Source organism: Silene latifolia, chromosome 2 (assembly GCF_048544455.1).
Source record: "Silene latifolia isolate original U9 population chromosome 2, ASM4854445v1, whole genome shotgun sequence".
Taxonomy (NCBI): Eukaryota; Viridiplantae; Streptophyta; class Magnoliopsida; order Caryophyllales; family Caryophyllaceae; genus Silene; species Silene latifolia.
Genome location: NC_133527.1, coordinates 189,984,636 through 190,056,724, shown reverse-complemented (window position 1 = coordinate 190,056,724; position 72,089 = coordinate 189,984,636). Strand labels below are relative to the sequence as shown.

Genomic DNA, 72,089 nt, shown 5'->3' with positions numbered 1-72,089 from the left:
ATCGACCAAGAGTTTTTATGGAAGAACTAGCTAAATAGTTGGCTTATCAATTTACAGAAATTGAGTCTTGGGATCACTTGTATTATTCTTGAGGGAGATCAATTATGCAAGTACAATGAGTCTACACGTTAAAATGAATTTTAAATAGACTTAAATCACCTCGATGAGTTGCTTATTTCGTTTTTGTTTTTCTTTCTTTTTCAGTGTAGAACACGATCAATTAAACTGCTATAACGAAATGGCTGGTCCTACTAACGACCCAATGCCAAGTGCCACATTGGACCGTGAGTCCTGGCTTCGGATCTTCATGAATCGGATGAATCGGTCTACTCGATCAAGAATGATGGATCAAACTTCGCGGACCGGGAGGCGGCATTACGGAATGCGCCGCCGCAGACGGAAGCTCAAATATCTAATAGAGCCCATCCCGCCAAACCCAGGTCCCACGGCTAGAGCTAATGAGATCGCCAAGTTTAACGATTTCTGTATGGAAGCGGGTGCGATTAAAAACGTACTCATTTTTGCAATGGAACCCAATTTGCAGAAACGCTTTATAGCCCATGGTGCAAACAAGATTTTCACCACGCTCACTAAGGAATTCTCGAAAGCACCGAGAATCGTGACCTATGAGCATACCACTCGCTTCTTTGATGCGAGACTCCAGAAGGGCCAACCAGTTAGCCCACACATTCTCAGCATGATTGAGAATGTCGAGAAGCTGGAGACGCTTGATTGTAAAATCAGCGAGAACATTGTGATTGACCGCATGCTTCATTCACTCCACGATGGTTTTGCGCTCTTTAGAGCAAATTACTATATGAATGATTTGAAGAAAAGTCCCCATGAACTCGCACTCCTTCTCGTATGCAGGCCGAGAAGGACATGAAGTTCAGTGGGAGCATGAAACAGGATGTTCTCGTTGTGTCAAACAAGGGCAAGGGTAAGGGCAAAGCTAAGGCAGACTTAGCAGTAGGTAAGACGAAGTTTAAGAAGTCGGGTTCAGGTAAGAGTGGGCCTGGTGAGTCGAGCAACTCATCAGGCGCGACAAAGAACAAGGATGGTAACATGGAGTGTCACCATTGCCACAAGACTGGGCATTGGAGGCGTACATGTCCCGTATACCATGAGGACATAAAGGCAGGTCGCGTTAAACCTGTTGGTATGTTTTCTTCCTCTTCTATTTTTATTCATATGATTGAGATTAACCACGCAAGTTACGGAACTTGGGTACTAGATACTGGTTGTGGTTCTCATCTGTGTAATCATGTGCGGGGGGCTCAAAACATCGAACCCCTCGTAATGGGTGAGGTGGACCTGCGTGTCGGGAATGGAGCACGAGTGGCTGCCGTCTCGAGGGGAACATATGTGATCCAGCTTCCTAGCGGATTTGAGTTATTTTTATATAACTTCTATTATGTACCCAGTCTTTCGAAAAACATTATTTCAGTTTTTGCACTTGACAAACTTGGTTTTTCATTTGTAATAGAGAATAATACTTGCATTTTCTCATTACACGATATGATTTATGGCAAGGCAGTCTCCATGAACGGAATTTATGTTTTAGATCAGACCACTGAAATATTGCACGTAATGAATAAAAAGTTAAAGGTTGGTGACAAAGATCAAACGTATCTATGGCACTGCCGTATGGGACACATTAATGAGAAATGCGTAAAACAGCTCATAAAGAATGGAGCTATCTCGGCCTTTGATTTTCAATCATTTGGCACGTGTGAATCATGTCTCATCGGTAAGATGACTCGAATTTCCTTCAAAGGTGTTGGAATGCGCGCTGCTGACCTATTAGGACTAATACATACGGATGTGTGTGGACCTATGTCAATCACCGCACGAGAAGGCTATAGGTATTTCATCACTTTCACGGACGATTTAAGTAGATATGGCTATGTCTACTTAATGAAGCATAAAAGTGAATCCTTTGAGAAATTCAAAGAATACCGAATAGGGTGCAAGAACCTCTTTGGGTAGAAAGATTAAAACACTGCGTTCGGATCGTGGTGGCGAGTATCTTTCTCACGAGTTTGATCAACACCTTAAGGACTGTGGGATTGCCCTACACTTAACTCCACCTGGAACACCTCAGTTGAATGGTGTGTCCGAACGGAGAAATCGAACACTTCTTGATATGGTTCGATCCATGATGAGTCACACGGTATTACCTGATTCATTATGGGGTTATGCTCTTCTGTCAGCTGCTCTAATACTTAACCGAAGTCCGTCTAAAGCTGTTGACAAGACTCCATATGAACTATGGAAGGGAACGGTCCCTAACTTGTCCTTTATACGGGTTTGGGGCTGCGAGGCTTATGTCAAGTGGAGACACGAGGATAAGCTCGGCCCGCGATCGGTCAAGACATACTTTATAGGTTATCCTAAGGGAACACTTGGTCATTACTTTTATTCGCCAACCGAACAACGTGTCTTTGTTGCGGCTAGTGCGACATTCTTAGAGAAGGAATTTCTCGAGAATGCAAAGAGTGATAGAACCTTCGACCTGTCGGAGATTCCAGAACCAAATACCGAGCACCCATTGGAGGAACCAGTTCCTTCAATCCCGGCTGCGGTTAATATTCCTGAGGAACCTAGGAGGTCGGGAAGAGTCTCTATTCCTCCGGACAGATACATTGGTATGGTCGAGGAACATGACATAGACGACATTCTACTCTTAACGAGTAGTGAACCCACAACCTATAAAGGTGCCATGACTAGTTCTGACTCAAAGCTATGGCTTGAGGCCATGCAATCCGAGATGGACTCTATGTATGAGAACAACGTATGGGATCTTGTTGACTTACCTACTAAGGTTCGTCCCCTTCAATGCAAATGGCTTTACAAGATAAAGCATTCTGTGGAAGGTCAACAAAATATCTATAAAGCACGACTAGTTGCTAAAGGTTTCACCCAAGTGCCAGGTTTGCACTACGATGAGATTTTTGCACCCGTAGTCATGCTGCGTTCCATTCGGATTATCTTAGCGATTGCCGCTTTTCATGACTATGAAATTTGGCAAATGGACGTGAAAACTGCCTTCTTAAACGGCTTTTTGGACGAAGAGTTGTACATGGTACAACCCGAAGGTTTCATCGATCTAGAACATCCTAAGAAAGTGTGCAAGCTTAAGCGTTCCATTTATGGACTTAAGCAAGCATCTCGGAGTTGGAATCATCGCTTCGACCAAGTGATTAAAGAAAATGGATTTACTCGATCGGTCGAGGAACCATGTCTTTATATCAAGTCGAGTGGGAGCAAGATTGTCTTCCTAATATTGTATGTCGATGACGTACTCCTGATTGGGAATGACATACCTCTCTTAACTTCGGTGAAAGTATGGTTGAAAAACCATTTCCAGATGAAAGATCTGGGTGAGGCACAAAGAATTCTGGGCATCCGTATCTATCGAGATAGATCACGTCGGATGTTATCTCTCGGCCAGAGTCTTACATAGACAAAGTCCTAGAGAGATTCAAAGATGACTAACTCCAAAAAGGGGTTTCTTCCTATGGCTCCGGGGGTGCATTTGAGCAAGTCTCGGGCACCGAGAGACACAAGAGAAAGAGCGCATGACACGGATTCCTTATGCCTCGGCTATAGGATCAATCATGTATGCCATGATATGCACACGTCCGGACGTGGCATATGCATTGAGTATGACAAGTCGATTCCAACAAAGATCCAGGTGAATCACATTGGATGGCTGTCAAGAACATTCTTAAGTACCTACGGAGGACTAAAGATTGGGCGGTGACTTATGGAGGCGATCAAAAGCTATGCGCAACCTAAGGTTCTGTGAGATGCTAGCTTCCAAACGGATCGAGATGACTCGAAATCTCGGTCTGGATTCGTTTTTACTCTTAATGGCGCTGATCACCGGAAGAGTTCCAAACAAATCTGTTACAGATTCTACGACTGAGTCCGAGTACTATGCCGCGTCTGAAGCTACAAAGGAAGCGATATGGATGCGTCAATTCTTACATGGACTATCTGTAGTGCCTAGTTCGAATGACCCGATCACCATCTATTGTGACAATAGAGGTGCCATCTTCCAGGCTAAGGAGCCCAAGTCTAGCAACAAATCTAGACATGTACAACGGAAAGCTCATCTAATCCGAGATTACGTGGAGCAAAAGGAAGTAGTGATAGAAAAGATTGCTACAGATGATAATATAGCAGATCCTCTCACTAAACCATTACGACAAGATAAGCATGAAGGGCATGTTAATTCCATGGGAATTAAACGTGTTCCTAAGTTGTAGTACTCTTTTTATGGATTAGATTCATTCTCTTTTGTACTCTATACGACATCATCGTTTTGATATTTATATATTTTGTTTTTCATGTGGAATTTGTACGACAATTTTGAACACCACAAAGTGAACTGAACAAACATTATATTTTTGGTCCTTAATTGCCCACATGAGCTGATAACTCTGGCAATTATTTTGAGACGTTGGTTGATGGTGGGTTCAACAAGTCATAAGTCAAACGGTTGACTGACCAATCACAGAGGCGAGTTATACGGATATCTCGTAGGACACAATTGTGACATCGACGTGGAGTCCTAAATGTTTTATAACATTCGGTGCCAGGTCGTGGATAGGACCTCCATGGTGATCCTAAGAGTCGATTCTTTTAACTATCGACTGTCTCTTGAGACTAAGGCAGATTTTGGGTGACTTTGGTTTCTTTCTCACGGTCATCCGTAACAGGGGGCCAAGTAGATTTTTTCTGGGTCATTTCATGCTGTGCTTAGATCGGAAGGAGTCGAGTTGAAGGAAATATTCACCTTTATCGGTACTCGATATTTCTCGGGGCCACTCGAGGAGTCAGAATCGAAATGCATGGCCATGCTCGAATACGGATTCGTTTTATCAGTTGAGTTACTCTCTAGTCGGGGAAACCACTCTTGATACAGATCGATTGTAAAATACGACCTTTGCGGATCCGGATCTGCAAATTGTTTTACATAGAGTGGGAGAAATTTTAAATGGATATGAGAATCGGTTATCGCACATACACTTGTACGGACAAGTGGGAGTTTGTTGGAGGTGGTGTCCTCCAGTTAGTGCGGATAACGTCATTGCACATACACTTGTACGGACAAGTGGGAGCTTGTTAGGGGCCGGTGTCCTCTACGATTAGTGCAAGGACATATAAATCTCTAAAAGGATCAAAGGGCATACTTTTGTATTATTATCAGTTGATCCACGTTTATCAATAACGGTTGGCTTGCTAGATAAGTTTGACGTTATTGTCATACAGATGGCGGTGATCAACTGGTCCCTAAAAGTCACACCTATAGGATACGTTTGAGAGATGTGACGGTATGAAAATACAGTCATGTTGATGCCAAAGTTGACTAAGCAGTTAGTCGGAGTCATTGACTAATAATTAGTCAAAACGCGATGTTGAGATATTTTATTTAATACGGATTAAATAAAATGGGCTAAGGCGAATTAAGCAGTTAATTCGTAAATTAAATATAAACGATCATATTTAATTGATGTATATTGAATTAATTATACAATATCGTCTTTGTCGGACATGTATTAATATTTCAACTAACCCGTGTTATTAGTTGATATTTTAATAGCCGATAACCGATGACGATTTATAATAAAAACCGCGCCATATACATTTAGCAATTTTCGAGCCGGACCATGAGTTAAAATTAAGAGGAAGTGGAAGCCCACTTCCCCATGAGGGCTCACGGTTGGCCGAATGGAGGAACAAAAGGAGAGCCTCTCCTCCTTTCTAACCTAATCAATCATTTTGACAAAAACATTAGGGTTTCAGAGCATTCTTCTCTGAAATTTCTAGATCTCACATCGAATAACCTCACAATAGCTCTCTCGATATTGCAAGTCAATTAGAGAGCATTTCTAGCACAAGGGCATAGTCTCAGACGGTCTTGGGTGCAACGATTAGGAGGAAATCTCTGTTGATTTACTTTCTTTCGCCGCACATCAAAGGACCCGAGGTTGATTCTTAATCTTTATCGTTTTCTATTGTATTTCGTTTATGACCATAAATCGCATGTTATATTTACGTTATAATCCTTACAATTAAGGGAATTTTACGGATATTTTCCTTTAAATATGAGCATAAAATCTATTATCGACGGCACATATCCGTCTATAATTAAAGAAGGGTCAAATACAATACCACATTCCTAATAGGACAAGCAACAAGTGGAGTGGTGGGGCCAAAAATATACCACTTTCAAGCTATTTGACCCGTCTTTAGCTATAGACGAATATATCCGTCTATAGCAAGACTAGCTGTAATATGAGAGGCGAATAAGTGTGGCGCAGTTGAAAGCAATAGACTATTTTTAGGGTTTCATAAGGCATAGCCCAAGTTGTAGGCAGGAAAACTTATAATGACAAAATGACACGTGTACATAACTATGTATACTGGTTACACAAAATTTCATTGAAGACGGCACATATCCGTCTCTTTGGAGTGACGGATACCATTTCCTCTCACAAATGACCCAAATAGAGGAGAGAGGGAAGCACATGGGGGTGCCCCACCTTGTCCCCCCTATCCGTTTTGTGAGTGACATTACCCGTCACTTACTCCGATCCGTCTTCAACAAGACTAACTGTAGTGGTTATAGTCTTTTATTACAGGTATAGTAAATAAATGAGTGAAATAAACCGAGTAGAAAGTAAAGATCCTTTATTTTGATCGTGTTCGTTATATATGGGGAAACACCTAACGATACAACCCCTTTCGAACTATATTAGGTTTCATGTGCTCTTATTACTTGCCTAAATCACAATCAAAATAACAAGCAATGTTTGGAGTTAGCGTATTAGACCAAAATTGCCCATTGACCGACCCTAAACTAAAATGCGCTAACTCATGAGCTATTCTATAAGGTTTCTACGAACAAACGAGAATGGAAAGGAGTAAAGGACTCAAAGTTTATCTCATGTATCTTACTTAGTGAGAGACTGTCTCTCAGAAATGTATTTCTTTTATCTCATGTATTTCCTGACCATGGGAATGGAGCAAACCCTTTAACTAGTTGTTTACCTCTTCGTAAAAGCACTTGGTTATACACTATTGTTGACGGTGGACACCCAAAAAAAATATATCTTGCTTACGGAGAAACCGTCTATGTTTACAATATCCGTTACGGAGAAACCGTCTATGTTTGCTCAATTGCTCCTAAGCATCAATTAACCGATTGTCTACTTTTGCGATGCAGACTCTGAAGGTGAAGACAATCATGAAGATTGATCCTGTTATTTGCCATACTAGAATCCTCGGATCAAATTCCGACAATCATTTCTCTCTTGTATGGTGTTATTTGCAGATGAATGACACTGATTGTTTAACCTTTAAATGTTTTTGTACAAGCGTGTTTATTAGAAAGATTGGTTAGCCTTTAAATGCCTTTGTGCATATTGAAACCAATGTACAATTTTACGTTATGAGTCTATCGTTTCGATTTTATTCTATTTGATCCCTCGATTCAAAGTAGAATCCGACTTTAACAACATTGGTTTCAAGAACAATACCCATAGAACTTGTCGCCATAAAATTCAACACAATTTATTCATTGGAATGGAAAGACACAACAATGGTTTGAGAAACATAATGATTACGGAATCAGAAATACTTGTGTAGTTGTGTAAGACGGTTGACACAAATTTATCATAAAACGAGATATGTTAATAACTACTTTTACCACTAATTAAAAGAGTTTTGTTTGGATCCGTTTTACAACTATATTAGTGAAAAACCGTCTTACACAAGACTACTGACATGTTTCACCTTCCACAATCCCAGCCCAACATCCACCAAGACCATTCACAACATACAGGCTGAAGCAAATGAATACAAGACAATCCAGGACAACATTGAGCATTCGGATCATGTAAAATGCAAGAATATCCTTTCAAGGAGCACCATTCTTGCGTCTTTCGCCTTGTCCCTTCTTCATTCATTCCGTCCTTGTATCCCAACACAATTCCTGCATGTTTAAAGCGCCTTTAGTCAAGCATTAACTCTGAAAATTGACGAGAAAAAGGATTACGCATCTGAGGTAGTACCTCAGACCTTGTAGTATTTGAGCATATACACATTTTTTCTGAGCATATTACCATTTATAAATATAGTTTTTTAGCAATATTATATTTTTTTAGTCTAATGTTTTATTAAATGTGCTCAAAAACTTTATACTAAAGCAGAACTCAAAAAGAGGTACTACCTCAAATGTATAGTCTATGAACTGAAAATTTACCTGACTCAAACCCGCCAAACAGAAATGACAAAAGTAATAATCTTTATATTGGAGTAAAAAGTAAACTGACCTGATGATAATACAAGGATGAGAAACGCGAAAACTAGTGGCTTGAAACTACCTAGTGAAGGCATGATAATATTTCGACTCGTCTTGGGTTATTATAGAAATAATTTTGCACTTAGATATTTAGATGCTTTGCCAAGTACTTTGAGCATTGCTATTTATAACGAGTCTTTTAGTACTCCCTCTGTTCCCTTCAATAATTAACATTTGCTTTATTTTCCCTCACAAAATAATGCAGTATAAATTATTTATTGGAATCGAGGGAATAGCGTATAGAAACGGGTTATTGTTATTAAAAATGACTTTGTGTTAACAATTGGAGTGTTTTATTAATCGTCTACCAGATGTGGAATTGTCGGGCGGTGTACTTCAAAGTCATTTTTTTAATGGAATTATTGTCATTTTTAAATCGTAGAAGCAAAACCTTGGAATATAATTCAAGGTTAACCTATTATATATTTTTTTATAAGCAATTTAAAAAATACATTTTAAGTTAAATTAATATGGTTTTCTTAACAACTTGTGTTTCTTCAAATTTTACGTGGTAACGCTGTTTTTCCAAAAAAAAAAAAATTAATACGATAACTCTATACTTTATTAACACTTATTAGCGTGACCCTTAATTTTTATTCCGTTAATTTTGACTGTTAACTAGCTAACATGGCAATCATATGGCTGATTACATTTGTTTTTTTTTTTTGTAAGGTACTTCCTCTGTCCCATTGAATAGTTTACATTTTGCTTTATTTTGGGAGCGGAAAATAAAACAAATGTAAATTATTGACTAGGACAAAGATAATACTTGTATGTTTTGAAAAATCCGACAAGATAATTTTTTTTTTTAACAAAACACACATGATTAATTAAAAACATATTTTTTTACAAATCTTGAATCGCAGATGACAAGACAGTTGATACGCTTTCCCAGAGCATCGCCAAGGGAAGAAATTATGTCTGTCAATCCAAAACCATCTATGTCAACAAATATAGTTATAGTATGTAGGGCTGAGCAAAACCGTATATCCTATACGGTTTTGAAAACCGTATCGGGTCACAATTTTGTCGATACGGATTCGACCCGGTTTAACCGTATATCCGATTTTCGTATACTCGGTTTCTCCGTATATCCGGTTTTCGTATACCCGGATACGGATTTCAGTTGTTTGTTGTTCAATTTATTGCATACGCGATAAAACCGGTACACCCTAACTTAAATTTAATAATAGGTTACATATTAAAATAATCAAAATTTCAATATTCACTATACAAATGCATTAGGGGAAAAGAAAGTGGACAAGTTAAAGTGATTTTGGTTAAATTATTTAGTTTTTGTAAGATGTTTTTGGTTTTTTTTATTTCTTTTCAAAAACCGTATCAGCAACCGTATACCAGGTTTTGTTTTTTGCCCGACCCGGATACGGTACGGTTTTTTGAAAATCGTATCGTATATACGGAAATCCATATCGTATATACGGAAATTCGTTTAATTGAAACCGTATACCGTATCGTATCCATATATTAAAATTGTTCCGTATATTTTTGCTCACCCTAATAGTATGTGGTGGAAATGATGGCTCTAAAGCCAACTTGGTTTTTCCAAGTTTCTCAACTTTGTCCCACATCTATGGGTTTTGCTTCCCTTGCTTGGTTTATATTGAGTACTAGTGTATTTCACTAGTTAAGTATGTGGACCAACGAGGATTTTGTTGGGAGTCTTGGGCTAGTGGGTTTGGGTCCAAACACTCGCACGCGTGCCGGCCCGGTTGAGCGTGGGCTTGGGTTTGGGTTTGGGTAGAGCACTTGTTAGGGCCTGTGCAGTGTTTTTGTGTGTAACAATCAGTCGATATGACTGTTAGTAGGAGAGAGTCTTGCTGTCACTTCCTCGGTTTGTTGCCTGTGTTTTAGGAACACGTTTTTGCTCCTCTAACTGCTCATATTTTCCTATAAATAGAGCATTAGGCACACACCGCAGGATACACAACAATACTCTCCTCTCTTTTTCTCTCCTTCTCATCTTATAATCTAGGTAAAGATATTTCAATCGTTCCAATGCTCTCAATCTCGAGTGGGCGTGCCTGAGTGCAATAGTGTAAATCCTTGGGGAACTACCGGTCAATTGCTGATCGCTACTACGATCGTACCGGAAAATAGTTTTCAAGGCAGTGGCTTTCTTAGCACGTCACTACAAATCGGGTTATATTGTCCGTTCTCTCTTTTCATTGTTACTGCACCTTTGTCATAACACTATAACAGTATGGTAATCCCTCCTAGTCGATCATTACTCCCCCATTCCACCTTACACAAAAAATAAGGAACTGATTTTGGACTACACAAAACATTATACTCCCTCCTATTCATTCATTTTGTCCCCCTTCTATTTTGCACAAGAATTAAGAAAATGATTTTGAACCACACAAAACACTCTATTCCACTCTACCCCACATGTAATTAAATTTGGATCACACAAAAGTTACAAAAAAAGGAAAGAGGGACAAAAATTCGACTAGCTTTGATAAGGAAAGAGGGACAAAATGAATGAATAGGAGGGAGTATATAACATGTAATTAAATTTGAACCACATAAAACAATCCAGAAAAAGGAAGAGGGAAGAAAATCCGACTAGCATAAACAAGAAAAGAGAGAATGATTGATCAAATAGGAGGGAGTCGTATATACTCCGTATAAGAGTATTGTTGCTTATCTCAGGGTGTTATGTGCCCATTTTGTAGTCAGCATGTAACAACGATGCATAATTATGGTTTTGCGGTTGAGAGCCAAAAATCCATATTAATATTGCTTATTATAAATATGACATAGTAATAGACGTATACTACTGAGGATTGTGCGCCGGTCAATTTTCCGGTCCCTACTAGTCTACTACAGTACTACTGATACATGGGTACAAATAGTATATACTACGGAGTACAACCTTTAGATTTGATGAGCTAGAAACGGGGCCGTTTTGGCGTTATGTGCTACAAGAGTTGGACTGAAGAAAACGTATCCGAGCAGCCCAATTGAATGGCAGCCCAATATCCGGTTTATCTTTAAATTTTGAAGGCTACCCGTCTGTCGTGGATGGGTAAGTTAAACAAAAGCAATAGAAAAAGTAAAAAAATCATTTAAAAAAGACGTTAAAAATTATTTTTGACCCGTATTCTAACCCTAACCCGATCTGTGACCCAACTGACCCGACCCGTATTATCAAACGGAAGTAGTAACTGACTAGTCTTTTTCTGCATAACTCCTGTTGTTTAACTATGCTCAATTATCAGACTTCTGCCCTAGAGTTTTGATTGTCAATCTGGTATATTCCGTATCCTTTACTATGCTTTAATTTATACCCCAAATGATGAATTAAGTTTTTTGAAGTACTTAATTGAGTGCCATTTTATGTTATTTACTGATTTCCCTCTTGTTTTACTGTTTTAGTATCTGCCTACAATGTGTTCTTAGATTAATTGGAATTTACTTATTTACTACTACTATTGTTGTTGTTGTTGTTATGAGGTAGGCGGCATAAATTGATGCGATTCCGACACTATTTTTTGTGAGAAAACCATGTAAATCAAAACCTTAAGGTGATGTTGAACTGTTTAAGGCACAATCAATGATCTTAATACCTAACACGCCCCCTCACACGAAAGCCCTTTGGGCTTCAAGTGTAAATTGCATTAGGCCTCTCAATACACGATGTTAATATTCCACTTTAGAAAGGAGAGGCGTGACATTTGAACCCGTTACCTGTTAGTCACACCGGCTCTGACACCATGTGAGGATACCATCTCAACCAAAATAATTTCGTAAGGTGATAGTTGAGGTTCAATTGATGATCTTATACCCAAACATTTTTATGGGTTGTTTGGAGTTGCCGTCTCACTTGTAAGACTGCGTACATCCGACTCCTTACATGTGAAGACTATTTAGATTTTAGATAAAACCCCTTAGCTAATATGTATAGTGCTCAATCATCCATGTTTTTCTTCTCAGTATAGTGGGTTGATAACATGACTAAGGGTGAACCAAGCTGTCTAGTTCTAAAAGATGTTATCAGTACACTGCCTGCAAATGTACTGTCTCAGATTATGGAATGTTTGCCTCTTCGTGATGCGGCAAGAGCAAGTGTCCTCTCCAAATCCTGGAGGTATACTTGGCTGTCACTCCCAAAACTGACATTTGATGCAATATTTTTCAGAGATGCTCTGAAAGACAAACAATTTGATGGATCTGAATTTTATGTTCTTGTGAGTAAGGTTCTGCTTTATCATGTCGGCCCTGTATCTAAATTTCACCTCTATATTCCGAAGCTACAGTCTACCGGGTGTTTTATTGCACCATGCCTATCCTATTTGTCGAAGAACAGCGTCAAGGAAATTACCCTTCGAAATGACTATCTGGGACGTATTACGTTGTCTTCGTACCTCTTCTCTTGTCTAGATCTGGAAAAACTACAGCTCAATCGCTTCAAACTTGATGTTCCTTTTTCATTCAAGGGTTTTAGAAACCTTCTGAACCTTGAGCTTGATGATGCGTTGTTTATAGGGAACTCGTTTAGACGTTTAGTTGATTGCTGTCCACAGCTTGAAACTTTGACACTACTTAAGTGGTCCGACTGGAAGGGTATTCATATTCATGCACCAAAAATGAAGCACCTGACTTTGTCGGGGAAATTTGAAGCTATTTGGTTAAAGAGTCCTCAAAATCTCGTTTCTTTGTCAATTACTCTCGATGAAATGGGACAAAATGACCGTATATCCAGATTCCAGGAGCTGATCCAACTCCTTTCGGAGTTAAGTGAACTAGAAAAACTTGCCGTCGGAGGGTATACTTGTAAGGTATGCTATTGTTTCTGCCATTCTGTTTGTCATGACTCATGACTAGATTTGGTAAAACTGACCTAACCCAAATTGATCCTTAATTAGTTCCCTTTTATCTGGTTTGTAAGCGACTTACAGTGTTCCCGTTTCTGTGTCCATATGAAAGGCTTTGACTTCAGGTGGAATTGTGTCACTGCTTCCATTCAAGTACAAATGCTTGAAAGTTCTGCAGTTATCGAATATTGACGCCAATGACTTCAGTGAGTTTCGCTTCGTGACTGGCATAATTAGGAGTTGTCCTGTTATTCAAGTACTGAAGATCTCTGTAAGTTTCTCAATCAGTTGATGATATTATTATACAAGTTTATGCCTAAGATTACTTGCTCACAGCCCTTCCTGATCTTCTTGTGCATTCCGATTCATCGGTGCATTCTGATGAATGACTGATGTTCTGAGTGGATACAGTTACATTCATGCCCCATCCACCGTATTCAATTTGGGTTGCGAAAGTGTCACAGCGACCCAGTTCCGAGATTTAAGTTTGAAACTGATATTTAATAGTCTGTACATGCTTGCATCTGCTTAAATGTGTTAATACTTCTGGAAAAAATTGGCAATTATTTTGTACAAGTAGATAGATATTGAGGTTATTGATTCTATGTTTACGGAATTGTACAGTTTTCAAGTCTTGTTTCTGTCGGTGTAATTTCTGTTGAACATGAGATAGATACTGCTATGAGCTGCTCACTTGATCATCTTCGTGAAGTTGAGACTGCTGGCGTTAAGGGTTTGAGTATGGAGCTTAAACTCATTGGATTCCTCCTTAATCACTCTTCTGCTCTTTACCAATTTAAAATCAAGCCAAGTGTAACGATTGAAGCGAATCTTGAGTCGCAGATGACACGACAGTTGATGCGCTTTCCCAGAGCCTCGCCAAAGGCAGAAATTATCTATGTAGATCCAAAATCATCTATGTGAACTGAACAAATATGGTTACAGTATTTCCCCAAGCATCAATTGATGGCTACTTCTGTGATGCAGACTCTGAATGTGGAGATAATCATGAAGATTGATCCTGTTAAGGTCGTCCACATTGTTAGTCGGATTAAATGGAGCATGATGCACAGAAGCACAGGTCGCATCAACTCGAATAGCATTTGAAATATTAAGGGGTTGTGCAAAATCCAGACCGGAACCGGAATTAAAAATCCCAGTCCGGTCTTCTGTCCAACATTTTTTAAAGAGTCTGGTTTTCGGTCCGGTTTTTGATCGAAATTTACCGGGCAGGAGCGGAAATACCGGAATTATTGTTATTTGAATTGTTTTCCTTAAAATATTAACTAAAAATACATTGTAGGTCTATTCTATCCGTTCCAGCCGGTCCGGATCTTTAGATAGGAATTTGAAAAGGTAAGTATATAAAGACAATTCCGGTCTGGTCAGAAAATCCAGTCCAAAATTTCTGTCGATTTTGGTTCCTGTCTAAACCGGTCCGGGTCGATTTTTGACCGGTGCGCAACGTAACTACGTGGTTTTCTGGAGTCTTTATAGTCAATCATACTAGAATTCAGGCTTCAAATTCTAACAATCTTTTGTCGCTTCTTGTATGGTTTGATTTCATTTGCAGATTGAATGACACGATCCCTTACCTTTTTTTTACCAATTTGTCAATTTGGTCACATTTGATGCATGTTACTAGTGTATTTCACATCATTCCAAACCAATATTAATAACAGAGAATAAGTTTTTTTTTTTTTTTTTTTTTTTTTTTTTAAAAAAATTTCAGCTTTAACCATGAGCTTGCTATGTAAATACGTGATCACTTTTATTTACGTTGGGAAAATTTAAATTTTGATTAAGTCATTCATTTTAAACAGAAATTTACCGGGCAAGAGCGGAAAGGCCGGAATTATTGTTATTTGAATTATTTTCCTTAAAATATTAACTAAAAATATAATGTAGGTCTACTCAATCCGTTCCAGCCGGTCCGGATCTTTAGATAGGAATTTGAAAAAGTAGGTATATAAAAACAATTCCGGTCTGGTCCAAAAATCTAGTCCGAAATTTCTGTCGATTCTGGTTCCTGTCTAAACCGGTCCGGGCCGATTTTGGACCAGTGCACAACCTAACTACGTGGTTTTCTGGAGTCTTTATAGTCAATTATACTAGAATTCAGGCTTCAAATTCTGACAATCTTTTGTCTATTCTTGTATGGTTTGATTTCATTTACAAATTGAATGACACGATGAATAGTTAACCCTTACTTTTTTTTACCAATTTGTCAATTTGGTCACATTTGATGCATGTACTTGTGTATTTCATATCATTCCAAACCAATATTAATAACAGAGAATAAGTTTTTTTTTTTCTTTTCAATTTTCAGCTTTAACCATGAGCTTGCTACGTAAATACGTGATCCCTTTTATTTTTACGTTGGGAAAATTTTAATTTTGATTAAGTCATTCATTTTAGAAAATAGATTCCTTAACAATTTATATCAAGATGGTAATATATTACAAGTAGTTTCAAGAACATCATTTGATTATTGATCTATTATTTTTTTTGTTAGTTAGTTTGTGAGAACTTATGATTCTACATACCATCTTATTGATTCAATTTTAGTCACTCTATCAATCCAAAGTAAGATCCAACTTTAATAACATTGGTTTCAAGTTCAACTACGCATCATACTATCTCAACAATAATACAATACAAATTGTCAACATACACAAATTAAGAAAATTTATTCAAAGAAAAGGAAAGGAAAGACAACGACGGTCTAATCACAAATATTACTCCGTCCATATTTTACGAAAACGCTGACTGGTAAAAGGTTTTTTTTTTTTTTCTTAATTTTACACCCATAAAATTTTCCATGTTTAATTAGTGATTACAATCCCAATAGACGAAAATGCCCCCATTCCACTCACAGCAGGTGTATGAGTTTGATGAGTGAAGACAAGTCAAGCCTGAACAACAGTGACCATCTGGATAATTGTCGTCGCAAGGATACCCTTTCAAAGAGCACCATTCTTGAGTCTTTCGCCTCGGCTCTTCATTCATTCCTTCCTCATTTGCCAACACAATTCCTACATGCTTAAATTGCCTTAATTAGTCGAGCATTAACCGCGAAAATTTACCCAACTCAAACTCGATAAACAAAAATTACCTAAAAGTAATGACGTTTGTGATATAATTTTTCATTTTAAATCCAATTGTATTTTACGTAAATTAATGTGCACTTTATTTCGTTAATACTTTCATTATATATCAGTAAAATTCTAAAAAAATTATATGTTTATTGTACTCTTTAATACGAATTCAAACAAGATCTCAAAGCTAGCGGCTTGGAACCAAATAGTAGTGAAGTCATGGCAATATTACAACTCGTCTTGGTTATTATATACTTTTGCAATGTTATATACTTTAGAATTTAGATGCTTTGCCATATATGAGCTCTATGCATTGCTATTTATAACGAAAATTCGACACCGTCTCAAAATTAAAGTAGATAATTACTAACTTATAAATTTGTATTAATTAACAAGTGGCATACTTAATTTTATACTCTGTGACTTTTATGTTCAAATTAGTAGTTATCTACTACTATGTATTATTTTAATAAGGGTATTTTGAATATAAATAACTATTAATAGAAAATATTAAAAAAAAAAAGGACCTAAAGTTATTGTTTATAAAAGGTCGATGTTACACATACAATCATTGGTAAGTACCAGGTCATTATCCTTCCTGGTTTCCATCATTAAACTACGTTTTAAAATTTTTCAACCTCAATGAAATGTTCTATGATTAATTCTCACATTATGTCATATTATTTTTATACTATAAGGCCCTGTTCTTTTGAACTTGATTTCAATTTTAATAAGTTAAGTTTAGTTCATCTCAGCTCCATTAAATTTAGTTCAGTTCAGCTTCATTCAGTTCATATTAATTTATTTCAACATTAATATTATTATTCTTATTTTATATTCTTATTTATATCATTATTATTATTATATTAATTTATTTACAATTATTATTATTATTATTATTATTATTATATTATTTTTATATTTATTATATTAATATTATATTTATTAATAATTAATTTCTATTGTTTATATTATGATATTTATATTTAATATATTTATTTATTTATTATTATTATTATATTAATGAGTTATTATATTATATTTATTATTATTAATATTATTAATCACATATTTATTATTATTATATTTAATATTATTATATTAATAAGTTATTATATTAGACCTATTATTATTTTTTAGTTATTATTATTATTAATATATTATATTATTGTTAATAATGTTATCATTTATATTACTAATATATTATTATTGTTATTATTATTACTATATTTATTATTATATTATAATTTTATTTTTTATATATCTTATTAGATTATTATTATTAGATTACATCAATATATTATTATTATTAACGAATAATTTATTATAGTATTTATTATTATTATTATTGGTATTATTGTTATTATAATATTTTTATTATTATTATTATTATTATTATTATTATTATTATTATTATTATTATTATTATTATTATTATTATTTTTGCAAGCAAGGGAAATGACTTTCCTTTCAAACCTTATTGGATCCGCCTAGTCAGAACTATGACGAGTGTCTTTACACCAGAGATCATAAGGAGAGTCCGGTGAGCCCAAATCTCGGGAATACGCGACAGCACGGGAAGCCGGCACCCCGTTTAACAGACCCAAAGGGCCACCGTGCAATACCTCAGTGCTCCCGTCTAGGGCGTCGAACTCGGGACCTCAAAGTTTGAGGAAACTACCTTACGGCACACCCGGACACCACTAGACCCAAGCCACTTCGGTTTTATTATTATTATTATTATTATTATTATTATTATTATTATTTATTAGTATAATCTTTTTACTGTTATATCAGTTCAGTTCAGATAATTTCAGTCCATAAAACATGGCCTAAACATGAGATACTACTATTAATTGTCTAATTTCATTATGTGAACACACCTTGATGGATATTTTGATTTTGTTAAATTGCATTAAAAATACGGTATGATATGAGAGAAATATTTTGCATAATCATTTTCATAATTTTATTTTTCTGTCTTTTGGTACAAAGGTACTATAATACAAATTCTCTAATTTTATCGTATAATTAATTAATTAATTAAGGTTATCTTTTTGGTAAGTGTAATAATATAATAATACTATTTTTAATAATTAATTTATTTATAAAATTAATTTCCGGTTACATATTAAATTAAATTTACCAATGACTTCTATAGTCTGTAAGTTACCGACTGAAATAGTGGTCCGTGAAACTAAAATCAATCGGTTCCTCAAGACATTGACTGGTCAATGAAGAGGGAATGGTCGGTCGGTAATTCACATAAATGTTACTATAACACAATAATTTGAGATTTGTATTGAAATTGATACTTCTGATATGAATGCATTGATGTAAACATAAAGAATACGAGGAAGATTTAGAATATTATGATTGTAGAACAAAGGAAAATATCTTGCAGAAGTTTGTTAGAGAGAATTATGTTCGTTAGAAACTAAATTCTTATATTATGAATTTCTTAAGATCAAATACATGAGCTGCTCTTGTATTTATAGCAGCTGGTACACCGACTTTCTTTCAACTAACTATAGTTGAGTTAGTTCTAACAAACTTAGTTAGGAAACTAACTAATTCTAACTAACTAATAACAACCATGAATTCTATACATCTAATAATTTGCATTAAAGAAAATAGAGTAAGACGAGGTATAAAATGGGTCACGGACTCCCGATCCACTTATATGAGTTGATCATCCCTCTATTGCGGTAGAAATGTATAATTGAGAGATAAAAGTAGTTTTTAGAGACAATATTGTCACATGGTTATCTTACAATTGAGAGATAAAAGTACTTTTTTAGAGACAATATTTTCACGTGATTATTTTACAAAAGGCCTATTCGCATATATGACCAACCATTACGTATACATTATACTCTTGAAAGACGATTTCTCAAAACAAAAGTGGCTCACTTTTTTAAAAGAACATAGCCGTTGTGCAGCCGGGCTAGACTGAGGCGGCCCTTATGGATCGGGAACGTCAACTCACTTATTGGTTTTTGTCAGACCGATCCGACTATTTAGCGACCTCTAATAAGGACTAAGGGTATATTAGAGTTTAGTGATTGAGATTAACTTAAGGTCAATCCGACAATCCATGAATTTAATAATGCAACATGTACTTGTTTTGTTTTTGGTCTTTCTTATATTTGGGATCAAGATAGGTCAACTTAAATCAATCATCTACAATACTACAAGATGCTCAATTGTTGGGCGGTGTTTTCCTAAGTCATTGTTTTATGGCGATCAAGTCATTTTTAATCTTATTACGAGCAAAGTCTTACGCTTCTACTTGTAAATGACGTTCCACATTCCAAAATGATAAATTCATAAAGTTGTGACCCTCATATTTTATTTACTTCTATTTAATTCTATATATTTAGGCCACGTTTTTTTGGACTGAAACTGTTTGAATTGAATTAAACTGAACTTAATGAAGCTGAATTAAACTGAACTTAATGGAACTGAATTAAAATAAGGCCCTATTCTTTTGGACTAAAACTATCTGAATTGAACTTAATGAAGTTGAGTTGAACTGAACTGAACTTATTGGAGCAGAATTGAACTGAACTGAACTTATTGGAGCAGAATTGAACTGAACTAAACTGATAATTAATGAAGAAAAGAGTTGAACTGAACTGAAAAAAACATGACCGATTAAATTGTGAAGAGAAAAGCTGACTGAACTGAACAGAACTAAACTAAACTGAAATGAAGTTCAAAAAAACAGGGCCGATTAATTTGTGAAGAGAAGAGTTGAACTAAATGAGCTGAAATTAAGTCCAAAAGAACTGGGCCTTAGAGGTGGCAATCGGGTCACTCAGTTTGGGTCAAAGCGGGTCGGATCATATCAGGTTCGGATTAGTGACGGGTCCTGGTCGGTTAGAGTTCATGTCGGTCATTTGCGGGTAGCAAGTCGGGTCAAGTCATTAGCAGGTTTGTACCGAGTCAGGTTATCAACATATACGTATTTGATTTTATATAGTCCCTCCGTTCCATAATATAAGAGCAATAGCAATAGAAGAACTCTACATAAAGTTCTTATCTTGCAATGTCACATTTCATCAATTCCAATATTTAAGAACTTTTATTCACAATATATAGATGACATTTTTATAAAGTTGTTAAATGGAAAATAGTAAATATGTAATTGGTATTCACAATTTTCAAAGTCATGTTTATTTGTCCCCAAATTCCCATGTATAAACAACCAAGTTCTTATTTTAGAACTTAATTCTTAAAATTAAGAACAACCTTGTAGGTGCAATAGAAGAACTTTTTATTTTGAGTTCTTATTGATAACCCCAAGAATAAGAACCACTATTGTTATTGCTCTAAGTCATTTTAAATTATTTTACAAGAAATAAGAAAATATTGGGAAATGTGTATTATTAATTACGAGTATATGACTTTATATGTGTTATAAATGCTCTTGGAATTTTGAAAGTTGAGTTTTTCCACCAATAAAATGCCTTCAATTAGCTATTTTTCCAAATTTTTAATGCTTTGAAAAATGAAAATAATATTTAATACATTGAAAAATGTAAAACGACTTATAAAATATATTTTTTTTTCCTAAAATGACTTCTATTATGAAACGGAAGGAGTATTTAGTTACTGAAAGGTAAATTTATGTTTAAAGAATGTGTAGGTGTATTAAATGTAGTTTTAAGTGAAATTAATTAAGATGGATGCCATTTTGGTCTTATTTACACTATTATTAAGCTATTTCATTATCTGGTCATCCATCCGATTGAGTCAATATCAGGTCGGGGTCGAGGTCGGACCGGGTTCGGTTGCAAAAAAATAAGGCTGCTATCTATTATCGGTTTAGTCTCGGGTCGATTTCTATTCACCCACTTTTCGGGTTAAATGGAGCATGATGCACAGATCGCTTTAACTAGTGGTTTTCTACATTCTTTTATAGTCAATCATATTAGAATTCCAGCCTCAAATTCCGACGATCTTTTGTCTCTTTTTGTATGGTTGATATCATTTGCAGATTGAATGACACAATGAATTAACCTTTAAATTCAGCTGGGTGTGTGTTGTCATATGTTCTCATTGTTCATACTTTCCCCCAATTTCTTCAGTTTTCCGTATTGATATTCATTGAAATAATTTGACATATTGTAAAAAAAAAACAATAAAAAAAAAAAATACGATCTTATCAGTACAATTCTAGTCACCCTATCGACCCAAAGTAAGATCCAACTTTTAGTAACATTGGTTTCTAGTTCAACTTTCATTAGAACATCAACCACGTACGCATCATACTATCTCAACAAAATACGAGGAAAATTGTTAACATACACAAATTAAGACAATTTATTTATTCAAAGGCAAGGAAAACAAGGAAGGTTTTATTTTTCAATTCGTACATGTTTTAAGAGTAAGTCCCCTACATATCGTTTATTACTTCGTACATGTTACACGAGAACGGTAACTGGTAAAAGGTTTTTTCTTAATGTTACAATAGACTTATGTAAAACTGTTATATATGAGATTTTCCATGTTTTAACGACTACAATCCCAGTAGCTGAAAATCCACCCGCCCAACGCACAGCATGAGTTCGAAAATTGAAACTCACGACAGGTCAACCCTGGACAACAGTGACCATTTGGATCATTGTCGTCGCAAGGATACCCTTTCAAAGAACACCATTGTTGAGTCTTTCGCCTTGTCTCTTCATTCATCCCTTCCTCATTTGCTAACACCATTCCTACAAGATACTTAAACCGCCTTTTAGTCAAGCATTAATCGCGAATATTGACCTGACTCAAACTCTATTAACAAAAATGACCCAAAATTAATGACGAATCAAACAAGATTCCATATAAACATGTTCTCTCTTTTATATTAGAAGAAATATTGAAAATTCTCCTTCCTTATGAAACAATAGGTCTCCTGAGAGAGCGTCTCCCACTAAATTGAAATTAAATGTAGGAAGTAATAATAAAAGTAAGCGAACCTGATAATAACACAAGCATGAGAAATGCCAAAGCTACTGGCTTGGAACCGCATAGTATTGAAGCCATGATAATACTACAACTCGTCTTGGTTATTAGAGAGAGATATTTTTGTAGTGTTGCTTTTTAGAATTTAGATGCATTGCCATAAGCTCTAAGCATTGCTATTTATAACGAAATTTCCATACCGTCTCCGAATTAAAGGAGTTAATTAATAATTACTGAGTTATAAATTTTTATTAATTAACAAGTAGTATACTTAATTTCATTCTCTGTGACTTTATGTTCAAGTCAATAATTATCTATTAATCAAGGGCATTTTGAAGATAAATTAACTATTAATAAAAAAAAAGGACCCAAGTTATTAAGTTAATTATAAAAGGAAAGGTCATGTTACACATACAATCATTGGTAAGCATCAGTTCATTGTCCTTTCCAGTCTCCATCATTTAACTACGTCCAACACTATTATAATAGAGTTGAGATCATCTGTCCCATTTTTATATTCATTTTATGTCTTATGAACTCTTATCCTTTACAGTTAGTCTTGCTGAAGAAGGGTCGGAGTAAGTGACGGGTAATGTCACTCACAAAACGGATAGGGGGGACAAGGTGGGGGCACCCCCATGTGCTTCCCTCTCTCCTCTATTTGGGTCATTTGTGAGAGGAAATGGTATCCGTCACTTTGAAGTGACGGATACGTGCCGTCTTCAATGAGATTTTGTGTATCCTTTAACATCTTGAAACATCACACCTCAATCAATGAAAATGGTAATAACATATACTCCGTATCAACATGTTGATGTGTAATGGCCAGTAGGTAATTCACAGAAATGTTATTTCATTCGTCCCGTTCAATTGTTGTTCTTTGATTTTGGTAAGAAGATCAAGGAAAGAAGTGGGGGTCAATTACTTTAAAATCCAAATTTTAGAAGCAAGAAAAAATTAAGGGAAATGGTGTCATGGGATTCCAACAATCCAAGTATCCAACCCATGACCTCCAAAATAAAACAAGCCATTCTTTACCACTACACCACTTACCTAATAATGATACAACTCTACCCTAAATTAGTCTTATCTTTTTTCTATGGGGGTTCAATGGAACCCTGTTCCCTATGAAAATGCCCCTAGCCGTTGTGCAACAACTTTTTGGCCAGGCTAGACTTGGAGGGACTCATAGACCGGCAATGTCGACTCGCCCGTTGGGTTAGGCCACGCTGACCCAACTATTTAGCCATCTCTACTGAGGACTAAGGGTACATTAGAATTTGGCGACTCGAGAGTAAGTTAAGGTCAATTTGAATTGTCCTTTTTATTTTAAGAATGAATTTAATGAGTAATTTGATCATTCATACTCAATTTGTTTCACTTGTTATTTAGTAATTGACCGAAACAAAGAATATTTTATAATTCAACATGTAGTTGATTTGTTTTTGGTCTTTGTTATATTTAGGATCAAGATAGGTGAACTTAAATCAATCGTCTACAAGATGCTCAATTGGTATGTGGGGCGGTGCATTCCAAGTAGAGGTGATCATGGGCCGGGCCAATACGGGCTTGGACCGGGCCTTTCTAACAAAAGCGGCCCATTTGTGTGGGCCGGGTCGGGCCAAATGCGTGTGCTTATTTAGCAAGCCCAAATCCGGCCCTTATGGGCTAATGCGGGCTTATGGGCCTAAATGGGCTTTTTCGGGCCCTAAAATTTACGACTTACCTTAGGAAATAATTAGTGTAATACCTTTAGTTACAACTTTTAAAATATACATAGTGTATAAAATTGTACAAAATATGATGAAATGCATATGAATTGCTCACTAAAATAAAATAAAGACAAATATCGCCACCTCAGAATGCTTAATAATGCATTGGTATTAGAGCTGTTCATGGGCCGTACCGCCCAATAACCCGACCCATCCGGTCCATATTTTTAGCGGGCTTGGACACAAAATTTTCTAAAAAATGGGCCGTGGGTTGGACAAGCCCGACCCAATTAAGTAAATGGGCCGGACATGGACACGAGCTTTTCCAAACGGGCCAACCCGCCCGGCCCACTAAAAATATAAGATAATAAATTGTCAATTTATTTGTGTTTATTAATTGTTTTATATTATAAATAATGATTTTTTTAATGAAAGAAAATAAAAGCATATTTTTATTTAATAAAGTCGAACCTAAACTGTTGTCTTTCCAAATAACTTCATGCTAATTAAATTTTGATTGTCTTTCCAATAGGCTCATATATTCAAAACATCGCTAATTTCTGTGTATTACAAGTTACAATAATGTACACATCCGATCTTTACATCTACCCTTATATGCGTATTCATTCACTATTCATATACCGAATAAGTAATTAACAGTTAAAGTTTAGTGTTACGGCCCATTAACCCATGGGCCGCCCGACTTTGGACTAAAGGGCGGGTAAGGGCAAGGATAATTGACCCATAATTCTGACCCGGCCCGCCCACTATAGTCTTAAAGGGCAAATTTTTTTTCACGGTCCGGCCCAAGCCCGCATTTAAACAGCTCTAATTGGTATATATGATTTATGTTATGTATACTTTGTTTTATAAATCTAAAAAAATATACTTGAGTTTGTAAATAGTTGGGTATAACTTTTACGCTACTTTAATATGTTTTATTAGAAAAAATATTCATTATTAATAAATATGGGCTGGGCCGGACCAAAATTTGGGCCAAACGCTTGGCCCAAACCCGGCCCCAAAATATTTTGGGCCTTTTTAGGCCGGCCCATGGGCTTTTTTGGGCCAAAACTAAAGGCCCAAGCCATTCAAAAAAGCGGGTCGGGTTGGGTAGGGCCAATGGGCTTGGGCCATTTGATCTGCTCTAATTCCAAGTCATTGTTTTACGGAGAAGATGGTCATTTTTAATTTTTTTCTTTTTTTTTTCTTTTTTTTATATGTTAAGAAAATTAAATTTTGATTATCTGGAGGTCTAATTTCACATCCTTGCTCATACTAGAAATTTTCCAAGAAATTTGTCAAGTATTACGAATTGAGTTAATAACACATAAGTTATAACCTTCTATAATTAATTTTGAAATTTCTAAGTATTTAGCTGCTAAAATGACTTCTTTTAAAGCGAGAACTTGCGCAACAAGAATATTATTAGATATGCACTGTTTTTCTCCCAACAAAACAACTTTGTCATTATGCTCTTATAGAGTATCCTAAAGCACCTTTATTGCAATCTATTTTCGATCCATCAAAATTTAGTTTTAGAAAACCGTTTGTAGGTTTCTCCCACCAGATTTCTTCCTTACTAGTAGTGTTTTTAACTGACTCGTATTTCTCGGGATTGTTGAGATCTTTATGTCTTGTCTCATTTCACATCTTAATGCTATTGTCGGCTCGTATTGTTGAAATCACTACAAGAAATAAGCGTTTTTGAGACCGTTATTTTGGGACTGTTGCAAAAAGTGGTCGCAAATACATCTTTGTGACCGCTGTCAGTCTAAAAAAAAAATAATTCGATCTTAAATTGAGACTAAAAAAATATTAGTCTCAAAAAGTCATTAGCAGTCACAAATTCGTTTTGAAACTTTGAGACTAACAACGGTCTCAACTTAAACGCGCCACTACATTTCACTGAGACCGAGAACCTTTGTTTTTTAGTTGTGACCGTACTCCAGACAAAAAGACGCTTCTACCTAGAGTCGATTTTTAAATCTTATTACAAGCAAAGTCTTACGGTTCTAATTGTAAATACTAAATTCAAGTTATTACTATTAGCTTTTATAATCTAAAATGATAAATTTGCAAAGATTATTTTTCGGCTTATAGACGCTGTTCTTTCAGACCTAATATTACTAAACTAAACTTATAGAAACTAAACTGAACTGAACTTATAAGAACTTAATTTTTCTGAACTTAATTTTGCTAAACTAAACTGGACTTACGGGAGCTTAACGTTTCTGAACTGAACTTATAAGATTTTAACTTTTCTAAACTGAAACGTAATTTAATTTCACTTTATTATTATTATTATTATTATTATTATTATTATTATTATTATTATTATTATTATTATTATTATTATTATTGATGGGGTATATTCTGCACCCGCTGACCGAGTCAACATATTGAACAAGGTCAAAGCCAAAAGACAGCAAGTCAACGTATCGATAAACCTAACCGACGCGACTTGTCGGCTGTCACTGGTCTCGGTCCGAGAACTAGCTTCTGGCCGAGAGGCATATCCGCGTACTCACATCCAAGTCCCCTCGGCATGGAGTCAACCAGGCCCGCCGGCCTGCCATGGGTCCCTCGGCCAAGGGTAAGACAGTCTTTCCACCTGCTAGCCACTTGGCCACTTGGCCACTACGTGACAAAAGGTGAAAGTTTATAAATACTCCTCAATCCTCATTGAGAAAACGGTCCACAATTCGTCCAAAAACTCACTGTTAATCTGGTATAAACTCATTTATCTCTCTACAACATACTTTGCCAAGTAACACACAACTTAATCTCTTTAAGTTTACTGACTTGAGCGTCGGAGTGAGTACGTTCGGTACCAAGCCGAGCCCTCAGTTTGTTCATCTTAAACAGGAAAGAGCGAAAGGAAGAGATAAACAAAGACATCATTCTACAAGCTTACGTGGTCACAAATTCTGCTCCGGAATCACACCCGGAACAATTATTATTATTATTATTATTATTATTATTATTATTATTATTATTATTATTTTATTATTATTATTATTATTATTTTGAAGCTATAATATCGATAAAACAAAAAATATAACTTGAAACACAAGATAAGATAATAATTTTCGAATTCGTTTCTGTATATAAATTAATACGTTATACATATTACTACAATACATTAAAAAAAATCATGTATTACATTTTAAAAAAAAATCATGTCTTACATTTTTTTTAATCATCTATTTCCATATTATCATCCACTTTAAAAACAAATTATGTCATTCCGGTAACAGTTCGAAGACTGAAACCTCAACAAAGAAGCCCAAAATCGAAAGGAAGAACCCTATAGGTATCTCTACCTCATTTGTTTTTAGTGGGGGCGAAAAAGGTCATTGAAGTTTTTTTTTATAAAAAAGAGACCAACACTACCCTTAACACACATACTCTCTCTCTACTCTTTTCTCTAGAACTAGCAAATCCGACCCGACCCGAGTGACCTGATCCAAACAAACCAGACCCGTTAGGACCTGAAACCGACCCGACCCGACTCGATGACGATCCGTTACCCGACACCACCCGCTGATCAGTGACCCGAACCCGACCCAACCCCAACCCGACTAAAATGATAATCTGACAATTATTAAGCTTAATATTGATCAAATTGAAGGCGATTTAGTGTTAGTTTAATATCTTTGACTTAATTATGAACTAATTAAGCTAAATAATGGTCGAAAAAATAATTTTAATGGTAAAAAATTGAATTAATGCGATAAAATCGCTAGACCCGATAGTGACCCGACCCGACACATCATTTGACCGAAATGACCTGACCCGATAATGACCCGAACCCGACCCGACTCGACCCGAAAGGGTACCCTGACCCGATAGGACCCGAACCGGATATGACCCGACTCGACTTGACCCGACCCAAACCCGACTGACCCGATTGCCACCTCTACTTTTCTCTCCCAAATAACAAATTTAGGGAAAAAAAATAATACAACATTTGTTAATCAAATTCAATGTCTAACGACGAACCATTGAAATCAATGTCAAACGACGAATCGGTAAATTAACAAATTTTTTTAAAGAAATACAACATTTTCAAGATCGAAATCAATGTTGGAACTATATACAAAATTGAAATTCAAAAACCAACTAAAAACACGAAAAAAAATTAGAATTACCCATTTAAATACGAAAATTAAGGTGAAAATCTATATAAAATAATAAAATAAGAACCATCAAATTGTTTTCCCGCCTAAGCTAAAACCCTACCTATACACTATGTATCCTAGGGAATATTATATAGTTCTCCGTATTATTTTTTACAACCGTCAATTCGTCATGGCCGTCATCCAATTCTCATTTACTTTTAAGGTAAACTCTCCAATCCTTCTCTATGCAAAACGCACTCTCATTTCTTGACAAAAATTCATCATTATATGCCATTAAACGTTATAGTGATGAAGGAGCATAGATCACTTTCAGATAAAGCCTCTACCATTTCTAGAAGGAGCATCTAATTGAATTCTTCTCAATTACATTATTTTACCCTATAAAGTTTTCACGAGGTACGCTTACCCTATTTACTCCTTCGATACTTCAAATTGTTTATTGTACATTTTAAATTAGTTGAATCTTCAGTTTTCACTTAACCTAATACATGAATTTTACTCAAGATTGATCACCATCTTACCATTATATGTTAATGTTACATTTATGTTGGTGAATCTGTTTATGATTTGATATTACAGTATTGTATCCATTATTTGCAGTTCAATCTCTAATTAATGTGTTGATTGATAAATTATTGAATTTTCTATTTGTTTGTTTCGGTACACAAATGGTGATGATAAATTAGAAAAAAGGGAACTTATTTAAAGCATTACTCCGTATTCAATATGAATGTGATAAAAGCTAACTCAATAACTTCTGCATAGTTCTATTATTGTGAATTGATTTTATTTTTTATTTTTTTAATATGACCATATATGGTTTTTATTAAAGTAGATGGGTGATTTTTAGTAGCATTAACTAAATCCTTAACTTAATGATAGCGTCTCCTTCTAATATAAATATTGTTCTTAGTATTAATAAATTATTAAATTATCATTTAATGGGCTCCTCCTTCTAATGTAAAGATGATTAGTGTTACTTACTTTGTTCTATTTGTTTCGAACTTTCTATACGTTTTCATAATCTTTTTGACATATTTGAGAAACATTTATGGGGTGTTTGGTTCGCGCGTGGGTATGGGTTTGGAATCAGGAATCATACCCGGGTGGTATGGATTTGGAACTTGATTCCCCATACCATGTGTTTGTTTCAATTTTGGGTGGAATGGGATCGAAATTCACAAAAGTTGAAAAAATCTAAAATACAACATTAAAAATATTTATTTTTGATACTAAAAAATCATGAAAATGAAGAGTTGATCAAATAAATGAAAAAAAAAATTCATTTAAAATGTTCCATTTAAGTTTTTTTTCATGTTTTTTGGTTTTTTACTTGATACCCATGGGTATCACTCTCAAACCCACCTCCCCCCATGGGTATGAGAAACCATACCTCATGGGTTTGAGGTATGGTATGAAACCTCTATTTTTGTCAAACAAACACTTGGTATGGGTTTGGCTCATTCCAAACCCATACCTCATACCTTTATGAGTTGAACCAAACACCCCCTTACAATTAAACGGAGCACAAGTAGTTACTATCTTCTCAAATGAATTATTGATTGTCAGGATACGCAGGCTGTAAATTGTGTTGGATCGATTGGATAGAAAAGAGGAAAAAAGAAGATAGGAAATTGAGAGAAAGAAGATAGATGAGAAATAGTTCAGGTGAGCCATTCTCTAGGTCTTTTCCCATCTTGGACAGATTTTAATTTGTCTAATGATCAAGATTTAGGGATTTAACACAGCTTCATTCATCAATCATATAAAGGAAATTACCCCCCCTCTTGGTTACTTATACTCTTAATTTGTCCATCGAAAGAAAGGGCTAATGTAATGTGGATAGTAACTGTATTGTTTGTTTTAATGTTATATGTATCTGTATGTATTCCTATTGTATAGAGTAATGTATGTATCGCTATTGTATAGAGTAATTGTATTTTAGAGACAACTTTGTAGTTGAATTGATGATATACTTTGACTAGATCAATTAACGTATGATTAGGTTTTTGTAAAGTTGAGCAATATATCATAAATCTATGGTCGGGTGCAATTCTATTCTACAAAGGCTACTCTTATGTACTCAATTTAATTTTAAAAGTGACTCGCGGTCTTTTAATCGTTTTAAAAAACGGTGAGGAGTTAATTTTTATTGTTATCTATATTAGATCGCTACTTATCAGATTACGGCTTATTAATATAAGCTTGTGACTATTCTTTTCTTGCAAAACGAAATGAGATTTGGTGGACTAGGAAGGGAGGAATCCATATTTTAAGTCACCTCAAATCCGTCCACGTCCAACTCCATGTTTCCATCTTCTTCCGTTTTTTCAACTCCATGTTTCCCTATAAGCTTGGGTTAGTCATTATTCTCGTGCGACAATAGCCATTGTAGCAATGTATAAAATGATCCTTCATATAAGAAGCATTAAACTTACTTGTGATCACCATATTACCACTTTTGCGGTCAACCTACTAATCTTGCTAAAGGAGTTTAATACAATTCTTTGCCTTAATAGTAATCTTATTTGTGAAGACATGTGCCAACATGGTTTGTCGCTGTCGTGTTGAGATTTGCTACGCTTACTCAACGAATTTATCTACTTAGATCCAAATTCTCATTTTTGACGGACAAAATCCATCAAAAGACGTCAGACAAAGGGGTAAATGAGTGGGCGAGTGAAGAGGGATTGTGAGAAGTCTCTTTAAAAAAGACCGTTACAAATAAGATGTCAAGACCCTTTGTACTTAGATATATAGTTAGATTTGTATATTCAATTGTTTAACACAAATTCTGTGTAATTCATTTATTGATTGTATATTGTGTTTTTTTTTTACCATCTTTATTCAACTGTTTCCTGATTTTACCCTCATTGCTTTTTTGCAATCATAATTGCATTAACCCAATCATAAGGTCATTTTATTTTCTAATCACAAAATTTTAAATGCTTTTTTATATGCCCGTGCAATCTTTGCACGGGTTTAAACTAGTTAAATTTAAAAGTGCAACCTATGTATGAATATTGAAATTCGAAGTCTGAAACTGTGACCAAACATTGAAATCCAACGTCAACCATAGGGTAGGACGTTGATAATATTCAAAGTCCGTCCATTGGTCAGACTATGAATTTCAATGTCTGACCAAGGTGTGACTTTGGATTTCAATTTTTTGTAATCGGGTAGTCTATATCTCATTTCACACATAAAAAAAAGGATGGACCGGTCCAGCCCAAGAAAACAAATCAGGCCGGCCCAGCTGATAGGCAGCCTAAACTGGGCCGAGTAACTTAACAAAGCAGTCGTGGTTGGAAGACTACAAGTCATTTTTCATGTAACGCTTTTTCTTCTAGCATGCTCTATTTTCAAACTTCTGGACTAAATTTCTGGTATATATTTCCATTTATAATTAAATTCTTGAATTTGTATCCAATTATTGTACTATTCAATAATTAATTACTCCCTCGGATTCTTTGAAATGTTGCATTTGTTTAAAATTAACTCGGGTCAGTTCCAAAGAATCGGAGGGAGTACTTTACCTGATAGGCCTTTTTTATGTTATTTCTATGATTTCCGTTTTGTTTTAATATCATGGATATAATGTGTTTTTGAATTAAATGAAATCAGTAGTTATTATATCTGGGAATAATCGGAGAGGTCTTAGCACAGTGATTAAGACAAAGTTTCTATGATAATAAGTTACAGGTTTGAATCCCCTTCCCCAATATTGTGTATTGGCCTTTCCCTTTATTTGATACAAAAAAAAGGTTACCTGAAAATCCCTAGATTATTTGACTGCTTACTCACTTAGTTAAGTAGCGTTTGATTTGATGTATACAGTAGAACTGTGAATAAAAAATTGACTGTCCATGAAATTGTTTGTTTTATTGTCAATAGAATTCGTCGTGTGTTGAAATAGTTAGCAGTTGTCGCTGGTCGCTTCAGACCAATTTTTGTCTAAAGTAATAAGACAGAATTTTGTAATCATTTTACATCTAAATGTGACCACTATTGAAAAACAAGTTACTATAAGCTGTAACACTGACTCTACCATTGTGGTTACATTTAAGCATAAAATGGTCACATATGCTCGTAGCTTCACACGAAAAGTGGCCGTCTGAAACAAGAATTTGCGAATAGTTAAAGGATATGTTATTTGGGTCTCTTGTGAATCATCCTTAAATCACAAATTCTCATTAAAGACGGTATAATGTTGTTTTAAGGGAGACTTACCGCACTTAAATAGTCTCTTAAGGACCAAGATTGCATACATCCGAATCCTATACCTTGCTAAATGGAACCTCTTACGAGTTACGGCCTAATACTATTGTATTGTACTGTTTTTGTTGATGTGAGATAGTGAGGTAACCATTATACCATAAAATTTACGGACATTTTATTTCCAGGGAAGGAAAGACAAATGTTAAGATCGAAGTAAAACACCAATGATTTGAAATACATAATACAAGTAAGTAGTTGATCATATGTTTCAATTGTTACACCTCCAAACGACCAAAAACCATGACCATTCGCAACATACAGAGTTCAAACAAGTGAGCCCTGAACAACATTGAGCATTTGGTTCACCACCGGCCACACAAGGATACCCTTTCAAGGAGCACCATTCTTGTGTCTTTCGCCTTGTCTCTCCATTCAATCCTTCCTTATTCGCCAACACGAGTCCTACATGTTTAAAACACCTACTAGTCGAGCACTGCTGGTGTAAATTGACTTGACTCAAATCCGATTAACACAAACAACCCAAAAGTGAATAACATTATGATGGAATAAAAAGTAAACTGACCTGATGATAATAACAAAAGGATGAGAAATGCCAAAGCAATTGGCTTGAAACCATCTAATGAAGCCATGATAATATTTCAACTAGTCTTGATTATTAGAGTAGTACTTTTGCACTTGGATGCTTTACCATGTGCATTGAGCATTGTTATTTATAACGATTGGCAAGTCTCTCTTAAGACGTTCTGTCTTAAGATGAAAACGGTTAAAATATACCCTCACTTGTATATATAGGACAAACTTTTAGTATTATTTCCTAGACATTCTCCTTTTGTCTAATAATCTACCATACTTCACCCGTTGGGTTAAGCCAGGCTGGCCCGCCTATTTAGCCAACTCTGCTGAGGAGTGAGGAGAGAGGACTAAGGGTACATTAGAATTTGACGATCTGAGAGTAATTTGAGGTCAATCCGACAATCCATGTACTGCCTCGTAATTTGTTGTCCTATTTTATTTTGGGTCTTTCAGTCAATTGTTGTCTTTTCTATTTTAAAAATGAGCTTGATGAGCAATTTAATCATTCACACTCAATTTAATTCATTTGTCATTTAGTAATTGACCTCTCATCATACTATATATTAATCTTCTAACTCACCGCTGACATGGCATGATAATAAAGCACTAAAGATGACATGTCACATTTATACACATCAACAAAAAAAAAAATCATCAGTTAGACTTCATAAGTGATAAATCATTATTCATTGTAATAAAAAGATTCCTTCCTTTTTTGCATTTAGTGATTCCTAACCTGTACTAATATCATCTATAAAGAAAGGAAACAAATTATTAAAATGTAAACAAAATCATGGATTATATTTTAAAATTCGCAAAATTACTAATATATTTTTTTAAATTTCTATATTGATGATATTCTTCCCAAAAATAAGCGTACTCTTAAGTCTTAACCATCTTATATCTACAGTAATGGTAAAATGATACTCCATCAACTAATGTGGTTGTCGGTAATTATTACGTGATAAGACGGTCTCATACTATGAGAAGGGTTCCGTAATGTGAAAAGAAAACAAATTTATTAGCATTATTAATTGATAATTTTTTTTAATAATAATAGACCGTCTGATAGTGTGACTTGTGAGACCATCTTATTTCATAATTTGTGATTGTGTGAAACGATCTCATTAAATAAAATGACAGTTTATTTGTTAATAAATCGGAATCTTTTTTTTTTTTACAAAAATGTATTTTTGGAAATAGTTTTAGATTGTCGTACTCAATAATTTGTGTATAATTATTTTACATGCTACATTTTGTTTTTGTTTTTTTCCAAGTAATTTTTAATGGGTATATATACGAGTATAGGAGGGTAAGTTTCTTACCATTAAATGGTGGTTTACTATAATTATAATATGGAGTAAATGTCATCTATATAACTATACTTTTACTTTATTTCAATAGAAGATGCAGTACTCTTGATTATGAGTGGTTATATTTGAAAAAAATTTCCCCGATCATTTTTTCCACCATTTAAGTGAGCTTATATATCCTCTAAATGTCTAAATGTCTGAGTGGACCTATTAAACGGGTCGGCCATACAGCCATACAGGCCAGGTTAAAATACATGTCGGGTCAAATATGAGTCGAGTCATACGGATTACGAGTCGGGTTAGAGTCATAATACCGGTCAGAAATTAGTAACAAACACCTTTTTGTAAATTATATCTTTTTTATAAAAAAAAAGTAAAACCTTTTTAATATAAATATTTTAATCTTATTCAATGTTTATCTTAATTATAGTGAAAGAATTATAGAAATTAAGTTATTTTAAGAATTATTTTATTGTGTTATTAAATGTTATATAAAATTGTTTTTTTAATTGTTTTTGGAATTTAAAGTAATGAATATTATATTTTTAATTTTTTTTTGAAATATAATATATAAATATTAATATGTTAATAAATATCTTGATTTATCTTTGAGCCAACGTGGCGACATGTTCGGGTCAGGTTTTAACCATAAAGTAATGTATCATTTTGCGTTCACGGGTTAGAGCCTTTCAGGGTCAAGATTTTCGGGTATTTACCCTGAAGAAAAAAAAAATGAATGAGGTCGGGTCGGGTCAAAATTCGTCAGGTGTATATCTCAGTCATATTTTAAATAACTTATTATTTTGTTAGAGTCTTTCAGGGTCAAGATTTTCGGGTCTTTACCCTGAAGAAAAAAAAAATGAATGAGGTCGGGTCGGGTCAAAATTCGTCAGGTGTATATCTCAGTCATATTTTAAATAACTTATTATTTTGTTAAAATAATTTGGCATAAAAATTGTACACGTAAGCTAGACCTGGCAAACAGATCGGGTCGTGTCGGGTTCGTGTTGGTGTCACATGTAAACGGGTCACAATCTCTCCAACCCAAACCCGACCCAATTAAGTCTCGTGTCGTGTCCGTGTCGACCCACTTACATAAATGGTCCATAAGGCCTCAACCCTAACCCGTTAATTTCGTGTCGGGTTCGTGTCGTGTTTTCGTGTCACGTCCATATTTTGAAAGTTTAAGTATATTTATATGATGCAGGATCAAGAAAAATTAGGATTAATTTAGTAAACAGGTCATTCGTGTCGGGTTCGTGTTTAGAGAGGTCAACCCTAACCCAACCCAATTAAATATCGTGTCGTGTTCGTGTCGACCCACTTACATAAATGGGTCATTAAGTCTCAACCCAAACCCGTTAATTTCGTGTCGGGTTCGTGTCGTGTCATTGTTTGCCACCTCTAACGTAAGCAACTCTAATATATTCACCAAAACAATTAGCTTAAAGCTAATCATCTAATTATAGAACCGCCCGTGAAATTCACGGGTTTATAACTAGTCTTTCCTTAATTTTTTATACCAAAAGTAAAGGATAATAATTGATCGAGATAGGTAGTATATTATAATTCAACATGTACTTGTTTTGTTTTTGGTCTTTCTTATATTTGGGGTCAAGATATGCCAACTTTTCTTATATTTGGGGTCAAGATATTGGTTGGGCATATGTTAATCTTATTCTATCATTAATTTCTTATTCTATTATTAATTTATTCAAATTTTCTAAATTGTCTTAATTACAATTACTCTTTCCTTATCCCTTTTATCTATTATGTCGTTTTTAAAACTTGTGATCGTATATTTGTATATTCTTTTTAACTTTAATTTTTCTACACATATTACCTCACTTTTATATTTCTGTCCAAAATAAATGTAAAATATTATTCAAAGGGAAAACCTTTCAACTTCAAGTAACAAATTTGTACAACTTATGAAATAGAAACATGTACTACACATTCAACTAATTCAAGTTATTAAAAGATGAATAAGAACGGTGAAAATTATTATTTTACTACTAGAAGAAAAACACATACGCCCTTTACTTCGCTAATTTGTTTACTCTTGGTTTTGGCACAAAGGCCAAGTAAATAATAGGGCACTACTAATAGTTAGTATTATCTGAGATACCCTAAAATGGAATAGATCAGATAAACAAATGATCGGAATTGAGAGAGTATGAAGAAAACTAAGTCGATGCTCATGAAGACGAGTCAGCTTAGACCTATCAAAGTTAACCCGACCCGAATGTCTTATAAAACTGAACTGAGACTTGAGATTGTAAAGTGCCCCGAAAAGTGTGACCTGTACTTGACCCAATAAAACGAATTTGACCCAACACAAAAGTGACCCGATTTGACGTGATTTAAAATGACCCGATAAACCCAAAATGATTTATTAAAGGCAAAATCCTGACTTGAAATGATCAAACAACCGGAAACGACCCTACCGAAAATAACCTGATATTTATCGACCCAAAAGTGACAAAACCCCATTTGGCATGTCTAAATTGGACCAGCCCAATTGATAGGCAGTCCAATATGGGCCGAGTAACTTTATAATGCAGTCGGGTTTGGAAGACTACGTAATGACCGTATGTAATGAAGATGAATGATTATGGTTTTAAAGTTGCGAGACAAACATTAATCATGCATTGCTGAACTAGCAACGGGACATTTATGCTACCTAGAGTAGGGCTTGTCTATAATTGTAGAGGGATATTTGGGCATTGCCTATAATTATCAATTAAGACTATCTACAACCAAATAGTATATGTTGTCTGTGTGAATCGAGCTTTGTGTCAAAGATCCAGAGCTTTATATTAAAGAATATGAGCTTTATTAGAAAATATTGAGTTCATCCATTTAGACATTAAAAACATGAACTTTAAATTAGCTCAGAAAGAATAAACATAAGCTCGGATTCTTATACTTGGTTGTACCATGCTTATGGTACAACTGGATGTATAATCCTATTTATGTATAATTATAGAGGGATATCTTCCGTCTATAATGAGAATTTGTGTTAAAATTAAAACCGATAAATTGTGACTATTAAATTGTTAACATTTTATTATTAAAATGACAAGACTCAAAGTTCATTATTTACATCATTAACTATATTACGTATGGATGGCTTTAACCATTTGACTTTTTCCATATATCAATTTTTTGTTTCGTCATAGCATGATTCATACACCATAAACTAACAATGCAAATTACATAATTGTAAGTACTTCATTGGTATATAAGTCTATAAGATAAAGATGCACGATACATGTCGTTATGGTTGACTTTACTATAAAAATGTTGAAGCATGAAATAAGCTTGTTATTCACATATCATTAATTCATTATCCAAGGACATACGGAGTACACAATAACAAACGTAATTTATGCTTCAATGTACGTATTAACGTATATGACATTATTATAATTGGTATTATTATATACTACTAGTATTGGTGCCCGGCTTCGCCCAGGCTACTTTACTTACCATTAAATTTTTTTTTCCGTTAAATAAAATTACTTAAAGTTGCATAACCCATAAATTTATCATTAATATATTTTTTATAACATATCCTAAAATTACGATGAAATAAATTTTGAGACAAATTCACTACTCCCGCTATTAATATTTTACTCTTATTAATGAAACAATAGTAATAACATTTCACTACTTGTCTGTAATCATTGTTAATTTCACTATTCCCGCCGTAGTTATTGTTACTGTCACTACTGCCGCATTAATATTGATTATTTTACTACCCCAGCCATAATTATTGTTACTTTTACTATTGCCGCATTAATATTGATTATTTCACTACTCCCGTTATTTCTACCACTCTTGCTAATCTCGTTGATAATATTGTTACTTTTACTATTCAAATGAGTGATTACTATCATATAAATATATCCAATGTTACTACAATAATTTTCTTTACAGACGAAATTACTTTTACTACTTAGGCATGCAATTTTAAGAGGATTATATATTTATATAAATATATTACATATATGCATTAAATCAAATCGAAAGAATTATGCAATATTATTGATGGGGCATATTCTGCACCGCTGACCAAGTCAACATATTGAGCAAGGTCAAAGATATCCACAGCAAGTCAACGACTTAGACGACCTAGCCGATGCGGCCCATCGGCCTGCCAACACTGGTCCCGGCATGACAACCTGCCAAATGGAACACATACCCGCGTACTCATATCCAAGACCCCTCGGCGGTGAGTCACCAGGGCCCGCCGGCCAGCCATAGGTCCCTCGGCCGAGGGGTAGATCAGTCTTTCCACCTGCTAGCCACTTGGCCACTTGGCCACTACGTGACAAAAGGTGAAGTCTATAAATACTCCTCAACCTTCATTGAGGAAAGGATCCAATCCAGAAATACACAACTTAACCTAAATACACTATTCATCTGGTATAATCTTCCTTATCTCTCTACAATATATTCCTAGCCAATTAGCATACAACTTATACATCTAAGTTTACTGACTTGGGCGTCGGAGTGGGTACGCTTGGCTCAAAGCCAAGCCCTCAGTTCGTTCATTGTTGCAGGAGAGGCCGAGAGGAACGATTAAGACCCAGGGAGAATCCAACTCAAGACATCATTCAACAAGCCACGGGTGGTAACTATACTTGCTCTGGAATTACAGCCGGAACAATTGGCGCCGTCTGTGGGAATCGACGGCTCGTCCGCCTACAACGTTCTCATAGGCCGAGTCACCCTGAGCGAGGCTGACGCAGTGATGTCCATCCGGGCCCTAACACTGATGTATGTCTCGGACCGGGGGGAAGCGCATAAGCTCGTCTCCAAAGACGAGAATGACGAGGTGGTCAACGTCCGGATAGCCGCCGAGGGATGCAACATGCAATCCCTCAAAGTGGCAAAGAAATCAGAAAAAGGGAAAGGTCTATCCTTACAACAGGAGGGCGACCTCATGGATGTAACTAGTGGCTGACTAGGCCATTAGGACGCTGGTAATCTCGGGAATAATCTATGTAGCGGCGGAGGTGTCCAAAACAGTTGTGGGCACCCCGACGCATGTTTTTACCTAAATGAAAAATCATCCAAGTCTTCCATCGAATGTTCGCTCTTCCCATAGTCACTAGGAAGCGTGAGACAGCCGACTCACACCGTCATACCGACAAGAGCGGCGGTCTTTATCGATAGCGATGTCGGCTCACACTATCATACCGACAAGAGCGGCGCCTCTATGAAGAAACAGCGCCGTCGCAGCCACCCCAAGTAGTAGACGCCACTAGCGACCACCCCAAGAGGTTTGACGCCGTCGCCGTCACTCCAAGTGGTAGACGCCACGGCGCCTCTATGAAGAAACAGCGCCGTCGCACTCACCCCAAGTAGACGCCACGACAATCACCCCAAGAGGTTTGACGCCGTCGCAGTCACTCCAAGTGGTAGACGCCACTACGGCAGCCTCTATGAAGAAACAGGCGTCGTCGCAGTCACCCCAAGTAGTAGACGCCACGGCAGTCACCCCAAGAGGTTTGACGCCGTCGCAGCCACTCCAAGTGGTAGACGCCACGGCAGCTCTATGAAGAAACAGCGCCGTCGCAGCCACCCCAAGTAGTAGACGCCACGCGATCACCCCAAGAGGTTTGACGCCGTCGCAGTCACTCCAAGTGGTAGACGCCACGGCAGCCTCTATGAAGAAACAGCGCCGTCGCAGTCACCCCAAGTAGTAGACGCCACGGCAGTCACCCCAAGAGGTTTGACGCCGTCGCAGTCACTCCAAGTGGTAGACGCCACGGCAGTCTCTATGAAGAAACAGGCGCCGTCGCAGTCACCCCAAGTAGTAGACGCCACGGCAGTCACCCCAATAGGTTTGACGCCGTCGCAGTCACTCCAAGTGGTAGACACCACGGCGATCGATAACAAGAAACAGATCTTTGGCTCACACTTGTCACACACCGACAAGAGCGGCAATCACCGCTAGGAAGCAGACACCTCGATGGCAATGACCAACGCAGGTGATACTCGCAGAGCGTTCAAAATGCCTTGGAAGCGTTAACACAATTGAGATACGCACTCTAGACTGCCTCGGCCAAGCCGAGGCGGGAACAAAAGAGACACTCAATTAATAACGTAAGGAGACAACCCAGACGAAGACATAGACGCTAAGGTACAATCGAGACGCACAAATACTAGCGCAAGAAAAAGAAGTGAGGTAAAAACCTCGGCCGGGCCGGAGGCAAAAGAAACGAACTCTTATTAAGAATGTTCAACGAATTACAAGAAATTACAAGCATAAGCCAAAAGACAAAAGGTTACGAGATATTATCTCCCTATGTCCGTTGTTGCTCACCATCGAATGGCAGCAAGACTTTCTTCTTCGACGGGTAACCCGGCGGCTCTCTTAGCGGCCTCGGCTTCAAAGCCTCAGCCAAAGCCTCGGCAGCCTCAGCTGCCCTTGCCCGCTTGGCTTCCTCCGTGGCCTCTTTAGCCTTCTCAGCAAGAGCTGCCTTCTCAGCGGCCGCCTCCTTCTCCGCCCTCTCGGCTCCCAGCAGCTTCTCAACCTCCTCCACGCGCTTCTTGGCAGAAAAGAGATCCAGTTTAAACTTCGCGGCTTCCCCCTTCGCGGCGGAGAGGTCAAGTTTAAGCTTCGCCATCAGCGGCGCAGCTTGGGCCATGGTTTTCTCCTGCTCCGCGATATAGGAGCCGGCTTGTTGGGTCCACTTCGCCAGCCTCTTATACATTTTCACACCCTCCGCCACAAGCTCGGAGGCAGAGATCTTCTGAGCAGAGGATTCAACAATGACATTTCCGTCACCCGCCTTCTCGGCACCCTCTCAGTCGCTTCCCGATTGCCGTTCGAAGAACGACGGTCGCCGAGGGAGGATCTACAAAAAATTTACACAAAGCATCCATGTCACCTTGAATTGACACATCGTAAAGCCGGTCATCCGGGATATCCAAATGAACCGGCTAAATCCGAACCATAAGTTAGATCCGTACCATTTGGAACCTCTTCGCTCGTGGGCTGTTTTCTCCCGCCAACGGCGAGGTAGATGGCGGATCTTTCCTCTTCTCCCCGACAACGGCGGAAGCAAGCGGTGGCTCCTTAGCAACGGTCACCGACCCCCGATAATATCAACGACCTCCACAGGTTCCTTCAAACCACCGAGGTCGAAGAGGAGCCGGCACGACGCCGCCCCGACACGGACGCAGCTTTCTTCGTTCTCTTTGGCACGCCTCCGAGAACCCTTGCAGGCCGCCACCGGATCTACCCCTTTCAACTGCTTATCCATGAGCTCGTTGGGAGACGGTCTACGATCGCGCGATTTAGCCGTAGGATCTTTGCTCAACGACCTTCCCGTCCCGATCAAGGCCTAACCTCTTCAAGGTACTCTCGGACGAGACCACAGCCAAACCGGTCTGCAAAAACCAAACAAGAATTACACGACAGGAATAGAACATAGCTCTAAAAAACAGGAGCATAACAGGCAAAATGGGCCTCACACCGACCCCACTCACCCCGGGCCGAGGGCCGGTATGAGGCCGACGTGACAGAAAGCGGCTCATCTTGAAGAATAATCCGAGTCGGGGCAGCCATCCCTTCTCGGCAAGATCGAACAACAGACGCCCGCTCCTCATCCTCAGTAAGAGGAATCTTCGAAGCATCCATTTTCACCTTACCCCGGGAGGTACACTCCTCATACTCTTCCCGGTTCTCACACCGCAAGTAAACAGGGCTCTGGAAAGACCGGGGCAATGGGTAATCCTCCGGCACTTGGACGTACACCCACCGCCGTTGCCAGTCTTTGCAAGAAGTAAGCTTGTTCACGGAGACATAGCCTGCTCCGTCAGACAGTACGCCGTACCACCCCACTTTACCTACCAATTGACGGTCGAAGACTGTGGAGTCGGCGAATAAGTTGACTGTCGGATCTCCCCCTAAAGAGACAAAGCCACACAAAGCCAACTATCGTCCTCATGGCCAGCGGATGTAGTTGGGCCACCGCGACGTTCATAGCTCGATAATGGCCACGACGTATTTATTCAGAGGAAACCGCAGCCCATACTCCAGATGCCTGATGTACACGCCGGTGTGACCCGGTGGAGGGCAACAGACCGCCTGACCCTTTTTAGGAATAACGATCTTATACCCCTCACCGAACGAGAAATGGCCTCCGAAAAATGTCTCGCCGGAACAACTGGCGAACTTATGGGACCAACCACGTTCAAGACCAGTCGTGCAGGGCTCGCCATGATCCGGGACAGACAGCCTCCCACCATCAGAAGGGGTCCCCTCATCCTCATCAGCATCCTCACCCTCATCCTCCCGTCCCTCCAGAATTGGTGGATCGACTACGGGAGAAGGAGACCTAGGGCCCCCAAACCTTATCGGAATGGCGTCTAGTATCTCCTCCTCATCAAGACGCAACGGGGAATCCTCCGGCGCAGAAGTACTAGTCCCGGCGCCAGTAGCAGACATAATAGCAACAATTATTTAACAAAATAAAAAGTGAAGAAGTTTGTTTGTTTACCTTGAAGAAAAACACTCGCCGGAATAACAACTCTGAATGTTAGAAGACAGAAGCCCTTGAAAGTTTAGAGAGAAGAAAAATTTTGGAGAATGAAATTGGTGACCAATTTCACGAGCAACCGCCCTATTTATAGGGAAAAACCCATGAAGAAGGACCAATCAAAACAGCCCATGAAGCGTCAACCAATCGAGCGTGCGGACACGTGTCGGACATGCAACCACGGGATGTCAATCGTTGCAACAGTTAGACGTCAATCAATGCAACAGTGACCAAGCGTCTTCAACACGCCTATTCATATCTCCTTGCCTATTCACCTTCCTCAACAAATTCCCAAGCATCTGTTCTCCGCCGGCCACATGATCAACCAGGCCGACAACGCGGCCGGGGCAATCAAGAACTACCGGCACTCTCAAACCCTTGTCTCGACCGTCGTCCCTTTCTTTTTTCCACATCGGATGCCCAATACACATCCATGTGGAGGGGGATATGGTACGGCCTAAGAAAGACCAGCGAGGGCAAATGAAGCCGCCGCAGAAGAAGCCGATGCAGGAAAATTTTCTACAAACTACTTGCGCAGAATATACGCTCAGACGTACATCGAAGCCCATACCACGGCATAGACTACGCTGGGGGCAAATTGATGGGGCATATTCTGCACCGCTGACCAAGTCAACATATTGAGCAAGGTCAAAGATATCCACAAAAAGTCAACGACTTAGACGACCTAGCCGATGCGGCCCATCGGCTGCCAACTGAGTCCCGCATGACAACCTCGCCAAATGGAACACATACCCGCGTACTCATATCCAAGACCCCTCGGCGGTGAGTCACCAGGGCCCGTCGGCCAGCCATAGGTCCCTCGGCCGAGGGGTAGATCAGTCTTTCCACCTGCTAGCCACTTGGCCACTTGGCCACTACGTGACAAAAGGTGAAGTCTATAAATACTCCTCAACCTTCATTGAGGAAAGGATCCAATCCAGAAATACACAACTTAACCTAAATACACTATTCATCTGGTATAATCTTCCTTATCTCTCTACAATATATTCCTAGCCAATTAGCATACAACTTATACATCTAAGTTTACTGACTTGGGCGTCGGAGTGGGTACGCTTGGCTCAAAGCCAAGCCCTCGCCTGTTCATTGTTGCAGGAGAGGCCGAGAGGAACGATTAAGACCCAGGGAGAATCCAACTCAAGACATCATTCAACAAGCCACGGGTGGTAACTATACTTGCTCTGGAATTACAGCCGGAACAATTATATATTATGGGATCTAACTTGAATTATTTATAACCTACTTATTATATTTTTGTATGTTCAATAATTAACATCTCTATACATCTAATAAATAAACTATAAAGTTTAATAAAAGTGCATAGACTTTAAATTTAATATATAATTTTATGATGATAATAATTAATACCATATGTGTGCATGTTTATGCTAATTAATTATTTTATTTTAAGAAAATTGACCATCTTGTAGTCTTCTATAATTATTTAAGAAAATTACCATGCATTTTCTTTCTTTTAGTCTCCTGAAATTGAGGATCTTAATTAATTATTTTATTTTAAGGAAATTGACCATCTTAATTAATTATTTTATTTTAAGGAAATTAACCACGTTTAGGAAAATTATCAAGCTTCTATATAATTTAATTTTAACCCTAACTATATAATATTTATATTGAGATCCCTTAATCGGGTCCATCACACGGTGCTAGTGATTTAAAACTATATAGTATAATTAATTTGTGTAACTTTCTTTAATTACATTGAAGTCCCTTGGTTTCTGGAATTAATATATAGTACTAGTATTGGTGTCCGGCTTCGCCCGGGATACCTCTACTTATCATTAATTTTTTTTATTAAATAAAAATACGATGAAATAAATAATGAGACAAAGGCTCCGTTTGGCACGACACTTCAGGTAGCTTATTTGACCAAAGTAGCTTATTTGACCAAAATTTCAGCTGCCTGATTTTTTTGCACGTGTTTGGCAAGTAGCTTATTTGGACAAAGAAGCTACCTGAAATGAAATGCTACCTAGAGTAGCATTTGGGATTTCAAGTACCTGAAACAAATTATCTTCCATTTATTGCCCCTACAATTTATAATATTAAATAATTATCATATCTTTTTACGTCATTTTACCAAAAATCAGCTACCTCTTCAGCTAGTTTGTCAAACATTTTTTTTTTATAATCAGTTACCTTATCCGCTCCTACTTTTCAACTACCTTATCAGTTACCTTTTCAGGTTTCAGTTAGCTTTTCAGGTTTCAGGTAGCTTATCAGGTTTCAGGTAGCTTTTCAGCTAGTTTTGCCAAACAGAGCCAAATTCAATACTCCCGCTATTAATATTTTACTCTTATTAATGAAACAATAGTAATAACATTACACTACTTGCCCGTAATCATTGTTACTTCCACTACTCCCACCTTAATTATTGTTACTATCACTACTGTCGCATTAATATTGATAATTTCACTATTCTCGCCGTAATTATTGTTACTTTCATTATTGTCGCGTTAATATTAATTATTTCACTACTCCCGTTGTTTCTAGCACTCTCACTAATCTCGTTGATAATATTGTTACTTTTACTATTCAAATGAGTGATTACTATCATATACCTATATCCAATGTTACTACAATTCTTTTCTTTACTGACGAAATTACTTTTACTACTTAGGAATGCAATTTTAAGAGGATTATATATTTATATAAATTTATTATGAAATCTAATTTGAATTATTTATAACCTACTTATTATATTTTTGTATGTTAAATAATTAACATCTCTATACATCTAATAAACTATAAATAAAGTTTAACAAAATTGCATAGATTTTAAATTTAATATATATAATTTTATGGTGATAATAATTAATACCATAAGTGTGTTTATTTTAAGGAAATTGACCATCTTCTAGTCTTCTATAAATATTTAGGAAAATTATCAGGCATTTTCTTTCTTTAAGTCTCCTTGAAATTGAGCATCTTAATTAATTATTTTATTTTAAGGAAACTGACCATCTTAATTAATTATTTTATTTTAAGGAAATTGACCATGTTTAGGAAAATTACCAAGCTTCTAAGTAATTTAATTTTAACCCTACTATATAATATTTGAATTGAGATCCCTTAATCGGGTCCATCACACGGTGCTAGTGATTTAAAAATATATAGTATAATTAATTTGTGTAACTTTCTTTAATTACATTGAAGTCCCTTGATTTCTGGATTTAATATATAGTATTGATTGATATTCGTCCCGATCAATAGTTATTTATTGTTTTGTTTTTCGCATAAAAATTAAGGAAATAAAGATGAGTGATTTTGAAGCATAGAAAACATTATACAGTCCACTCACACATAAAATAGCTCAAAATAAAGCATCCCTAGAGTATGCCAAAAATAAAAATAGATAAATATAATCTCAAAATAAAAATAAATACCTTCTTACCGGGACGGTGGGAATCCTAGTAATAGTTTGAACTCATCAATTCTTGTAACTATTATTCAAGTAGTACTATACACTTTCTATTTGTTTTAAGATTTTGAGTTTAAATTTAATTTGTTTAGGTGTGTCGATATTGGTCATCTCAGTGCAAGCCAATTTGGATTGCCGAGCAATCTTGAACCATATAGTTACGAGTTAAATCAGTCAATAAATGGGTAAAAGAATGAATGAGACAGAAAGAGTGCTAATTATAGGTCAATTTAATTTACATGTCTTTTTTTTTAGATAAGTGCTACGAGTCAAGTTAATCCTACCGAGCTAATATCAACTTGCTTAAGATATTGGCATGGATGAAGTTAAGCAAAGGCTGACCAAGCCATGGAACGTGTGATCTTTTTAGGGGAAATATACACAATATTTTTTTTATTTTTTTTTTTAAAAAGAACGATTAGATTAAACTGATATTTTGGCCCTACGTAGAATTTGTAGTTTGGTCCCTGGTCATATTGACTAGTTAGATCAGATCACAACGGATACATGGTATTTTGAGGCGAACTAACCAGCAACTCAACTCTAGAGTTTAATGTTTAACATCGGTTAGTCTTACCGATTGTCCAATTGGTCCGACTCCACTGTCGTCTTGTCGATCTACCTAAATTCCGAGGACCATGATGGCATCACAAGTATAAGACATAGAAGCGCGATACATGCCTCTTTGTTGAACATTATTACAAAATTGTTGAAGCATGAAAGAAGACTGTTTCCAAAACGTCACTAACCAAAATACACAAAATATAAACAATAAACTCCAATAATTTACGTCGTTTTCTTACCACGGATTTGCACTAGTGACTTAAATAAGAATCTCCTGTAGTTCCGCACCTAATTTATACTTTATTTGAAGTAAATATAATATAATATAATATCATTAAAGGGAGGCATTATTTGTACAATAATAAACTTAAATAAGTGTTTTTTACTATATCGGCTTGTCAGTAGTCGTTTTCATACAGTTGATAGATAGCGAAGTGTCACTTGCGACAATTTTGAATATAAGCTCCGATCATCACTTCGTAGAGTTCACTTCAAATATCGCAAATAACTAAACAAAGCATAAGCTACTACTTGAGCTAATTACTAATTATTAGCTAATTAATTAAGTTGCGGAGTATATAAGATGGCTAGTGTTCGGAATGAACCAAGACACGGTAAAGGGAGTAGCAATCGTATAGCTTCTGTCGATGTTGAAAGAGTCGTGAATAAGGATGATCATCAGCTTGCTACAAGCAAACATTTTGATTCTGTCGACGATATTACTACCGCAAAGGTTATCTTTACTCGAATTTATTTATGGAGTATTTGTTTTATTTGTATATCGCTTCAATATTATATATTACTCTGTCGTCTGTACATATAACTATACAAAGTATGGAGTATGCTACATGCTATATATAATCCCTAATTCCATCATAATAATGCCGTAAACGTATAATGTATGGTACCTATTGGTAAGTACTAGAAACGAAGCTAAACATAGATTGACCAGGTCATGGCCGGGCGAGTTTTTCAGAAAAAGTTTAATACTCCATGCTATAACTATTTTAGAGAAAAAAAAAACTATGATTTAAATATAGGAAAGTTGATATTTCAGCCCTAGGTATAATTTGAACGTAGCTTCGACCTTACTTGTAGGATCAAAAATGAGAAAAGATGCATTCTTAGCAAGTTAGTATTAGTCGATAAATCACAAGTTCTCCTAAATAAACCATGAAAACAGAGGTCCGGGTTCCAATATGAGAAGAGTAGTAACTCCTTGAACTATACCATAGTGAACACCCTTCTTGGTATGGAAAATTCTTGTTTCAGACAAGTCTTTTCCGTCTGAAATAAAACAATTTAAAAATTGACCATTTTACTTCATCTCAAAATAATCTTCCTAATCTGATTTTTGAGGTCAAAAGTACTTTGACCGTTAATAAATATTAAAATAATAAAAAATAACTTGATTATAAAACATTTACATTTATCCTACAAAAGTCTTTTACAAAAGTGTATTTTGATTGAAAATTTATTTATAGAAATGGAAAAAATCAAGTTAAAGTAGTGCCTTGAAAACCGGGTGAGTCAAACTAAGAAGATTTAGTTTATATTATTAAATGTAAGTATTTTGTTTGAAGACTGATAGAATGTTACCATTAATTTCATGTTAAAAAATGACAATTTTAATTATAATATTTTATTATTAAATTGTCATTTTTTATTAAAAGATATTTACATTTTCTCGTTTTATGTGGAGACCGATACAAAGAATTCCTATACAGTTAGCTTTGCAATATAGAATACCTAAATGTGAATAGACCGCATAACAAGAGTTCTTAACAAGTTGTGAACTTAACCAAAGTTGGCTGGTGTGAGTGGTAAGGACTCTCATCTCTTAAACAAGTGGTCATGGGTTCGATTCCTGACTCTTGCGAATGAAAAAGCCAAACTTGGGAGGGGTCAACCCATTAAATTGCCTTCAGTACCCCGAAGGAGATTGCCCCAGCTGTCGGTAGGGGATACTCCTGGTCAACACCAAAAAATAAAAACAAGTTGTGAACTTAGAGTTTCAAAAGGGTGCTAGGAAAGTAAAGATCCTCTCCATTTCTTTCTTTCTATTTTTTGTCCATTTTTTCTCACATTATAATATAATAATACACATCTCTTTCTATTGCATTTTTCCTTTATTTATCGATTGAAAACATGAACTATTAGATCGCCGTGAGACGAAATCTTGACCCTTGATAGAAAATGGACCCTATAAAATATTGATTAGACCACAAATATTCCTTTAAGATTTTGGTTGAAATGATCTTATAAATATGGTATCAGAGTCAGGTGATAAAGACCATAATATCATAGGTTTAAATCCTGGGAGCTCCCATTATCTCAAAAGTACATGGTATGATGGAATTTGTGCATCAACCACCCTTCAAGCGCGAAGAGCGTTCGAGTGAGGAGCCATATTAGGATATTAAAATATTAATTGGACCTAAAGAACCTGTGCATCAACCACTCTTCAATCCCAAAGGCGATCGAGTGAGGGTATATTACGATATTAAAATATCGATTAGACCTCAACTATTATTTTACGATTTTGGTTAAAATGGTCTTCTCGACAGGTACTTACGGGAGGGAACCAACATGCATGCACAATAGATTTATTTAGATTAGTGACCACTTTTGAAACCAATTGATGAATCACAAAATCTCGTTGAAGACGGCCACTATCCGTCATAAGCTGAAACGGATAGTGCCCCTTTTACAATATGCAAGTTGTACTATCTATGGGGTGCTCCATTTTCCCCCCACTTGCCCTCTCACTTGTCTTATTGTGAGAGAGGCACTATCCATCTTCAGCTTGTGACGGGCGACGGATAGTGCCCGTCACAAGCGAGACCAACTGTGAATGGATTTAGACTAGTGACCACTTTTGTAGCTCCAAAAAGTGAGCCAATTACTAACTGTATTATTTACTATTGTAATGGACCAGGTACCAACATGGAGAAAGTTCCTATCATTTGTAGGTCCTGGGTTTCTTGTTTCTTTGGCTTATTTGGACCCTGGCAATTGTAAGTTTATCTATATTTTCAAATTGCCATCGAGATAAACACGGATTCTTTACGTTTTTATCCTTTCGCGGGTAATAAATTTTGTAACTCAAACACCTAACTGAACTGAACTAAACGTCTACCTTTTTATGGTTAAAATTAAAATGGCTAATTTAAACTTAAGCTCGACTCATGTTTGAACTCAATTTGATTTGCGATTTTCAATTTGAGTCGAAAAAAATTAACTCACTGGTTATATGTTCGCGTATGTCATGTTTCAGTGGAAACCGATTTGCAAGCAGGAGCTAATCATAGATACGAGGTAATTGTCTCTAATCTTTAAACAAAAAATAGGAAGTACTTATGTAAAACGGTTTTAATTTTAAAAATTGAAAATTTTTACTAATAATGACTATTTGATTTGCAGCTATTATGGGTGATTTTGATTGGATTAATATTTGCTTTGATCATTCAATCTCTAGCTGCAAACCTTGGTGTATCCACTGGTAAGATCAATGCATAATTTTCATTATAAACCGACTAACTACGTACCCACCGTCCCACTGAGTTATTTTTGGCTGAAAAGAGCTGAATTGAACTAAACTGAATGAAGCAGAATTGAAACAGAACTAAACTGAATAGAACTGAACTGTAGGAAAACATTTGGCGGAAGTATGCAAAGCGGAGTATCCAGTAGTAGTAAAGTACTGCTTATGGATACTGGCGGAAGTAGCAGTTATAGCAGCAGACATTCCTGAAGTAATTGGAACTGCATTTGCCTTGAATATCTTATTCCATATTCCGGTCTGGGTCGGTGTGCTGCTTACTGGTCTAAGTACTCTCCTACTTCTTGGACTTCAAAGATATGGGGTAATAATCAATCTCTTGTTCCCGACAAGTCTCAAAAAGTCGCTTTCATTGAGACGGTCTAATAATAACAATATTAATGTAGGTAAGGAAGTTGGAAATGTTAATAGCACTATTGGTGTTTGTAATGGCGGCTTGCTTTTTCGGAGAAATGGCTTATGCTAAGCCACCATCAAAGGATGTTCTTAAAGGCTTGTTCATTCCTAAACTCAATGGCGATAGCGCTACTGCTGACGCCATTGCCTTAATGGGGGCTTTGGTTATGCCGTAAGTCACTTACGCTAAAAAATCGTTTGATAATAAATTTTACTTGGTTAGTAGTAATGCTTATTTGTTTTCTGATTTTACAGGCACAATCTTTTTCTCCATTCGGCTCTTGTACTGTCTCGAAAAGTGCCCAAGTCCGTAAAAGGCATCAATGTAAGTACTTCGTAAGCAAGGATACTCATTCTTTGCCAAGTCGACACAGTTAGGGGTGGGCATAATCCTGTCCGGACTGGAAAAATGGACCGGTCCGGATCAGACCGGAATCTAGTGGACCAGAACCGGAATTAAAAATTCCGGTACACCATTTTCTAAGATTCCTGTCTGGACCGGTTTGGACCGAAATTTCCGGAATTATAGATATTTGCAATTTTTTTCTTAAAAATATTTTTAATCCAGTCCATTTCGGTCCAATGGACCAGAATTTGTAAAAGTGGTTATGTAATGCCAAATTACGGTCCAATCCACTCTTGGACCTGAATTTTTCAGGTCCGGTCTTGGACCGGAATTTTTGTAATCCGGTCCAATCTCGGTCCGTGATTTTTGTCGATTCTGGTTTTGGACAGGTGCCCAGCCCTAGACACAGTAAAGAATAGTCGATAAAAACCATTTTTCAGGATCATGTTTTCCTAGTCGCATTTACCTGTGACGACCTCAATTTGGGATTGGGACGGTCGTGGGTCGTGGAATTTTGGATAAACTCAAAATAAACCAGAGACTAATACAGGTCTAAAATGAATTCTGGACCGGACTATTGAAGTTGGGGTTAAGGCGGTCATGGCCTTTTATTGTATAAATTGTGACTTTTAATGTGCTGATAATGTAGGAAGCGTGTAAATTTTTCTTGTGGGAGAGCGGATTTGCGTTGTTTGTAGCATTACTGATCAACATAGCAGTGATATCAGTATCGGGCACGGCTTGTTATAGCCGCAGTACAGGAGAACTGAACCCACAGTGCAATGACTTGAACCTGAACTCGGCTTCATTCCTACTCCAAAATGTGTTGGGCCGAAAATCCGCTAAAATCATCTATGCTGTCGCGCTTTTTGCCTCTGGACAGAGCTCTACTATTACTGGCACTTATGCTGGTCAATTTATCATGCAGGTATATATTAGTTCGAATTGTCTCATTTCGAGTTTGGGCAAGTTTTACTATCCTTTGTTATAACACTCTCGTTACTTATTCTATATCAGGGATTTTTAGACATAAAGATGAGGAAATGGCTAAGAAATTTAATGACTCGAAGTATTGCAATTGCTCCAAGTTTGGTTGTCTCAATCATCGGAGGATCCACGGGAGCCGGAAAACTCATCATTATTGCCTCGGTCAGTATTAAGCCTAATAATCACGAACTAAAATTTTAATCAATACTAGTTTTAAGCCCGTGCAAAATAATGCACGCGTTACGATAACAATAATAATATTGTTATAAATTAAGCTAATGCGGATAGAAAACGGGATTTAATATGCAAGAATTTGAATAAAATAAAAATATATCTGCCATTTGAAAATTTAGATATTTTCGAAACTCGGCATAGATATAAATGTAGTATACTAGTATTAGATAGTTATATCGCCTAGACAAAAATACGTTCATGTAAGTATGATCCATCACTTATATCTGGTTTTTTAATATTTGCTTGCATTTATTTTGAAGTCTGATACTTCATATTTTTATATCTAATTCATATTAAAATTAGAAATTTCGGGAAAATAATGAAATTAAGAAGATTATGACATAGAAAACGAGAAAAGGAAAAGAAGGGTAGAGAAATTGCAGTGGACCCCGCCCACTAAAAATTATGAGAACCAATCATATCCTCTGAAAAACACGACTTTTATACCTAGAGAATTTTATTTTGATGATACACACTCCGTATAATTTAATTTAATTTAATTAATATTGTGCCATAACGTCTACAGATGATATTGTCATTCGAACTCCCGTTTGCTCTAATTCCGCTACTGAAGTTTAGTAGTGGTGCGACTAAAATGGGACCTCACAAGAACTCCATAATCGTAAGTTTTATTTCACTGTAAAACGGTCTTTTATAAGAATCTGATTAGATTATACGAACTAATGATTTAATTTTCTAAACAGATAATCATAATCTCGTGGATTTTGGGACTCGCAATAATCGGAATAAATGTGTACTACCTAATAACAGCTTTTATAGGATGGATAATGCACAATAGTTTACCAAAAGTTGGAAATGTGTTCATAGGAATTGTAGTATTTCCTTTGATGGGTATATATGTGGGATCAGTCATATATCTTATGTTACGAAAAGATAGAGTTGTAACGTTTATCGAACCCGTAAAATCCGGGTCAAATAGTCAAAATCAGTTAGAAATGGGTGTTGGTCAAGATTTGCACGAGGCATCTAACATGGATAACATCCCCTATAGAGAAGATCTTGCTGATGTTCCATTACCTCGCTAAGGGATAAGGAAAATGTTCGCAATATACCGTAATATCCTCTAACACGGTGTAACTTAAGGATCAAGGGAAGATGGTTTGATCATCGTTTTAAAATGGATTATGATATGACACGTATATTAAGGATTGGAGGATAAATAATATTTTTTGTATACTTTTACGGAAGTGAATGTGTCGGATATTTGTCTGATCCTATTTAAGTGATTTTATTGTATTCCATATTTAGTTTTTTGCATGTCACTTGTTGGTGACGGGTTTGTGAAAGTGAACGGTGTGTGAAAAAGATATGTAATTTTTGTTATTGATACGAGTAATGTATTCGCTTTTTGAAAGCAATGTACTCCTCTGCCTACAAGTTTTAGTGATCTCGTCTTTTTTCGTTATAAAGTTTGTGAGTTTTAATATCACTAATTAAAAACACATAGACCTATCCAACAAATCAAGATTGGACATATTTAATAATCATTAAATGGAATTGAGTTTTGCTATTTTAATTACTTTTCAATCGTTGAAAAGTAGAACATATCTTTGTTTCCTTAAAGAGTAGCTAATATGAAGTTTAGTTCACACTAAATTAGTTGCTCAATTATGTAAACGATTAGTCTTGTATAAGGCCGCTTAATTACACAAAGATCGTGTAAAATGAATTCAAATTGCAAGAAAACATGACTAATATTAATATAGAAGTACTTAACGAGATAACTATTTTACGATTTTTACGATATACTTGTATAAGGCAGTATTAAACAAGTATTTGTAAAATTCTAAGATAAGTTTTCGATAAAGTCTTACTATAAAAAACTGTGGGCAAAATGAGAAAACCACCTCATAAGTCTTTGACAATGAATGCGGATTAACTAAAATCCAAAGTTAGTTGGTTTCTTTTTTCCTAAACTCTTCCTTATTGATATAATTGTTCTATAACGTATAATTAAGTTAGCACGAATAACACCACTCTCACATCCTATTAAAGAGTATAAAAGACAACACTCATGTACATTCATTCACCAAGCACTTAATTGAGAGAATTCTTTCCCTATTTCATTAATCAAGTACTATATTTGTGTATGAACTTTTCACCAATCAACTACTAGAATTGTTTATGTACTTTTCATAATCATAATCAAGTACTATTTTTGTTGTTCTTTTTGTTTATGTATTTTAATTTAATGATTTTATGATTATAATCGAGAATTGTTTAATTATCTGTTCTGCAGAAGTGCAGAGTAGATGGATCAAGAAAATACAAAAAGGGAGACACCACTTCCGCCATATGCGGTAGGAACTAAAATCTTACTAATAGATCCTGATGTAACGTCTCTCAATCACACAACATCGATACTGGAAGAATCAACTTATCGAGGTTGAAATAATACTTGTTTTGTTCTTTTGTCATTTTTCGTTGTTAATTTCTGTGGTCTTTCGCCGTCAATTTTTGTCGTCTTTCATCATCAATTTTTGTCGTTTCTCATCGTCAATTTTTGTCGTTCTGCTTTAAAAAAACTAAATTCGCTGATGATTTTATAAAAGTTCATGCAACAAATTATCATAAATTGTCTTCTTACCATTCTCAACTTGACTATTTTCATTTTAATTGATCAAGATCATTACTAAAAAACATCATTCTAGTTACTTTAATTTATTTTAAAAAAAAATGTTATATGTGCATAAATTACATTGGTTGGCTTCAGATTAATTGCATTTTATGAGTGAATTAATGGCTATTTGAATAGATTTTGGTTCGTGAGACCTCCAAGATCTAAAATTTATTTTATATTTTATATCGAACACACTTTTAAAATGTAAAATTATCTTGCATTCAAAAATTAGTGGTATTTCGAATCAATTAAATCAAATGAGATCGATATCCAAGATTAATATAAAAGAAATTAATAAGATCGAATCCAAAGTTTTGTAATCTTTTTAAATATAAATTACATTTTGAGGAAATTCATATTATCATAATATAATGCAAATCATCTGATTAAACCAAACTTTTACATAGATCTACCATTGATCCACAAAAAGTGACAACAAATAGAAAAAAAAAACAAGAAAAAAGAAAGAAAAAAAAAAGAAAAAAAAGGCCCTAAAAATTTAGACAGTAAGTCTCCTGGGAGATTATCTCTCACTACATTAGTGAGAGACCGTTTTTCTTAAGAATTTGTGAAGCTTAAAAATAGGTCACATCATAGTAATTTTTTTTTTTTTTTTTTTTTTGGGGAGGGGGGGGGGGGGGGGTGGTGGTGGTGTTAGATTGTTAGAGGAGTTTAGGAGTAAGGAAGGGGGAAAGTGGATCGAAAAATGGGTGAAGCAACACAAATTTTATGATAAATAGGTTCTATATAGGTGTTATTTTAAGGGGGCGTTTGGTACGGGAAAGGGTAAGAGAATGAAATCAAGAAAGGGTAAAAGAGGGAAATGAATGAGATCACCCATATTATACTTGGGTGTTTGGTTGACATTTAGAGGAAAAGGGAATTAAAAGCCAACATCCACCACCTCCACCACCATTATCCACCACCTGCCACCATTATCTACACCGACACCACCACAAGTAGCGGCGCCGACGATCTTCCTCACGTACCCCACGACGAACCTAATCACCGCGCCTCACGCCCTCAACAAACACCACAATCTCGACCCCAAACACCTTATTCATTCTAAAAAATCCACCACAACCCTTCGAAAACCCCTCCCCCACCCCTTAAAACACCAGATCTGGTGTGTCCGGCGTCGGGCGGTTGCAGTGGTGTGACCGAGGAAGGTGTTGGTGGTGGTTGGTGGGGTGGGAGAGTTACTGAAGGTGTTGGTGTGGCGTTTAGTGGTTGAGGATATGGGGTAGTGTGGACAGGCGGCGTCGCTGGTGGTGGTTGTGTCGGCGTCTCTGGTGGTGGTTGTGTCGGTGTGGTGGGTGTAGGGTGCAGGTGGCAGTGGTTGACGGTGTGAGAGGGTGTTGGTGGGTGTTGGTGGGAGTGGTGGAAATAGGGAGTAGGAGGAAGAAGGGATTATGGGGTTATAGGCTTACCCAAGGAGGGGAGGGGTAAGGATGAGAATGGTTTTGGGAGTAAGGGGGGTATGGGTTACCCTTTCTTTGTATCAAACAAACAACAACAAAAGGAATCAACCATTTTTATTCTCTTTCCCTTTCCTTATTCCCCCCAATCAAACGCCCCCTAAGTTTATAGTCAAGTGACAATTTACTTAAATAACCCTATTAATAACATTTATTCACTACTAGAAATGGCAAATCGATCAATAAGATCTGGTCAATTCAGGTTCGGAGTAGTTCGAGCTTATTGGGATGCAGGTCGGGTTGGGTCATTTTAAGTTCAGGTCATTTTCGGATTTGTCATTATCAAGTTTTTTTGGAAGATAACGGTTACTATGTGATAAGGGTAATTGAGGTATGGGGATAATAGTTAATAAATATTCATATCGGGTTGAATAGGGTCGGGTCAATTCAGGTTTCAGATCAGATTCGGCTCCTCAATTCGGGTTCAGGTCTGGTTATTCGGGACGGGTTATTCGTGACAATTCAATTTTTCCAAGTTTATCCACTACTATGTTTTACAATAAGGGTAATTGGATATCCGTTCTTTAGACTAGGAGGGAGTAGTATTTACTATTGTTCACTTCGGATTAATGTAGAGTTACTTTAGAGAGAGAAGATAAAGAAGTTGTTTGGAAGTAACTATTGCCCATCCTTTACTCCGACTCCATTGAGAGTTAACTTTCCGTTAACATTCCCTTTTAAATAGAGAAGAAGATCACAAATTCTCATTATAAACGGACACTATCCGTCTATACGTATAGACGGATACCATTTCCTCTCACAAAATACTCATTTGTCATAAAGTGGGAAGCAAATGGGGGTGCCCCACCTTGTCCCCCTTACCCATTTTATTAGAGGTCTTTACCCGTCTCTTTGCCTCACCCGTCTATACCAAGACCTATTGGAAGAAGATAGCTCTCCATTTTTCTTACTTTTTTTATGGTATTTTTCTACATCATTAACATTCTCTTTTCATAAATTAAGTTAATGAATACGATCTTCATAAAGGAATAAATATTTAAAAAAAAACAAAAAAGCTAAGATATGCCCTCTTTTATACAACACTTTCTAAAGTTATTCGTTTTGTATATTTTTAAAATTACTGCCTTAAAATTATCAAAGCTTTATATTTTGATACATTTTGCTTTTCTTGTGAACTAATCTTGAGGATCCTATGTGCTTTATGTAAAAACTTTCTTTGCAGCTGTTAAAAAAAAAAAAAAAAATCGTGAGGGTATTGTTTTAAACTTTACTTAATAAACCTCTCATTTTACTATGTTGTTCAACTTATCCTTCATTTTTATCTATTCATATTACCTAAACACTCACATTTATCTCTAAATTTATTGCTAAATCCTCTTTAAGTTCATCTTCTTCAATTTTTTCATTGCTCTTAAATCATTTGCGACAACTTTAGTTAGGTGATCAGCTTATCCTCTAATTTAACAAATTTTTGTTTTGTTCATATAGGGGGGGGGGGGGGGGGTGGGGTTGTTTTCTGTCGTTGGTCGTTTACCGTGACTTTTCTCTCGAACGCGCTGTCTAGCCTTTCTCCTTACCCACCAGTCAGAAGTTGTGCTAGTCATTCGACCACAGCCGAGCGCTTTTCTCCTGAACAAATAGGAGGTGGTTCACCACCCGGCATAGGATATGTTTTCATTACAAAGGGACATTTTGATAAAATAAAATCAATTAATTTGATTTATATATATCATGCGGGGCCTAGTTTAACTTATGCCTTTCTTTCCGAAACTTCTAGTCAAGGTCAGGGCCTTCCACCTATATGGGCTATATCTATGCTCCAGACCTATCCTTAGGCGGTCAACAAAATATTTATTTTGTAAGAAAGGTAGTTCTTATATATTTCAAACTTAGAAGAATTCCATGAGTTTCTTACAAGTAAAATATTAATTCTATACAAAGAATCTAAAATTTCTCTTCTATCTATTCAAAAACTATACAAGTTATACAGTAAGAATTGATCTCTCATTTAGACGATTTAATGCATCCACAACAGCCATATACACATTTTCATTGACTGCATAACAAAAAAAAAATACTTATTGTAGTTGGAATATTTTGAATTTCCTTTAATGTTTCTCTTTTGTTCAATTGCAATTAAATCTAACACAATTCGCATAATATTAAAATTTTGGTGCCTTATTTCTTGATGTCACAAAGTATTAAACATGTTTTAGGATATTGTATAAGAGATCATAATGGTAAAGTTGTTTTGTTGGAGCAAAAAAGTGCAGATCTAATTATAATTTTGTTGCGGAAACTCTCACTTTAAAAGAAGGCATTTTAGCAGCTAAATACTTAGGAATTTCAAAGTCAATTGTAGACAGGGGCGAACCTTGTAGCAAGGGGTGGCGGTCGCTACCCCAAACTTAAAAAAATGGTTTAGATGACGGATTTTTGCTACCCCAAATATTGTTGAATAATTGATAAGTAAATGTTATCTCATTAAGTGTACAATAGACATTGTGGTTCAATGGTAAAGGCTTTGGTTTCCCAGCTCGATGCCCTGGGTTCGAATCCCACTACCTACATATTTCTACTGATTGTAGAAGGTGATAATTTATGTGTTAGGGAAATTTCAAGGATGTGAAATTAGACCTTCATTTTTTCGATGAAATGATAATTAAACATTATTTTCGTGAAACCAACAATGTTGCTGACTTTATGGCTTCTATTAGACATTCATGTCCAACTCTTTCGGGGTGGTTTGAAAGCTGGTGGCTTCAACTTACCTCACTCATTCGAAAGGATGAGATAAGTTGGTGCTACTCTAGATGATCAATCTAATTTTCATACCTTATAAAAAAAAAGTATTAAGCATGCAATTCTAATCAAAATTTGTTGGTCTTTGATGATGTATATGATGAAATAAAGTGGAATGATTTTTTCTTTTAATTAGTCCATTGTAATAGTGTACCTATTCTTTTTCACATGGAATCTTCAACAATGCAATTTTCATATTAGGTCATTGAAGTGGCAATTACTAATTAGTCCATTGTAATAGTATACTTATTCTTTTTCACATGGAATTTTCAACAACGCAATTTTTATTTTAGATCATTTAGAAATATACTGTGTGTATTGAACGCAAGGTGAGGATGTTGCATTAGGCACTAAGATATTAGGATAATGTTGTCGTTGTTGAGCTGTTAATAACTCTAAATCTCTTTGTTTTTATTACAGTGACAGGTATTGAAATACCGGATATAGCATTAACAATGATAAAAGAAAAAACAAATGGATATGATTTAATTATAGCAGCAGCAAACATGCCAGGAATCGACTGTTTAACATACCTTAGAAGTCTCATGGCTATTTCAGAAACCCCAATCATTTGTATGTTTATTTAACCCTAATCAATATTTTTTTTTATACATTTTATTAGGCACTATACTAAATAACTAACAACTAATTTAATTTTCCCGAACTATACTCTATTAATTTGATGTAGTGATATCATACGTGGCGGATTTTCAACTTATCGCGACAGCGTTACGACAAGGAATAAGTCATTTCCTAGAGAAGCCTATCAAGAGGGACGAAGCTCGGGGATTATGGCAATTTGCAATTAGGAAGCCAAGGAAAATTATTCCAAAGAAAGCCAAAAATGATTTTAAACAAAATAATAGGGATATAATGGCTAGTAACAATGTCAAAGGCAAGGGCAAGGAAATTATGGTACAATCTTATAATAAGAGGAAAAGAATAGATGATGGTAAAATTGATAATTACCAAAGTAAGGGTAAAAAAAGTGATTTTATTAGTAATGGGGCTGAAACAAGTGATGGTCTTCAATGGAAACCACAACTACATGAAAAGTTCATGAAGGTGCTTGGTGATGACACACCACAAGGTAACTACCAGTGAGACGGTAGTTTTATTGATTAACAGTTAGTCTTGCTTATAACGGTTGTTTATCAATATCAATAAATAATTTGTCTATATAATTGTTGTTCCGTGAATAATGTGTGTATATTTTTCCAGTTTACTTACTTTAATCATTTTTCCTACTTGTTTGAGTGAATTTAAATGCTTTATATGAAAAGCAGTTAAGTCTTTACATGTGTCTTATTGCTACTTTGATCAAATCCCATTTATATATATCTACTAAATTTTGTTATGCAAAATATTACTCCTTTCATCTCATATTCTCATTCATTTATTTATCTTAAATAAATATTAAAATCTGATTATTGTGAGCTTTATTTAGCAACTTCAGGACAAGCAACAAAAACACTAAATGCGACTGTGAGAGTGCAAGCACAACCAACTCAGCATCTTCAGGTTATATTCTACTTTCTAAACTAGATCACTTTATTTAAAAAGAGTTTTTCTAAAATGTGCCTAATAGGCACATATTAAGATGCTAAAAAAGGAAATATTTACATCAATATATCATAATAAAAAAAAAAAATTGTGTTTAATATGTACTCCGTAATTTTTTAACCATGCAATTTATATATACAATTACGGCGTACATATGCATTACGCAAATAAAGAAAAACAATCTTTTTTTTTTTTTTTTTGTTACATTTATTCTGCTTACTCGTTATAGGCAGGAGCTTGTAAAGCATTGGAATAATGTTATTGTTGTTCTTTTCTTTTTATCAGAGTTCTGGAAAGGAGACCAATAAGCAAATGAGTGCAGGTCCAAGTACCGGAATGGGGTTTAATGCAACAAACATTAACAACAACAATCTTGGTAACTCAGGGACAATAATGTTGAGGCCACAAACTCCTAATTTGCTCCAAAATTCAAACATTTTAGGAAATGTTCCTAACTTTGTCAATCAAAATAATCATGTTTCAATCTACACCAGTGCACCATACAATAATAATTCAATGATTTTAGCTGGTAACAATTATGGAAATTCTATGACAAGCGGGCTAAGTGTTAATCCAAAGCCGTTCGGATCATTTGAGAAGAAATCAAAGCTTACTGAAAGAATTGAACAAATTAGGCATGAATATTGGACTAAAGGTAAATAATTAAAACTTTCAATTTTTTATATGAGCTTATAGGAGGTTGGAAATTAAATTCTCGTCTTTGTTGTTTTCACTATAATCTTTCTGTTTTAATTTTGTCGTTAAGCTTTATTACTAAATGAAGTATTTTACTATTTTATTTCTTTTCAAAATAATTATTGGCGCTTTTAAAGTGTTTTTTGAGTGAGAGAGTATAGAGTGATATTGTTTAATACTATTGTCAAAATTAATGATCAGAATAGACTAGGTAAAACTGTAAAAGTCGAAGTAATTAAGTAAATACATTTAAGATCAAAATTTGATAACTTGGACGATAAATTGTCGAATAATAAACGATAAAAAAATTAATTAAAATCCATAACATTTTATTTGAACAGAGAAACCAGCAATTGATGCAGAGAACAAGTTAAATGAGCCAGTAATTTCAGATGAAGAGCTAGATATGCTTTTGGAACCTGATTTACAACAAAATGAGGATGAACAACAAACAAATGTTTTTGGTGAAACTACCATTCCAGAGCTTGGAGATACCAATTTCGATAATGACATTTTCTTGGATGAAATTTTCGCTGAGGTCGATTTTACTTAATGTTTTTAATGTTTTTTTTTTCCATAATTAAGTCAAATCTTAAATCTTATTTGTCGATTTTGTTTTACGCATTGATGTAATGTTTAATACGGAGTATGTGTTTTTTACAGCTTCGCGAAGATTTTGGAATGTGATCTGAAGAGCTTGGGCTTCGATGCAAAAGGGAAGACAGGACCATTATAGGACATTGGGCTCGTGCCCTCTTCGGTTCTCTTTCAATCCGTCTTTTTTTAGTACTCTTTTTTTTTAAAGTTAAATTAAACGTTTCGTTTACTTTCAGACCAGTTTTTTTTTTTTTTTTTTTTTTATGAAATATCTGCAAACAAGTTAAGGTTTCGTATATTTATTCTTCACCACTTAAAACAGACGAGCAAAATACGTAAAGAATGCACAGGGACGGAGATTGTAAAAAACAGGAACAAAATCGACTCAGAGATCTGAAATAGAACCCTTAATGGCTAATAACATTAGCATTGACAAATTGGCATCCATATGTGCAAAATACACTAAATAGGGACAGCTAGTATCAAAATCAGGTTAGAAGGATTCACATCGATACACAAATAGACACGCAGTAATTCCCTGAAACTTGCTTCGATACAATAATTAAGTCTACTAGTCTGCAAACTATACACAAAAAGTGGAAAAGATTACTGTCTAAACCCACCTTCCATGCCATGTAGGTTCGGCATTGAGGGGTAATGACCGAACTCTGGTCTATCTGGATTGTCATGAAATTGTACGTGTATGTTATCCATCTCGGTAGGCCGGACACTGTGAGCGCTGGTGTTGTTAGTTGTCGGAAGGCCGTTTCTGAACTCTTCCAGCAACCTGAAGTATGTATGCGGACCCCACCCTGATCAATAATAAAGCTTTACATTAGTTATAGTTATGGAATAAACACAGATAATAAGGTCCTTGTAGAATTAGAAACCGAAAAAAGCACTGTGAAGGCCATGCAGGTCTGTGATCTTAAGTCCCATGATTACAAGCTTGCCATCTGATGTATGATATAATACGAAAACAACATTGCCGGATTGCCCTAGTGTTTTCAGGGCTCCCGCAAATGACAAGGTAGCACGGCACGGGCACGGCACGAACAGGTTGGAGGCGGGCCGCGGCTGCGTTTATTGGGAATTCCCGTGCTCAGGCACGGCACGGCCCAAGCACGGAGGGTCCGACACGGCCCGAGATTTGGCCCGTTTCTTAATTATTTAATTAAATTCCTTACTTTAATATCGTTTTTTAATTATTTAATTAAATCTAATACATTAAAAATACAAGTAATCAACTAATCAAGACATCAAGTACATTAATATTTAGTAAAATATATATTTAAATCATTAATATTCATTATTTATATAAATCAAAAAAGTATTTAGAAAAAAAATACTAAGGCTATTAGGTCGGCCCACGTGACAGGCACGATTAGCCCATGGGCAAGGAGCGGGCCGCGGCGGGGGTTTGGGTGAGTGGGCCAGGCACGGCACGGCACGACCAGCCCCATATCCGTGCCTGGGCCAGACTATTTTTGGGGGAAGGTGCGCGGGCCGGCACACGGGCCGGCCTAGTACGACCCAATGCCAAATCTAGGTAAGGCTAATTGAGTCCTTTAACTTTATTCTATCATAATCCTAACAAAAACTCAACAATGTGGTAAAGTGTCAAAATAACAAGCTTCCACAGAGGAAAAAGAAAGAAAGAAAAAAGCATCATCGAGAAAAGAAGGATTAAACATGTGTAAAGAAGGAATGAAACGCTGGAGGGTAAGAAAAGACCGGGAGTGACGTTGTCAAGCAGAAAAGCGCCACGAAAAAAAATACCCCATTTTGTGCGATCTGTCTAAAGCTTCCTAAAGACCGTGTATACAGGGACAGAAAATTCTAACATAACTGGAACAGATAAGGTACTAGCAAAACACACTAGAATGTAGTCTACCATACCCAGAATGACACCAGAGTACACACACTACAAAGAATTTGAGATTCTAGAAATAGCGGTAATAGATCACAGTTTGCCAATTGAAATTCACAAATCACATCAGTAGAAACTAGAAAGACAATCTAGAACCCCTTTACGGAAACTGCATAACTGAACATAGAAAAACTAGTCAACTCCATCTAGACGATTATCAGTATATTTTTTTCCATGAAACCTTTTATCTATTCTCTCCCGGCTATACCCTTTCCTGTGCCACGCTTTGATAATACACTTCACACTGATGACAGCAAGAAGAATCATGTGTCTGTTGCCTTACACAGCCTCGTATTCACTGGAATTGCTACATTTTTCAAAGTTCTTACTTATTTCGACAAATGTAACAATTCCAACAAATAGGAGGGCAGCAGTTAACATTTAACAGGGTGCTATGGCCAGACCAATCATCTGGCTTACAATTTGACATGAATTCAGAAAAAAGACATTCAGCATAGACGTTTGATTTTGGCATTTTTCAGGAAAGTAACTTTCAAGTTACACTACCACCAAAACATATATCTCTCACATTTAGTTGAAAATCTGTCATACGGGTTTAGTAGTCTTAAAATAACAGCAACATTACCCATATACCTCGTAGGCTCCTATCTATGACGAGGTATGAGAGGTCAGACAAATGCAACCTTTCCCCTCAAAGCACCTAGTTTGCCTTTTCATTTTGTTGCCAACTAATGAAAGTATTAGAAAAAATATGTGAAATACAACTACAATACGATCAAAGAACATACACATACCACAACCTCAATTTATTCAGATTTAAGAATACACCGTGTTTTACCTGATGATGAAACTTTAGTGACTACACTTCTAAACAGCTCAGAAGATAACTTTAATAGCTTGGTTTATAAGGATGAGATACAAACATGGTATTAAACCTAGGGCGCAACATTGAATCTAATCGAATTATAAATGTTTAGAGGGTTGCCACGATCGCACTTTGGGGAGATGAGATATAGGCCACAATTTTGGCACAACGACCAAGATTTAATACCATGGATAAGGGACTATGGGTTATAAGCCTGAAATGTGAAATCCCCTGTTGATGGCTTTGGTACTTTTTGAAGTTCGTACCAAGTTTCTGAATTAACATGATCATTCTTACTAATTCAGTAAAATAAAGATTAATTTATGCATGTCCGCTGGCCCTAACAATATGAAAATTAAACGAGGCCAATACACCTAAAGAGTTAGGACCTCCAAACATATCGCAAATGGCAAGATACATCTTTGTGGCGGCAGTTCCTCCACAAGTGGTGCAAGGATATGAATAGAAATTATGCACCTATGCTATAAGCCTACAACACATCATATAACGGAGTCCTAGACAAATACAAAATTTAAAAAAAAAAAAAAAAAAATACACAATCACTGCTTCAAAACAGAGATAAAACCAAATAAGTATAAAAATCACAATATTCAATAAGGTCTTACCATTTACATCATATGGTGGCGGAAAGAACTGCAAGTAGCAGAATGAAGAAATAACCATGCCTGCTTAACAAGAACAAAGCATTATGATCAGAAATAATGAAACAACGAATAGGGCACCAAATGCTTCACAGAGAACAATCCATCAAAAATCAGAGATTCCAAACAATTAATACTCAGAAAGTCAGAACACAGACCTAACAAGCCTCCGGTAAAGACATCTTGCCAGTGGTGCCAGTAATCATCAACCCGAGAAACTGCCACCATGGCAGCAAGAAGAATGGGCGAAAGAACGATGCATAGTTTTGCAACATGGCCCCTACGATCAAAAACCTTAATTTTCCCACCAAGGTACCAAGCTAGGAAACCAAGACCTGCAAAGGACCCTGCATATGGAAGGGCAGCCGTTAAGAAAATATGCACACTCTACAACTAAATACGAAAATCTATTAGGAGAAAGCCATTGAAGTGATTCAAGAGTTCAAGCTATTCAGTTAGAATCTTCGGAGACGGTTTAATATTAAGCTAATAAGAGACTTACCAATGTAACTAAAAGGTTAAGCATGCAACCTATTGACTCACTAAAGACTCAAATCAAAGAATAACTACCCTCTTACTTTTATAAGGCACAAGTGAGACTCCGTTGTGGGGAGTGCAAGGCGAGCACAAGGGCCTAATAGACACAAGAAGCACTGTTTTTGCAAACAAAATTCTATTTTTGAAATATCGTGTCATAAGATCGTCTCATATGAGAACTTTTTTGTAATTTATAAGTAGTCCTATGAAGACAACACGATCAAATCTTATCAAAAGTGAGAAAACAATTTACTATTCAACAGGCACATGATAAAAAGAGATCGAGGTTGATATAGTTGTATTGCTTACATGAAGAATGCCCACTTGGAAAGCTTTTATGGCCCTCTTTGATAACACTCTTTAAACCCGTACATATGACATTTCCAGTGACCTTATCAAACACCTGGAGGAAAACAAGTGATCAGCAAGTCTCCCAAAAAGAAAATTCATAACAAAAAAAAAAAAAAAAAAAAAAAACATAACGAAAAAGAAATGAAAACGGAACACCTACGGCTTTCCCATCGGGAAAACACCGCCAAAAGAAATCAGGGCGGGGTCTACCAACACCATCTTTAATCGCATCAGTAATGACGGAGGTTATAAGCACAGAAAACAGGAGACCTAGACAACCATACACATGAAGTTCAGTAGAGTCAATTATGTGCAATTGTGCATGTGTCATCAAAATGCTATACCAATAATGAGTGAATGTGTACCAAGAATCGCATGATGAAAATCATAGATATCCTTTCTGATGATGTAGAAGACCAGAAAGATGAGGAACGGCAACAGGATTGCAATAATCTGCAACCAAGAGATAACTTGTTATTTTTGTAGAAAACTCTACTGCTAAAGAAGTTGGTCTTATAATGTCAGCCATGAAATGATAAACACACCGGAACAGCCCAGAAGGGAACCGTATTTCCTTTGAGAGGGTACATAAGATCCTCCATCATCCCTTTCCCAACATATCGGTGAAATGGCTCAATAACATTCAAGACGATGTCAATTATCACCAGAAGGAAAAGAATGAGCCAATCATGCATATGTATTCTAGCCACTTGCATGCCATGGGACTGCAGGGTGTGACCAAGCTGAATTTCTGGCATTTTCACCAGCTACAAAAGAAATTATCTATTCAGAAATCACAAACTTACACAAGGCGGTCTTTATGTGGAATTCATATTGATATATCTTGGTCTCACATATGAGACGGTCCCATACAAGAATAATTAATCAGAACTATACAAAGATTCCAGGCTTCAAATTACTTTGTCAAGGAAATTGAAGAATCATTTTAGAATCAATGGAAAGTAACAACATTAAATCTGTCATCCAAACCGCGCATACAACAACAAAAATTCACTTAACCAAATCCTTTTATCACAACAAAAAGCTAATTACTCTCATTCTTTTCAGATACGCAGCAAGACATCAAAACCAGAAATAAGCTTCTCATCTGAAAACTACTGAATATAAAAACTACTTAGCATACGGATGATTAACAGCCTCGTGGCGTTGCTAACACATGGGTAAGGCTTCATACCTCCGACCCTCGCCCTGCCTACAATTTGCAGTGCCCTTAAGACACCGGGGTAATGTTGTTATTGTTTTGTAGCAGACATGAATATATGACTAAACACCCATCAATGAAACATACTCCCTCCGTCCCAATCACAAAGCATAAAAAAAAAAGTAAACAAATGATTGAGACGGAGGGAGTAAAAACAATCACTTTGACAAAGAAAACAGCTATTGAATGCAGGGAAATGTACTACCCAACAGCCTAACAATCACTACCCATGTTCACCTTTCTCCAGATCCATATAGGAAAGTAGGCCAGCAACAACAACAACAATACTACCCCCAATGCCTCAATGGCTCCCGTAAATTGCAGTCTAAGGGGGGTCGTATGTACGTAGTTTTACCCTTATATTCGCAATATAAAGAGGATGTAACTATGGAGTATTATATAAAACCAAATTCTAAGCTAGCCATCTTAAAACCTATAATTATGCAAACAAAATATTTCAAAATCCCAACATAAACTTGACACAACTTCCACAACAATAAAAAGAACAGCAGAAAAAACCCAAAAAGAATAAAGGGTAAAAGTTGAAATTAAATACTATTGTGTGAATCTTTTATTCTAATTCTTACAAAAATCAAAAGTACTCACCTTTTTTAACTCAATAATAAGCAAAAAAAAAAAAAACACAATAATTTCAGTTCATAATCATATGACAGAGAGTAAATATATATACATAAACTAAAGAATGTTGGTAAAATTTAAGGAAAGAAGAGAAAAAAAGCAGACCAAAGGATGTTGGACTGTTGAATTATCCTCCACAGTTGCTGTCAATATTTCAGATGAGTTGCGCTTTCTGAGAAACAAAACAAAATTAATTAAATATGCTAAACACTAAGACTAAACCCGACTACTTGTGTAATATCGCCTTATACAAGTACAAATTTATTGTAAAATGTAACACGGGTTATTTTAATAACTATCTTTACCCTCTAATATAATTGTGTATGGACTCATTCTATATAATCCTGGTATAAAATCGTCTTATATAAAACTAATTAAGGATTAAAAGAATAAAGAGGTAAGGAGTGTGGATTAAGGAATAATTAACCTTCACTAGATAAAATTAATGTAAGGAGACTTGTCTAAAATGGAGGACTTAAAGTTGTGAAAGAAAGGGACTGTTATATTTAGTATGATTTGAAATAAATAAAAATGGTTGTTGATAATGACATTATACAAGTAGGTGTACAACGGTAGTATTAGGTGGACTTAACAAATAATTTTGGTATTTAATTGACTTGAACATTCTAATTGTCAGAGGTCTCCGCGCTTTGGTTAAGAAATGCAAATACCTTATCTTTGATAGCACTTGGATCATAAAATTTGAACATTGTTAACAGAGAAGCTAATAGATCGGCAAATTAGGTAGCAAATTAAGAGGTTAATTCAAGCTTAGATGTCACTATCGTTGACGCGCATTCACCAGAGTTTCGTTCGATTTTACGTGAAGATATTCTCGGGGTAGTCTTCCCCGTGTAGTAGCCCTTTAGCATTCGGGTTCGCCCCTCTTTTGTACCCAAAAAAAATATTATTCATTGACTACTATTATTATTTGTGTGATTAATTAGTGAAGGGCGACCTATATTCTATAATGTTAAGTAATGCTTAATTAAGCGCGCGCTTAATTAAGTATTGTTGTGAAAATTTAAATGTCTAATTCTCTTTTTGATTAGTTGGTTATGATTGTATAGTCGTCATATGAGTAAGAAGAAATAAGAACAGTAATTTTCGATCAATTGGATATGATTGTATAGACATCATATGAGTAGGAAGAAATAGGAATTAGTGATTTTAGATCAAGACCATCAAGTCTTGATCATTGCATTTCGATATTTCAATTTCAAGAGATCTAAATACGAATTTATAGGTGTTATATACAGATTTGATGTTTAGATTCAGATTCTACACTCAAACCTTTTTTTTATTTGTATTCCATTTAAAAATATTAATTAAGTTACATTGTAATTAAACAATATTCTAAATTTCTTAGTTTTCATAAGTGAAATCATGTTTTTTTTGTCGTAATTCTCTGTCTTTAAAAAAAAAATCGAATACGTTATTAGAACTTTATTATACTTTCTTTCGATAATTTTCAACTTTAATTTTAATATATTTAAATATTTAAACATAATATTTATGTCAAGAAATTATTGTTAAACATTAAATAGAGTGATTTCCCTTATTGCGAAAAAAAATTCCAAAAAATCATCCATTTTAAATTTGAATGATCTGAATCTGAAAATTTGAGATCTTATGAATTCGAATTAGATGTACGAATTAAATAACAAATTCTAATTCTAATCTAAATCCTATAAAAGTCTATCCACGTTCTACTCTCTACCTCCGTCTCGGTCATTTGTTTACCTATTCCATTTATGGGTGTTGCATTCATTTGTTTACCTTTTTATATTTTGAGAATATTGTTAAAGGGTAATTTGATCATACATATAACTCATTGTTAGACCTGACAAAACTGACCCGAACCTGAATTGACCCGACCTAGTATAACCCGACCAAGATGTTTATTGTTACAAACTGATTATTATCCGTAAATAGCTTGATAATGGTTGACCCAAAAATGACTCGAAATAACCCGACTCGTCTCGACTAGACCCGAAAACTACAAACCCAAAATGACCAAGCCCAAAACCCTACTCAATTGCCTCTTTTGCGGATCTACCCATTGTCCACTTAACACTCAATAACAATCCCTATAAGGGGGTGTGTTTGTTTCATCAATTGGTCTCCCTTGTGATGGGTTACCATTTGTGGCGGATATTTTGTGAGATAAAATGGTAATAAAATGGGTTAGTGAGAAAGAGGACCACATGAATAGTGTTGGAGAGAGAGAAAAAATGGGTACTTTGTGAGGTAAAATGGTATCCGTCACTCAAGAGTGACGGATATGTGCCGTCACAAACAAGAATTTGTGTTGTTTTATGCATGGGTATGGGTTTGGTATCAGGAATTATACATGGGCGGTATGGAGTTGGAACTTGATTCCTCATACCATGCGTTTGTTTCAATTCTGTGCGGTATGGGTTTGGAGTTCAATTAAAAGTTAAAATCAGTAAAATAAAATATTTTAAATCATAAATTTTAGTACTATAAAATAATAAAAATAAAAATTTAATCAAATAAGTATATAGAAGATTTGATTTACATTATGCCATAATTTTTATTTCACATTTTTGCTTATTTTAATTTCATTCCCATGGGTATCAATCTCATACTCACCCCCTCATTGGGTATGAGAAACCCATACCTCATGGGTTTGAGATATGGGTATAAAACCCTCACATTTGCCAATCAAACACATAATATGGGTTTAGCTCATTCTAAACTCATACCTTATACCTTTTTCAAGTGAACTAAACACCCCTTAAATGGACATCCCTCCTTTTTCTTGATCTTTGTACAATTATATCAAAAAAAAAAGGGGAGATAAATTACATAATAATCGAAGTGTACAAAGCGTGTAATGAGGCCTCGTGTGTGGACATAAATTTGGAGTTGACAAATGAGGAATGGTCATGCTACACGAAGATTGATAGAAATGGGTTAAGCTCTATCCCTCGTTCTTCTTTCCTCCTATACGTGAGCCCAGGAGGGCTCCATGTCTGGCTTTACCATTGATCTCCAATTATACTTGGACACATTCTCATAAGTGACTTGACATCTCCAATTATTTAGATTTGATTTCGATTATACGATCCCAGTAATTTAGAATTTAGATAGCTTTTTTAAAACGGGATAAACAGATTATACATCAACTGAATCACATAGAAAGTATTGGGTACATACTACATAGTACACGCGATGCTTTTCGTTCTAAAATTCTTCTTCAAATGACACTTTAACTTCTTTGGGTGGATTAGAAAATAATAACTACAAACAAAGGAGTATTTAGTACGAATAGTAGCTAACTTAGTATGCTTGTATTTACATTAACTAGTTTGCTTGCTTAGTTATTTGACTTGTATATACCACGTACAAGTCAAATGTTATTATTTTCCATATTCGGTTAAAATAGATGGAGTAGTCTAATAAGATATTTTTTCCTAAATCAAGATGCTACTCATCTATTGTAAATAGGTAACGAAATATCAATATGCTCGAGAAAGCAATCATTATTATCCCACACTGACAAGTTAAACAAAAACTCACACAAAAAATACTTACAACTAAAGTAACAAGTGAGATTGAACGCAGCAAATTCTTATTTCAGACGGGCTATTTTCCATCTAAAATAAGACGGACCAAGTATAACCATTTTACAATAAAATGTTACTATTTCTGATAAAATGTTACCATTATTTTCAGGGTAAAAAGTGATAATTTTAATTATAATATTTTTGTAATTAAATGGTTACATTCTATTAAAAAAATGGTGACATTTGGTTCGTCTATTTTAAATCATCTGAAGCAAGACGTATTGGAGATTAAAAATG

At 35.9% G+C, this 72,089-nt stretch overlaps 6 protein-coding genes across 12 annotated transcripts in view; 4 read left to right on the top strand and 2 right to left on the bottom strand.

Moving 5' to 3' along the window:
* The first annotated feature begins 11,537 nt into the window (after positions 1-11,537).
* LOC141643995 (F-box/FBD/LRR-repeat protein At1g13570-like) lies at positions 11,538-14,209 on the top strand. Of its 2 annotated transcripts, none has more exons than XM_074453413.1 (4): positions 11,538-11,648; positions 12,332-13,176; positions 13,325-13,483; positions 13,837-14,208. In XM_074453413.1, exons 2-4 carry the CDS (start codon positions 12,349-12,351, stop codon positions 14,134-14,136), a joined length of 1,287 nt encoding a protein of 428 aa, XP_074309514.1. In that variant the 5' UTR covers positions 11,538-11,648; positions 12,332-12,348; the 3' UTR covers positions 14,137-14,208. The 2 variants fall into 2 exon arrangements, with proteins under 2 accessions (XP_074309514.1, XP_074309515.1); XM_074453414.1 differs by having other exon boundaries at positions 11,591-11,657; positions 12,303-13,176; positions 13,837-14,209.
* Positions 14,210-47,317: 33,108 nt separating this feature from the next.
* LOC141631921 (metal transporter Nramp7.2-like) lies at positions 47,318-53,762 on the top strand. Its single transcript, XM_074444530.1, has 11 exons — positions 47,318-47,562; positions 49,768-49,846; positions 50,107-50,147; positions 50,253-50,331; positions 50,481-50,695; positions 50,778-50,959; positions 51,043-51,112; positions 51,783-52,061; positions 52,151-52,282; positions 52,881-52,976; positions 53,059-53,762. Exons 1-11 carry the CDS (start codon positions 47,413-47,415, stop codon positions 53,398-53,400), a joined length of 1,665 nt encoding a protein of 554 aa, XP_074300631.1. The 5' UTR covers positions 47,318-47,412; the 3' UTR covers positions 53,401-53,762.
* Positions 53,763-54,627: 865 nt separating this feature from the next.
* On the top strand, positions 54,628-60,340 carry LOC141641816 (two-component response regulator ORR26-like). The gene is made up of 3 exons (XM_074450463.1): positions 54,628-54,760; positions 59,657-59,809; positions 59,925-60,340. Exons 1-3 carry the CDS (start codon positions 54,628-54,630, stop codon positions 60,338-60,340), a joined length of 702 nt encoding a protein of 233 aa, XP_074306564.1.
* Positions 60,341-61,170: 830 nt separating this feature from the next.
* Positions 61,171-62,276, top strand: LOC141643993 (uncharacterized). Its single transcript, XM_074453412.1, has 3 exons — positions 61,171-61,454; positions 61,837-62,033; positions 62,159-62,276. Exons 1-3 carry the CDS (start codon positions 61,193-61,195, stop codon positions 62,180-62,182), a joined length of 483 nt encoding a protein of 160 aa, XP_074309513.1. The 5' UTR covers positions 61,171-61,192; the 3' UTR covers positions 62,183-62,276.
* Positions 62,277-62,486: 210 nt separating this feature from the next.
* LOC141643992 (lipid phosphate phosphatase 2-like) lies at positions 62,487-68,782 on the bottom strand. Of its 4 annotated transcripts, XM_074453409.1 has the most exons (9): positions 68,687-68,782; positions 68,365-68,431; positions 66,944-67,165; positions 66,764-66,851; positions 66,559-66,668; positions 66,357-66,450; positions 65,669-65,857; positions 65,475-65,534; positions 62,487-62,904 (listed from the first exon to the last, which is right to left on the bottom strand). In XM_074453409.1, exons 3-9 carry the CDS (start codon positions 67,154-67,156, stop codon positions 62,699-62,701), a joined length of 960 nt encoding a protein of 319 aa, XP_074309510.1. In that variant the 5' UTR covers positions 67,157-67,165; positions 68,365-68,431; positions 68,687-68,782; the 3' UTR covers positions 62,487-62,698. The 4 variants fall into 4 exon arrangements, with proteins under 4 accessions (XP_074309510.1, XP_074309509.1, XP_074309511.1 ...); XM_074453408.1 differs by lacking the exon at positions 68,687-68,782 and having other exon boundaries at positions 68,365-68,455; XM_074453410.1 differs by lacking the exon at positions 68,687-68,782 and having other exon boundaries at positions 68,227-68,381.
* A 3,003-nt stretch (positions 68,783-71,785) lies between these two features.
* LOC141631910 (putative lipid phosphate phosphatase 3, chloroplastic) overlaps positions 71,786-72,089 on the bottom strand; it is a 3,716-nt gene continuing 3,412 nt past the window's right edge. For 2 of the 3 annotated variants that reach the window (XM_074444518.1, XM_074444520.1), the window contains exon 8: positions 71,786-72,089. This exon is cut by the window's right edge and continues 163 nt beyond it. The gene's annotated coding sequence lies outside the window, so the exon portion shown is untranslated. The other variant, XM_074444524.1, reaches the window with a different exon arrangement.

Excerpts from the sequence above, each read along its gene's own strand:
- LOC141643995 (XM_074453414.1), top strand. The coding sequence starts at position 12,349 with ATGACTAAGGGTGAACCAAGCTGTCTAGTTCTAAAAGATGTTATCAGT. Across the intron at positions 13,177-13,324 it reads TCGGAGGGTATACTTGTAAG|GCTTTGACTTCAGGTGGAAT; the intron begins GTATGCTATTGT and ends TCCATATGAAAG. Across the intron at positions 13,484-13,836 it reads TTCAAGTACTGAAGATCTCT|TTTTCAAGTCTTGTTTCTGT; the intron begins GTAAGTTTCTCA and ends GGAATTGTACAG.
- LOC141631921 (XM_074444530.1), top strand. The coding sequence starts at position 47,413 with ATGGCTAGTGTTCGGAATGAACCAAGACACGGTAAAGGGAGTAGCAAT. Across the intron at positions 49,847-50,106 it reads TTATTTGGACCCTGGCAATT|TGGAAACCGATTTGCAAGCA; the intron begins GTAAGTTTATCT and ends GTCATGTTTCAG. Across the intron at positions 51,113-51,782 it reads AGTCCGTAAAAGGCATCAAT|GAAGCGTGTAAATTTTTCTT; the intron begins GTAAGTACTTCG and ends CTGATAATGTAG.
- LOC141641816 (XM_074450463.1), top strand. The coding sequence starts at position 54,628 with ATGGATCAAGAAAATACAAAAAGGGAGACACCACTTCCGCCATATGCG. Across the intron at positions 54,761-59,656 it reads GGAAGAATCAACTTATCGAG|TGACAGGTATTGAAATACCG; the intron begins GTTGAAATAATA and ends TTTTTATTACAG. Across the intron at positions 59,810-59,924 it reads TTCAGAAACCCCAATCATTT|TGATATCATACGTGGCGGAT; the intron begins GTATGTTTATTT and ends AATTTGATGTAG.
- LOC141643993 (XM_074453412.1), top strand. The coding sequence starts at position 61,193 with ATGTTGAGGCCACAAACTCCTAATTTGCTCCAAAATTCAAACATTTTA. Across the intron at positions 61,455-61,836 it reads GCATGAATATTGGACTAAAG|AGAAACCAGCAATTGATGCA; the intron begins GTAAATAATTAA and ends TTATTTGAACAG. Across the intron at positions 62,034-62,158 it reads TGGATGAAATTTTCGCTGAG|CTTCGCGAAGATTTTGGAAT; the intron begins GTCGATTTTACT and ends TGTTTTTTACAG.
- LOC141643992 (XM_074453409.1), bottom strand. The coding sequence starts at position 67,156 with ATGCCAGAAATTCAGCTTGGTCACACCCTGCAGTCCCATGGCATGCAA. Across the intron at positions 66,669-66,763 it reads TTTTCATCATGCGATTCTTG|GTCTCCTGTTTTCTGTGCTT; the intron begins GTACACATTCAC and ends ATGGTTGTCTAG. Across the intron at positions 65,535-65,668 it reads CTTTACCGGAGGCTTGTTAG|GCATGGTTATTTCTTCATTC; the intron begins GTCTGTGTTCTG and ends CTTGTTAAGCAG.